Here is a 72089-nt window from a genome sequence, read left to right on the forward strand (position 1 = left end):
TTGCATCTATATTTTCATTTAAACATTCATTGACCCTCAAATCTCTCTTGTTATTATTATCCATTTACATGTATAGAAAATGAGCACCATATATGGAATGCAACTTGTAGTCTTACAGCAAAAATGCAGAAATAGGAATAGCAGAGATATGCATCAAGTTTGGTATGAAACAAACATCATTCCCACCTGAATTTACCATCTGATGAAGATTTCCCCATAAGGATATTTGGGTAGCTGCAAGTTTACAGAATTTTCATTTGTCCAGACTTTCATAGACAGCCCAACCAAATACGTAAGGGGGTGTAATTTACCAGCTCCCTTCACTAATAACCTGAATCAAAATCACAATTTAAGCTCAACGGAGGGTTTTTTTTGTTTTTATTCAGATTTATCCAGGAAAGCATGAGCAATATTCAATAGCTGTAGAAACTATACATAGGCTTGAAGTGTTCAAAATTACCTATTTTGTTTCTTAGAGACTCTGATTTATGATTCCTAGAAAGCTCAAATGCTATAACCAATAAGTTGTTAATTCTTTCCAAATTTTTGTATTGTTCTTGGGATTGAAAATAAAAATATAATAAAAAAGCTCATAAACAACTTAAGGCACCTGCAAAATGGCATTTTATGAGGCTATCTTTTTAAATAGGAAGAACTTTCTTCATAATTAGCCTAGCACAATTTTCATTCTAAAAGCTTTTTAGCTTTGAAAATTTCCTAAATTATAATTAATTGATTTAAATCTTTCCTTGATGAAAGAATCCAAGCAGATAAGATTAACTTCTTAGTCTCTAACTATCTAACTCACCCAAGAGGCTATTCCAGAATGCTCAGCACTCAGACCCCCATCGATTATAATTTATACAAATGATCTGTTTCTCTCCCAAACTACTGGGGAAGTACAAGAGATACACAAATCAATGGGCTGGTGGGAACATACAGAGCAGATTCTCTCTACATGGGCTATTATGAAAGCTGATTTAATTATTTCTTTTAGAAGTTTAATATGCAAAAAGTTAACTTCTAGAGATATTCAGACCATTGCCAGATGGCTATGGAAATTGTTTTTCATTAAATTGGACTGCTCAAATTTTCCAGGCCCGTGAATCCAAAGACAGTTTAATCATAGTCAAGAGGGAATTGTAACTCTGGAAAACCAAGCAGAACTCTCTAGCCAGGGCTATAATGATAATTATAATGAAATAAGACCACGTGATTCAGAATCAGCCTACAAGAAGGTAACTCTAGTCATCCTGAGCCTGACATGAGAGGTTTATCAAAGGTAAGCCTTGTGAAAAATTCCTGGATAGTGTGTTGAAGAAACAGAAAGAGGAATCTACCCAGTTTAGAAGAGATGAGGACATGGTGTCATCTTTAGGCTGTACATGCCATTGAGTTGGGATGATGGTTTCTCATGTGATATTTACTTATCCAATCAAAGGAACATTTATCAAATACCTCATTTATTGTGCAAAGCTTGGATACAAATTCTTGTATCTGCTTTTGAAAACAATCAAGGTGAGTGATGTCTTCACCTGCATCTTTGTGAGAAGCTTTCTTGGATGACCCCGGATTCTCAAACTATCTTGGAAATCCCTCTTTGCAAAACATCTTCAGAATCAGTTTCTAAACAATGTAAGATAATATATTATTACTTCAGATATAGATCTCTTGAAAGCATATGACTGAATTCTGTGGGTTGATGAGCTAGTTGAGAATTTATGATTAACATGAAATAGAGCAACTTCAAGGCTATGTAACGATTGCATGGTAGAGTGGTATCAATGCAAACTCCACCACTCTCCTCCAGTGTGATTAAACCGTGAGGTCCTCTAGGGTCCTGCTGTAATGGGCATATTTGATGATGTCACTTAGGAACTATGCAGCATTTGTATTTGTGCAAAAATTAGGAATCTATTTTCTAAAAGAAACTCAAAGCAGGAAACGAATCTTTCCACCAAGAAAAGATTTAAATAGATCTGATGCCGTCTCTACATTTGCAAAAACTAATCCCACAGATAGCCTAGAGTTGTTAACAAATTTTGGTTACAAATAAAGATAGAATCAAGATAGAGTCACTTTAATGCCATCAAATAATGCCAGAGTTTTGCAGACATTGGAGAGATATAAAGCTTTCCGTGAGTAGTTAGTGAAGAGCAGGTACCTATAGCCTACACACTGAGTAAGTGCAGAGGCAAAGACTGGCCCTTGAAGCAAAAGCTATACATTTTATCTCAGGAATATCGTGAGATGGACAGAAGACACTTCAGATTGTAACAGCAATATTCTCTTAGGTCCTCTAGTTAAAAGTTGTACCTGCCCCTTGTAAAAAAGAGTTCAAGTCTGATCACAGAAACTGCTATCATTTGACATTCTTATGCACAAGCGTATAATTATAATTCTCACTAAAGAATGTGTTTCAGTAATTCTCAGTAAATGACTTTATCATAAACATAAATATCTTCCTTCATATTATAAAGATACTACAACCAGGAGTAGCCCACTGTGTTATCGCAGTCAAGTTTCTGGGCCTTGAAGTGTAGACAGCCTGACAAATTGTCACTTGTAAACATCTGACTGAAGGAGACCTATGTCAGCTAGCAGCTGGATTGTCGTGTATATAAGCTTAAAGTCAAAGGAAACTGCAGCAAAGGGATCAACTAAGGCTGATGACAAGGTGTTGACTTCATGCATATGTTTCCATTTGTTCTTTTCTGAAAAAGATTAAAATATACACTTTGCTTGATTTTCTAACAAGAGTATACGTGGTTATTAAAAGTCCCATTACAGTTTGTCAGAAAGTAAGAAGAGAAAAAACTTCTCCAATGGTGATCTTATACCCAGAACTGAATGAAGGCTTGCCTTAACCAAAAATGATTACTCCCCTTTCTAAATTTTATTAGGTAAAGGCGAGGAAGGGGTTAGTTTACAAAAAAGATTTTCCAGAAATATTTCTGCATATGCAAAGAACTAGTAAGCAGCTGGGTTTCATACCAAGTTATACTATTTTTTGTATGCTTTTCTGTTCCCTCATGAAGACTTAGTAGCTACATGTTCCGAACCTGCAGAACACTTTGCTTCCAAAAGAATAAGCTCAAGGAAAATAGTTAACGTTTATTGGGAATTTCCTAATGCCAGTTTAACTGCCCTACAACCATTATTTCATTTAATTCTCACAACCACAAGATGAGGTTGATGCTCTTTTATTCTCATTTATGCAGAGAAGGAAAGATTTTTAGGAGATTAAGTGACTTGCCCAAGGTCACCAGAGTTAAAGTCAGAGCCTTTATATTCTACATGATCCCACTTTTTAAAACAAAGAAATGGTGAATGAATGAATGAATACTTACAAATAATTAAATCACTTTTCAACCAAGGCAAAATTTACTGTTACTTTCAATTTTTCATATAGATTTTTTTTTCCTTTGGTGAGGAAGATTGTCCCTGAGCTAACATCAGTGCCAGTCCTCCTCTATTTTGTATGTGGGACACTGTCACAGCATGGCTTGATGAGCAGTGTGTAGGTCTGTGCCCAGGGTCCACATCGCAAATCCCGAGCCACTGAAGTGGAGCACGTAAACTTAACCAGTATGCCATTGCATCAGCCCCTGTACAGATTTTTTAATGCTTTAAATCTTTGCAGCAAAAAACAGAAAGCTCATATTTTCATTTTGAAAACACAAGAACGGTCTGAAAAGTACAAGGCTAAATGTTCTCGCTTGATTTGAGGACGATTTGTTTTCTTTTGATGACTGTTGGGAGTCCTTCCTCAGGGACAGCTCACAGGCTAACGTGACTTATCATTCCCTGGTCTCAGAAAGCACCAGGGAGGGAGATGGTTTGATCCTGAGCAGTTCTGAAAGGCTTTAAAAACAATTCTTCCTTGTCTCTTAGGACAATTAAGAATAATGGCCTTCAAAGGATTCAATATTTGCAAAACTCCTGAAGCCCCTGAAGTATTATGTAAATATGAAAATTACCCACATGGTAGTCAATATATGTAAATGACCTATAATACGATAACATAAAAAGGGGTCTTGAATCAGGCATAAGAAAGGCTATCCATTTACCTTATTTGAACAGAAATTGCAAGGGCTGGCCTGGTGGTACAGCGGTTAAGTTTGCACGTTCTGCTGCTCAGCGGCCTAGGGTTTGCCAGTTCGGATCCCAGGTGCGGACGTGGCACCGCTTGGCACGCCGTGCTGTGGTAGGCGTCCCACATATAAAGTAGGAGAAGATAGGCACAGATATTAGCTCAGGGCCAGGTTTCCTCAGCAAAAAAAAGGAGGACTGGCAGTAGTTAGCTCAGGGCTAATCTTCCTCAAAAAAAAAAAAAAAAAAGAAAAGAAATTGCAAACACTAGTCCCAGAGAAGATTTTTCAGTTTCAGTTATTTTTAAATAATCACTTAAAAAAATTCTTTTTAGGGGGCTGGCCCCGTGGCCGAGTGGTTAAGTTCGCGCGCTCCGCTGCAGGCGGCCCAGTGTTTTGTTGGTTCGAATCCTGGGCGCGGACATGGCACTGCTCGTCAGACCACGCTGAGGCAGCGTCCCACATGCCACAACTAGAAGGACCCACAACGAAGAATATACAACTATGTACTGGGGGGCTTTGGGGAGAAAAAGGAAAAAAAAAATCTTTATAAAAAAAAATTCTTTTTAGGATTTTTGAATAGGTGATGGCAAAAATCTACACACTGAAATGGCATTAACTCTGCTATGAGATTAATTTTCGAAGATTTTCTTTCCCATGAAGTGATGCAGGTCTTTTTTTTCCTTTTTTCTCCCCCAAACTCCCCTGCTACGTAGTTGTATATTTTCAGTTGTGGGTCCTTCTAGTTGAGGCATGTGGGACACCACCTCAGTGTGGCTTGACGAGCAGTGCCTTGTCCACACCCAGGAACCAAACGGCGAAACCCTGGGCCTCCAAAGTGGAGTGCATGAACTTAACCACTGGACCAGGGGGCTGGCCCGGATGCGGGTCTTGAACTGACGTAGTACATCACTCAGCAGGGGCTGGGATGGAACAGTCACCAAAGCTTGGCCTTGGTGATGACAATTTACTTGGAATTCTTTGTGTTTATGCCTAAGGTTGTCAATTGCCCTACACCTCTTGGTGTCGAGACTCATCTGAGAGTTAGAGCAATGAGAAACATTTGTCACAGCCCAGGAACTGCTTCCCGAAGGCACATTGAAAGACTTAATAGGCTAGACCAAGCATCAAAAGTTCAGATGCCTATCTGCGCTCCATTCAGAAACAACCTAAATGGCTTTTGATATAATAGTCTGACACTTTCCATTTAGAGCTTGTTTGAAAGAGCAAGGGCAGAGGCAATCAAAAGTAAAATAAAAATATGGAGCGGGAAGAGTAGATAATGACACTTCATGAGCATAAAAGATTCAAATTAAATTTGTGCTGAAGGTCCAAAGAATGCCTTGGTGGGAACTCTGCTTAGCTAGAACTGTAGCAAAGCCATCTGTCATGGCTACCTGGAAAGAGCGCTTGATAAGGTTAGGTGTGATTCTCGTCTATGCAGCTTGTCCTATTTCTCAGGCCTCTAACCAGGGGGAATATTAGAGCTAACATCCTTTTAGCTTTTTTATTTGTTTGTAAGCAGGTTCCTGTTTTTACAAGTTAGATAAATGCAATCAAACATGCACAGCAAAGGCAAGCAAATTCCCTCATCTTCGTGACTCATGCTGTCCTCCTGATGTTGATGCTGTCCTTCCTTGCTCACTGCACACGGCTCCCCTTCCCTTTAATGGTGATAAAGGCATACCCAGGGTTGGGTAGGGGAAACTTGGCCCCAGTATCCAGGCTTTCGTCGAACGTACCTTGTGGACGTTTGGGAATCTTTAAAAGAGATTTGGTTGCTGCTTCTTCTGCATTCCAATACCCTCTATAACCAAATGCGGACTGGATGCAAGGACCTGCAATTAGGTGAGATCACTCTCTGAAAAGAAAAAATAGTCGGAATCAGATCATAATGTATACATTGAAATATTGCACAGACATTGAGCTAAAGAAGTGGTTTGTAAATATATCACTGGAAAGGTTGGGGAAAAATCATTTAGCATGTGTTTGACCCTCAGTCGAGGAAAAAACAAAGTAGCTATTTATTTACTTTTGTTGTCATCGTTTTGTCTTTCCTGCTCATTCCTATAGCTCAGGTACCTGGAAGACACGTGGCTGTGCTCAATATGTTATACTAATAGAATTCAACAAATCGATAACAAAAGCTGGCATCTTAATATAAATATGGAAAAGTAATATTAAGGATACAGTTAAAAAAGAAAAGCAAAGAATTAGTAATCAAAGATAGATATATACACAAAAAAATATGAAATACATGGGGCCAGCCCCGTGGCATAGTGGTTAAGTTCGCTCACTCCACTTTGGTGGACTGGGGTTCACCCACTTCAGATCCCGGGTGCGGACCTATGAACTGTTTATCAAGCCATGCTGTGGCAGGCGTCCCACATATAAAGTAGAGGAAGATGGGCATGGATGTCAGCTCTGGGCCAGTCTTCCTCAGCAAAAAGAAGAGGATTAGTGGCGGAAGTTAGCTCAGGGGCTAATCTTCCTCAAAAAAAAACAAAAAGAAATATATTTTTGCCTACCAAAATGACGTTGACAAAAATACTATTATAATTTTGATGAAAATGTAGTAAAATTACTGCTTAAAAGGTAAATTTTGGAAAGTAATGATGTTCATTTTTAATCCCAAATCTTCTCTTGCTTACCCTTCCAGCCTCATTCCTAAATATACCCTGCCCAGTCCTACCAACTAGTTGAAAATCCCTATTTGCAATTCAAATGAGCCCTTCAGCCTACCATAACCTCTACTTTCTGCTGTCCATCATTCTCTGCCAGGCTTTCTTGACTACTTACGCCAGGTGAGGGTCTGTGCTCACCTAGTTCACTGTGCACAGCTCTAGTGCCACACTGCACTGCTATAGGTTGGCTGCTTTGCCTCTCTGCCTGCTAGATTCTGATTCTCTAGAAGGAAGGATGTCTGTAATAGAACATAGTAGAGCAATTACAGAGACTAACCACTCAAGAAACATTAACACAGGAATGAATGATTGAATGCATAAATGAAGGATAAATAAAATAAAGAGATTGCTCTCCCTCCAAGGATAAAACCATCTTGGTGTTCACAGTTACTCCATCTAATTCTGATTTGAGGAAATAGTGCTATAATTACGATGAAAAGTAAGGTAATCAACACAGGCCTTTATGAAATGAAATGCAGCACTTTTTGACTTTCAATGCTTTAATTACTGTATCTTTTACTATAGTTGTTACGAAATATTTTAAGCTACAGGAGAAAGAAAAATTAAATAAATCCTGAGCAGATAATTAACATGTTACTACCCCATAGCCATTCTCTCTCTTAATGTTCCTTTATATTATTTTCATGTCCTTCACTGTAAATATTTACTTGAAGCCCACTACGTGTCAGGTACTATTTTATGAGTTAAGGACACCCAGGTAAATACAACCAACAAGGTTCACGGCCTCACAGTGTCCATGCTACGAGAAATGGGGAGACAATCACTAACCAAATAAACAAATAAATAAACAATGTAATTTCAAGACAAAATAAATAATGGAAGGAAAAATATACTATGATGGAGATAATTGAAGATAAATGGTGTTTCTGATTTAGATATATGGGTTGGGAAAGGACAAACTAAAGAAGTGATAATCAAATTCTTGACCTGGATGATAATAGGGTCTAGAAACTTCTCTTTGTCTGATCATTACTTAGCCTTCCTATTCCTAAATCCCCTTCTACTTTGATAATCTCAAAAAACCAATGTTATGGTTGATTGAGAAAGAATTCCTCAGAAGATGAAACGTCAAGATTAGACTTGCTCCTTAGTTCATGGACCTTCCAAATGGTGTCAGATATCAGGCTTCTTTTGTCTTGACATTTCCAGATGCATTTTTTTCTTTTCACTAGTTAATTGGTGACATGTTTACTGTTTTTCAGTGATTGTGCCAGACCCAGGGGCATAGTGGGATATTTGTCTTCTGCATTTGTACTTCTTGTCAGAAAAAACTAAAGCTGTTGAAATTGATGAGGCAAACCACTATCTCTCTGGTTTCAGAGAAAATGTTCCTTTGAATTTCATAAAACAGTTTGGGTTTGTTACATCTCCTAAAAAATAGTAACATGTCAGGTCTGTTTCACAGCCACCTTGTATAAGACATAAGAAGGGCATCTATCCAATGAAAGTACATAAGTAATAAACTGCATGCCTTGGCATATCATATGGGGTCAAAAAATTATTTGACTTCATTTAGTAAGCATTTTCTGGTTTATTTTGTGTTTAATATGCTTGTCTTCTCCAACTAATGGGGTCATTTAACAAGGGGATTCTTAGTTGAACATATGAGCCTTCTGACAATCTAATTCTTCATAATTTAGTGATGTTGCCATGAGGGAGACCTGAGATGGAAGGCTGAAGCCACGTGCTACAAAATGACATCCATCAAGTGGTACATCTCCCATTGCTTTCAAAACACTGTCTCTGTTGTCACACATCCCACTCACTCTCACCTAAAAAAATGCAAAACAAAACACAGAAACACAAAAATGCAAGCAAAAGAACATGAAAGACACATATGCACACTCGTGGATGCACACACACCATTGGTCCACAGGCTTGGAGAGTTTAAAGTCTGGGGGAGGGAGAAATATTCCTCTACCCTTCTAGGTTCTTCTGGCTGGTCTAAGAATTAAATTGACATGAAATAGAGTAACGCGAGAAAATCAAACAAATTTAATAACATGTATACATGGGAGAAATCCAGGAAAATAGAGTAACTCCCCAAAATGGCCAAAGCCACTACCTTAAATACCACATTCAGCTAAAGACAAATGAGGATGTTGGGGGTGGTGGTTAGGGACTTAAAAGGAAGGAAGGCAATTCACATGGAGATGCAAAAGCAAATGTTTGATAAACAGATGTTTGCCATGCCATGCAGAGACAATGGAACATGGAGAGGACTTTGATAGAATGGGCCTTGCTAGGTTCCTCCCTGTCTACCACACCTAATTCATATTATACTATAGTTATCTATGATGATAGCTCCTTCTTGGAACAGGCCTTTTTTTTTTTTTTTAATTCTTTTAGACATTTAGGGAGAAGTTCAAAGTTTCTTCCTGGGTTTTTTCTTCTTTAAAATAATCAAACCAAAGTGATGCATTTTGGGGTAGCAAATTCTGCTCCCCTACAAAAGGATAACTTCTTATTTCAGTTTAGAGAACAATTGTATCAGTCTTTAGACCTCTAAAGTTTTAAGCGGTAAGTCCCCTGATGATTTCTTTGACAGCTCCCAGAAGAGCTAAGAACTTAGAGATTTCTTTCTCCTTCCCTTTGTTTGGCAATTAATCACTCATTACCATGTCTGGCATCTCTTGTACTGATACCTTGAAGTGTTATATAAGTGGTTCATTTCCCTCAGCAGGTCTCCATATTTGCTTTCTTTATATCTTCTAGAGCACTCAGAGATTCAGAGAAGCTCAGTTCATGTTAATTGATGCTTCTCTATTTTCTTGTAAATAATTGAATTGCTTGAATACAAACACACAAATACGTATGCATTAAAAATTTTAATAATTAATTAAAGAGGACAATAAAAGGTCAGAGTAGTCTTATCTGAAGCAGTAACACTTATGCTGAGACTAGATGAGGACTTGGGAAACAACATTCCAGGTAGGCTGAAGAGCATGGAATAAATGAATCTCACCATGTCTGCTGATCAGAGAGGAAGAGAAAATCCTCCAGAGAGACTCCTGGAGGAGTATACAGAAGCCATGTTATGCAGATGTTTGTAGGACAGGCTATAGAGTTTGAATTTAACTCCAAGTGTTAAAAGATGAACCGATGCAAGCCAGTCCTGACGGTCTAGTGCTTAAGTTCCTCACTCTCTGCCTCAGCAGCCCAGGTTCATTTCCTGGTCGCAGAACCATACCACCCATATGTCAGTTGCTATGCTGTGGCAGTGGCTCACATAGAAGAACCAGAATGAGTTCCAACTAGGATAATACAATCATGCTCTGGGGTCTTGGGGAGGATAAAAAAGAAAAAGAGGGAGATTGGCCACAGATGTTAGCTCAAGGTGAATACCTCCCTGCAAAAAAAAAAAAAAAAAAAAAAAAGATGAACTGAGGCACCTTAAAAGCTTGAAGAGTTTATTTGAGCAAACATTGATTCCAATCAGGCAATGCCAAACCAGAGGTAGGGTTAGGGGCCTTCATAAGCTAGGGAGCAAGGCTTTTATAGAGAAGAGGGGAAGCAAACAAGGGAAGTATTTGATTGGCTACAGGTTAAGCACTTGCATTTTGGAACAGGCTAGTTGGCTGTTTGTGATTCATTTTCTTTTTAGCCTTAAGGCATTTATAGGAACCGGGTCTTAGCTTGCTTGTGTAGGCGACCAAGAAATTAGAGCCACCTCAGTCCACTGCCTCCTTGTTTGGTTACTTCAACACAAATATAATGGGAAACTAATAAAGGATTTTAGAGAGGAGATTTTATATGTTAAAATGATGCCACATTATTTGTTTCTTTGACTCAAGTTCTCACTGTTCTTTTCCTTTCTACATTGCTTCCAGGTTAACCAACTTCAAACTCAGTTTATATTTCACTTTATTTAGAGTTATAATCGCAATCCCTCCTCTTCTTGGAGAGCTTGCTGTGGGCATCTTGCATACATGATCACATTTACCCTTTATTGTCACCATAAAAATCAATATTTTTATTGGTGATGGAGGGATCAATATTCTCACGTGGAGATGAGGAACCAGGCTGGAGAAGTTCAGTAGCTTGCCATATTTACGCAGGTTGGCCTGACTCCCAAACTCAGTACGAGCTGCTATCTACTATCCTCCACAAACACAGTTTCCTTCTTGCCACATCAATCACAGAACTCATAAACGTATTCTTTAAAAATTTGACTACATTTGTACATGCACATTTTTCTCCCTCTATGCCATCAGAAAAACTGGGTGATCTTTTTCTTTTACCCACTCATCCCCATCTTTGACCTTCTCCACGTATAACATGCATATTCTACCACACCGGATGATGATATACTAAAGAGATTTCTGTCAGAAGAAAAGTTCAGTTCCAGTCCTGCTTCTTCCACTGATTGGGCCTCACTGAGCCTCAAAAAGTTATCTTTAAAAGCAAAATAGCAATCTCCAGCTCGCCTACCCTCCAGGAATGTACCGAAGAATACGTTAAATTTTCTACACGGAAATTTTCTTTTAACTCTAAAATTTCTTTTAACTCTAAAGAATTATACAAGTGTACATTTTATTTTCTATCTCCTTTTACACTCTTTCTTTAGCCAGTAATGGTTTTCCTCCACCTGTCTAAATGTGACCATGTCTGAGAACTGAAAGCAAGGAAATGCTGTGAATGTTGAAGCTTTTCTCACTAAACTTAACTGCTATTTTCCTTTTGTGTACTCTCAAGTCCATACCTAATTAAGAAGAAAGCGTTATATTTTCTTGTGTCTTCCACGTGTGTAAATCCTGTTTGGCTGTCATGGATGCACAATCACTACAAGGATCATATTTTCCACTCTCTGCATCCTCAACAGGCAGACCTGGGTTGGAATCTTGGCTCTGATATTTATTAGCTGGATAACATTGCTAAAAACCATGAACCTCTTAGCCTCGGGTTTCTCATCTTCAAAATGGGGTTATTAATTACATCTTCCTCTCTAAGGCTCTCTAATTAATTTCCTCTCTAAGTTGTTGTGAAATTTGTCAAGAAAAGCATGGGTAGCACAGTGACTGGCTTCCTTTCTATTAAATATTACCATTGTTATCCTTCTTGTTATATTATAGTGCCTATTTTTGTGTACCTCATTATTATTAGTTTCTTGGAAGCTCAGTCAATCTGTGTTTGCTACATAATGAGATGTATCATCTTTTACTTAGGAATTCTGTGCGCAATATATCCACTTTAGGCAATTGAACTGATCCGATTTTCTATAATAGCTATTTCCAATCAGCCTAAGGTAAATAGCAGCCTGGTTGCCTGAAGCCTTAGGTAAAAGAAGTTATAGTCTGTTTTGTCAGCTGAGAATACCATTTCCCACAGACTAAAAGCAGTGTAATTTATTTTTAATAACTTTTATCAGTTATTATCGCTATATTTTTGTGTGTTTAACAATTTTAAAGGTCAGGACTTATATCAAGGCTTATTTTTCATGGAATAGAGACATAGCCTAGCTGAAGAAGGGGACCTGAACGTTGCATTACTGATTCATTTGCTGGAGATAAATGGTGTTTGAGCAGAAGGAGGAGGAGGTCTCTTTTTGTCAAACTGTGAAAGCAGACTATAGAATTGCTCCCACATAACTATGCACAGAATACACCTGTAAATGATTTGTCATCCTTAATATCTGAAATTTTCAAACCAAATATTAATTATTTTATAGCACCATGTTAAATTCATCCCACACTTTTGCATTGTGAATATTTTGAATCCTTTTGACATAAGTAAATGATACCGAAAATTTTAAGGATAAACTGTTAAGTACTTGAGACGAAGAAGACTTTGGAAAACACTTTACGAGCAGTCTATATTCCTTTGGAACTCTATTAACAAATTTGATTTAAGAAAGTTTAATCATGTCAGTTCTTGTTTACATTAATGGAATTAAACTGGTTGCTGGATTTCAGAAAGGAGGGCTTTGTAAAGGACATTACGGATATAATTTGGCTTCTAGCTACTTTGTAATTGAAGAGTTCAGTTCATTAAGCAGATTTGTCTTAGAGCTCGTGTGACAGAGCCTACCACTGCTTTAGGATTTCTCAGAACACTGAAGTCAACTTAGCCAAGAAGCTCTTTGAAACTTTTGTTTTTTGCAATTCTCCAGATAGATTCAAGACTTGAGGCCTACGTGGAGAGCAAGATCCATTAAACATTCTCCACTTCAATTCTCTCTTCCTTTCTTCCTTTCTTCTCTCTGTGTCTGGCCCTCAGTTTCCTCTCGCTTCTCCTTCTCTCTTCCCTACTTGTCACAGTAGTACATGAAATAGACACGGGGGACAGAAACAGAGATTCCAGAGCTTGACGGCTCTGCCTAAACCTTGCAGGAAGAGTCCACTGGGGAGTGTAACTGATTGACCCTGATTCTAGCGCACAGCTCTCTGCCCTACCCCACAGTTGCCACTGAAGGCATGTGCACTGATCCTGGAGAATGGATTTGGCGCACAGCATGCCTGCCATCGCAGCTGCGTTCTTCTGATTCCCAGTTGTGTGACCCCGGAGGAGTTATTCTACCTCTCTCCACTTCCATTTCCTCATCTGTAAAATGAAGATAATATTAGTGTCCACATTAGGAGTTTTTGTAAGTATTAGATGGGACAATCTTTGTAACTGTTTAAACCCATGCCCTAAGCAGTGAGTAGACATTAATTGTTTGCTATTATTAGGATATTCTTATTGGTATTATTAATATGTAGGAGACACGGGTAGGGAGGTGGACATTTCAGAAGACACAATAGTTTGCTAAGAGGAGTCAGATTATAAGGTAGCATTTCTAAGCTTCAGTGTCCTCATCTGGAAAATGGGAATAATTTTAGTGTCTACTACAGAGCCTTCTTAAGGATTCAGTGAAATAATGCATAAAGTATCCAGTGCTTGCACAAGGAAGACACTTGAAAAATGGTAGCTATCATGATGATGGCAGTGGTTACTAAAATGACATGGAATCAGGGTTAGCAGTGGATAGACCAGGTCACTGTGCAGACTGGAGGCAGAGAAACTCTTGAAAGGAATGCTAACCCTGTCATTAACACAAAGAATCCTAATTCTCTACTTAAAATCCCTTAAGCCCTTCCCATTGCTGTATCTGGGTGCTTCCTAAATTTGTCACTTAGGCCCCACTTTCATGTACTTTGTCCTATGGTACACCTCCTGACTTTGTCTCCTCCTAAGGAATATGTTCAAGCAATGACATGTTGGTTCCCAAGTTATATTTTTCCAAAATACATAAGAAAATAAATTTGTAACTATCGAAGTTGAAAATCTGATCATCTACGCACCAAGGAAATTTCACGTGACAGCAAGTGTTCATTTTTGGGAAACATTGAAGCTAACGCATGTTAGTTACTCCCATCTCTGTTACAAGTCAGATCGAATGGAGCGAGGCTCTAAGATGAAGAGAGCCCGGTCACACTGGATTCAGCTATTTTGGTTTGCTTGTCTACTGTGGCTATTCGTTGGTTCTCAAACCGCTATCCCTCTGTGGTCAGTCAGTCAATTCTGGAAAGTTTTTCACTTAATGTCTATGACAAGTCAATCCAAGATCTTAACATTTTACAAACGGCTCAGACACCTGAATAAATTTTCACTGATCTCATTTATTGTACATATACGTACTTTGTTATTATTGTTGTTATGTATAGTGTGCACATGCGTGTATGTTTATCTTATTATTGTTTTATTTTAGTTTAGTTTGTACAGGCTAATGGAGATCAGGTTGTAACACTTCTATGTGCAGGCCTTAGGTCTGTATAGAAAATTGAAGTAAAAGACTGAAGTTAGTATTTTTAAAGACCAACTCCTTCCCTCAATGCCTCCTTTTTTTTTCCTTCTTAATAGCTCCTGAAAATGGAGGTATAGTTGAGCCATTCAGCTCAAGTGGTTCAGGTAATTTTCTCACCTTAACACTTCACTTTGAGATAGAGACTATTAATTGTTACAACTCTGAATAGCCAGAGAGATAAGAAAGATGTACTGAGACAAGGACGGGCATAAAACAGCTCATTAAAGTGCTCTTGGCTGCCCACTCCCCACTCTGAGGTTCCGGGGGCCTTTATTACACACCTGTCTGCTCTCATCCCGGTGCTAAGCGGCCCTGCTGGAGCCGACAGCACAGCTCCCTCTGAACTCCCTCGGAGCTCGGGGCCGGCTTTTCATTTCACACATCATTCACCTCCTCGCTCCAGTGATTCTGAAGAGCCAATAACCCGCCTGATCCTGCAAGCACATTAGTGCCAATCATTTAAATTCATACTTCGGAGAGGTGGGGATTATAAGACAAATTCTTAAAAAAGTATGCACATTGGGGACTTTTATGGAAGGTTCTCTAAGAAATCACCTCAAAAATTGAGACAATTTGTAGCCAAAAACGAGATCCGTTTACTTTAGTTTCTGACCAATGTTCACAATTGTAATAATGTTTCCTTGGTTGGGCTTCTCTCTTCATAGTCATAATATGTAATTGAATTTGAGTTTACATTAAACTATTTTTTTAAATACAAAATACCTTCTTTGGTCAAGTTGGCTTAATGTGGCAGCGTATTGCAGAGTGAGGATAATCCTTTTTTTTTTTGAGGAAGATTAGCCCTGAGCTGACATCTGCCACCAATCCTCCTCTTTTTGCCGAGGAAGACTGGCCCTGAGCTAAGATCTGCACCCATCTTCCTCTACTGTATATGTGGGACGCCTGCCACAGCATGGCTTGACAAGCAGTGGGTAAGTCCACACCTGGGATCCGAACCAGCAAACCCCAGGCCGCCAAAGCAGAATGTGCGAACTTAACAGCTGTGCCACTGGGCTGGCCCAGAGGGAAATCTATTTTTAATGCTAAATTGGCCCTTGCCCAAAAATATCTACATGCTCTAATATTAAAAAGTTAATATTTCCAAATTTGGCATTGTCTACATGTTACCAACACAAATACTTTAAAATTAAATATAAAAAATAAAAATAATATTTTAAACCCATCAACCCAATGGTGCGACCAATTCATGATTAAAAAAGAAACTAAATTAATAATTGAGCATTTATGAGACATTTTTACTCACATTGGAAACATTTTTACTCTATGTTGGGTTAATGAACTCAGTGATAACATGTTCGGAGCTGCTATAAAACTTTGATCTGCTGGGAAAAGTAAAACTTTTAAAGAGAAATTAATGTTTGGTATATTTTGAAGTTAAAATTACATTTGAATTTGGGTGTGAAGGGGAGGAAAAATAATTTTCCCTCCACCCTTCTTGGTTCTTGGTCTCTTGGTTCTGAGACCCTCCAGTAATAGAAGAGATTGACAGGAGAAAAACAAACAGAACTTTAATAATGTGTATAACATGTATGCCTCCTGTGTACATGAGAGAGACCCAGGAAAACTGAGTAACTCTTGGAAATGGTCCAAGCCATCACCTTAAATACCATCCCCAGCTAAAGACAAGAGAAGGCTTTGGGATGGAGAGGAAGGCCAGTTATTGGAGGTGACCAAGAAAAGCATAGTAAACAAGGGTAAGGTTGTCATGTAGATTGAAGTCCTAGCCTTCTCCATTGATAAAACTTTCTAGAGATTGGGTCTTCCTTCTCTTCATGACACAGAGAAGGAGATAGTCTTACAAATGGGGAGATTTCCCTTATAAATGTAATTGTCTCTTACAAAAGAGTAACTTTTACTCAATTTTCAGAGCTTCTCCTGTGTCTGTTGATTTTTAAAAATAACCAGCCTGAAATAATCCTTATTCCAAAGAAGCATATTTTGTGGGTGGCAAATTCTGCTCCCCTTCAGCACATAATGTTGAGAGAAGGTTTTACCTCACTCTCTGAATATGCTTTATATTATTAGACACTGTTATCTACTCAGTAGCCTTTATTTACTTTTTCTTTGCCAGCAGAACCCTGAGTTTATTCAGCAGTTGAGTAACTATTTGTTTCCTGGAATCTCTCAGCCCTGGGAAATGAGTGTTGACTAGAATAGTGAACCAATCCTAGTAAACCCAACTTAATTGTAGTAATTGCTCTAGGCAGGAGAATTTGATACAATACTGGACACCTATATACAAAGGGGTTTTTGGCATGGGTGTTTGGGAAAAAGTAGTAGGACAATTTTCCTTCCCCTAAAACTGAGACATGAGAATAGAATACCTCTCTTCCTGACCTTGGGTATTGAAGTTCATAATGTGATGATGGGAGCTGCTGCAGTCGTACTGTGAATACATTGCTGAGCGGCTATCCTTTAATAATCCACCTCTAGAATACATTTTTATATGAGATAAATTTCCTACTGTTGAAGTAATTTATGGTAAGGCTTTCTGATACCCCAAACTGGAAGCATACTAACGAATTCACTTTAACTTAAAGATTTTGGATGAGTCCCTATATATTTATTGTCTCTTCCCCATGTCTGTATTCATCAGATTAAGCTGAACAAGCCAAAATTTATTTCCATCTGTATAAATTCTGCTACAGTGCCAGTGGATTTGCAAGTAAACTCTAAGTATTGACTTAAGGATTCATTATTCTGCCATCTTATGGCTCTGCCATCTTAATACATGGTTTCCAGGGTTACTGAATGAGGAAAAGAAAGAGGTAGAGGGTTACTCAAAAACTTTTTACTGCCTCAAAATGATGGTGACTTCCATTCACAGTCCACTGGCCAGTGCTAGACACATCACCCAGACCAACCACAAGAGACTAGGGAGTGTGAGAAAGCTCTTGAATATTGAGTGAGCTTTACATCCTCTGGCAGAGTGAACCTGGTCTAGATATAGAGATGTTAGATGTCAGGTTAGGGAATTTACTTCTCTGACTATACAGGAATAAGAAGGGACTCTCCTGATTCTTTCAACCATTTGGAGGAAAATTTTAGGAGATTTAATTTGATTACAAAGAAAAAGTTTTATAACAGTTAGAATGGGAGAAAAGGCAAATTGTAGGTAAGTGCACATGTGTGTAGCGGAAGGTTCATGATGGCAAGGATGGTTCAAGCCACGGACACTGGAGTCTGATGGACGTGCTGTGTGCCAGCTTGTTCACATGCCAGATGTGTTACTTAGGGCAATTTTCTAAAGTATTTGAGCTTGGATTACTCATCTGCAAAGTGGGAATAATATTAACACCTGTTTTATGAAAATGTGCTTCATTCATAGAAAAATGCACAATATATGACGAACATTATTTTTTTATATGCTACTGTAAGCATGACTAAGTCCATCAATTACCTCAACAAAATCTGGAGAACCCACTATGGCATAGTCATCTCTATTGTGTGTTTTCCAACACCACCAAGCAATTCTCCAATTCTCATCAGACACTGATTAGGTGTCCTACAAATTTAACTCAATTCTGACACTATCTACTTAGAGATAGGGTCATATCCCACAGCTTAAGTCCTCAGTCCTACAAGACTGCTCCTACTTTAGATGCCAATTGCAAGTCCAGGTTGCTACTGAGCTTCTAACAAACTGTTATAAATTGGAGGTTCCCACACTTCCCTCCTGGGGTTCAGTTAATTTGCTAGAGTGGCTCAGAGAAACATTTACTTATATTTTCCAGTTTACTATAAAGGATATGATAAAGGATTTAGATGAACAGTCAGATGAGGAGGTACACAGGGTAAGGTCTGGATGGGTCCTGAGAACAAGAACTTCTGTCTTTGTGGAACTGAAGTGTGTCATCATCCTGCATGTGGATGTGTTCACCAACCCAGAAGCTCTCAATTCTCCCTGTTTAGGAGTTTTTATAGAGTTTCAATCTCCAGCCCATGCTCCTTTCCAGGAGGAGGTCAGTGGGTGGGACTGAAAGTTCCAGCCCTCCAATCACTTGATCTTTCTAGGGACCAGTCCAGTCTGAAGGCTGTCTAGTGGCCCTGCCTTAAGTCACTTCCTTAGCATGAACCTAGGTGTGATTGAAAGACTCTCATTGTGAATAACAAAAGACACTCCTATCACTCAGGAAATTCCAAGGATTTTAGGAGCTTTCTGCCAGGAGCCTGGGATAAAGACCAAATATATTTCTTATTATACCACATCATCCTATATGAAACAAGCATTTTCTTTTATTCTGTAATTTTGCTATTAAGTATGCATATATTACACTTAAAAAGCAGAATATGTAGAATCAATAAATGCATCATTTTACAAGTAAAAAAGCTTATTCTTTCTTAAGCAAACCTTTTCCTTTCTGCTGTCCATGTTTGGTACTTTACAACCATGTTATAGGCTTGCCAGTGGAAAGAGGGTAGCAAAAGGCAAGTAAGTATATTTAAGCTTATATGAGGCAATTACAGCAAATGTAGTTCCATGCCTATAAAGTGTGGAAGATTTTCTCAATAAATAAAGTCTTGGATTATAAATTCTTCTGTATTGTGTTTCTCTGCAGTAGCTCTATAAGAAATAATGCTAGAGAGATTCTGTGATATTGATATTTTAAATACATATTGGCATAAATAGCACCCCTATTCTTCAACCATAAATTGTGTCAAAATTTGAAACACTCTCATATTTTAAATATACAGAGAGCAGGAATAGCTTGGGTATAAAAGGTTCTTAATCTTTTATGTCACCAAAGGCCAACATTTACCCTTAGTGAATTGCACGTACATTGTGTGCTGTATTTGTGTATACAGGCATACCTTGGAGATATTGGACATTCAGTTCCAGACCACCACAATAAAGTCAATATTGCCATAAAGCAAGTCACATAACTATTCTTGTTTCCCAGTACACATAAAAGTTATATTTACACTATACTGGAGTCTATTAAGTGTGCAATAGCATTATATATCTAAAAAAATGTACATAACTTAATTAAAAAATTCTTCATTGCTAAAAAACGTTAGCCGTCATCTGAGCCTTCAGTGAGTCATAATATTTTTTCTGGTGGAGGGTCTTATAAAAAACACAATATCAGTGAAGCCTAATAAAGCAAAGTGCAATAAAAATGAGGTACACCCGTATGTGTGTTTATTTGTGTGTGTGTGTGTGTGTGTGTGTGTTTGGTGTTGGTGCCATGGTTAATTGAAAGAAGAGAGGAAGTAGTGCTTGCTTCTCTTTTAGCCAGCTCTTCATTCATTCATCAAATTCCTATTGAACACTTATTACATGCTGAAAACTGGGCTAAACACTGAGTGACAATAGCAAAGAGGGCAAACACATTCCATGTCTTTATAAAGTGTAACATTTAGCAAGAAAGAAAAATATAAAATAGAGAATAATCAGTGTTGTGGCATGGCAAAATGTTATATGAATATTTACCTGATAATCTGACCTAGTTTACGAGAGTTAGGGGAGACTTAAGTGAGAACAGAAATTTAACTGAAGACTGAATAAGAAGTAAATAGGCCAAAAAGAAAAAAACAGTAGGGAAACTGTACTCACACATCAACATGTATTTCCTTCTATTCTGAGACTTCAATTTCTGCATTTGGTAGATATGTGAGTTCAAGGATTTTGTTTGCACATGTGGTGGAGACAGTTTCAACAAAACTGCATAGTTAACAACTGCAAGGTGTTGGGGAGGAAAATTTTTCCATAACTTTCTAAGTTCCTCGGCCTGCTTTGCTTCTTTAAATGACTTGAGATAGATTCACAGGAAAAACTCAAGTTTAATTTCACACATACAGGAGGCTCACATAAACATGAGCAGGTCAAAGAAGTGACTAAAGCAGTTGGCTTTTATACCTTTCAGACAAAGAAACGATAAATTTGTGTGAAATTGACAAGTGAAAGAAATTTAGGCTCGAGCACTTAATTAGTGAAGAAAGTAAGCAGGATTCGTTTATACGGTGTTCTCAGCACTGCATTCCCTATCTCTAGCAATGAGGATGTCTCTCTACTTCCTGGTACAAGGAAGGTACCTTTCACGTGGGAGATTTATTTCTTGCTTTCAGGGAGATAAAGAACTGAGAGTGTCTTTTTTGCACCAGCACTTTCTTCAGTAACTTTAATTCAAAATAATTAATATGCTAGGTCCAGCCCGGTGGCCTGGTGGTTAAGTTCTTATGCTTTGCTTCAGTGGCCTGGGGTTCACAGGTTCACATCCCAGGCATGGACCTAGCATTGTTCCTCAAGCCATGCTGTGGCAGCATCCTACATAAAGCAGAGGAAGATTGGCACAGATGTTAGCTCAGTGACAATCTTCCCCAAGAGAAAGAAAAAGAAATTAATATGCCAAAGGAGTGTATTTTGACATGGCCCACCCTGAGCCCCAACAAAGGATCTTCCATCATCATCCAAAAAGATTAATTCTTAGATACTTTATGTTTTGTTCTCTGCAAAAGAAAACACGACGGACATTGGAGTCTCATGGATTTGTGTTTGTGCGCTAGCTCTATGACCTAGAGGAAGTTTTTAACCAAGCAGACATTCTTGGTTCAAATAGTTAATCAACACATATTGATTAAGATTTTACCTCTGCTAGTGCTTTGGTGTGCCAGAAAGAGTAGATGCCATGGTAGATGGCTAGCAGGAGTAAACAGACTAGGAGAAGAGTAGAGGTTAAAGAACATGGACTGATTCATGAAACAGGGCATACGTTGGGCATGTAGACTGATACATTGGACTGGTGAAGGGGAAGAATAATGAAGGCTGCAGTAATAGTAGTGATCTCCAAAAGCTGGATACTGCTCTAAAACAGTACAAAAATACCTAATCACATCTATTCTCTGTATTGATCTTTCCGTCAAGTCGTCTTAAATCCAAATTCTTAAGCTTTTACATCATGTAAGACAATGCATTTTGGCATTCCAAAATCTACCATTAATAAGTGTTGTGGCCTTATTCATGACACTTAAAGCATCTTTGCCTTGGGCCCTTTATCTGTAAAGGGGAATGCAATTCACACCAGACTAGCAGACTTATTAGGATTTCTATGAAGTGAAGAGGAATCAAAAGAGTTCATTCTATAAACTCACAACTCATTAAAGACAAAAGTTGGTCTTTGGTGATACAAAACAAGGATTTTACATAGTTAGGTAAGAAATCTTTCTTCTTTAACTTTCCAGAATCCTTAATATTACATGGAGGAGTTAGGGAGGCTTACAGAAGAGATTTGATAACTATACCTTGATTGATCCAAAGCTACTAAGACAAACTAATTTAGGATGCTTTCAGCTTCAAGAAGGAAGGAAGAAATGAAGGGAGGATGAGAAAAAAGAAGGACGGAAGAAAGAGAGGGAGAGAGGTGAAGAGGAGCACAGTTTACCACCCCAAAATATGCCTCCTTGGCATAAGCATTATTTTAGGTTGGTCATTTTTTAGAATCAGTAAACACAGGAAAACTCTGAAAACCAAGTAGAAGTGAACTTTTTGTAAGAGACTTTTACATTTATTAGGGAACTCTCCATTTGTAATGATGCCACCTCTCTGTACCAGAAAGAGGAGGATGACCAAATTTCTATAACGTCTGATCAGTGGAGAGGCAGAGACTTTGATCTAGATAACAATCATACACCCTTTTTACTAGTTATTGTGCTCTTCCTGTTAATCTCTCATTAACAGGCCTTCTTCCATCCCCCAAAATCTTTTGTCTTTAGCTGAAGATGGTATTTAAGGTGGTGGCTTGGGCTATTTCTGGGATTTCCTCAGCTTTCCTGGGTCTCTCCCTTGTATAGAAGAGGTATGCATGTCATTAAACTTCTGTTTGTTTTTCTTCTGTTAATCTGTCTTTTATTACAGGAGGTGTCTCAGTCAAGAACCTAAAAAGGTAAAGGGAAAATTATTTTTCCTCCCCTACAGAGGGAAGTAGGGAGGGAAGAAGAGAGAAATAAAATTAAAATAAGAAGACTCGAGTGTTGCCAGAATGATGGTGTCACAGACAGAGATGGGGTGTTTGGGAAAAGAGAAGATTTTATTGATAAATACATTATCCTTGACACTTCTATGTTCAATGTAGTCTAAAAGTACTTTGATACAAATTTAAGTTTTAGAAGTAAAGTTTGATACTATTTTTCCACAGGAAGAACATTATATATATGAACTCTGTTTGAAAGTACTTTTATGATATAAAATGTTCATTTTTTCCTCCAAACAGAAAAATAAAGCCCACTTGTCTGTGTAGAATAAATTATGAAATTTAGTTTAATCTGCCATTCTTTCCTGTAAAATTCTTATTATCTAATGCAACCAAGAGTCAATAATGTAGAAATGTTGAATGTTTGTAATAATGCCCTGAGGCTCAGCAGTATTGACAAGCACATTCCTAACCACTAACTAATAAACTGATCATGATTTAATTAAATTTGTGTATTAAGGATGAGTGGCGCTCTTTGCTATTGAGAAAGCACTTTCATTTACTCAATAAGCAATATTAAGAGACTATAGTGGATTGGAGCTCAAAAACTAATCAAGTAAAACCTTATTCATACAAAGTTTACAGCCTAGAGACAGGTAAACAAAAATTCTCAATCCACTGTGCTAAGTACTTTAATTCACATGCATGTGTGGGTCTATGACAGCACTTTTGATCCTCACAGTAAACTTGAGCATTAGATTAAGGCAGAAAGTTTAAGTAATTTGTCTAGTTGCCGTGAGTTTGTGAGATCAGTGTTTAAATCTTAATCTTTTACTCCAAAGTCTGCATTTTTCACAGTAACTTCTGATTATTTGAAAACTAGGAATTCATGCAAGTGTGCAGTGCACATATTTTAAAAAGTTTCTCATATGCATACTCAAATTCCCTGGTCCACTCCATCAGCTAAGGTGCATGTATCAATATAGACATGTTATTGACCAAACCACAAACCTAACAACAGTACAAAGGTATTGATCTCCAGAAGGGCTTCACCATCAGCCACATACGGGGCCATATCCAGCCTCTTCTGTAACCGAAGGCCCATTTAGAGCCAGTTTGAATAGACTCCATCTCTTATCAACAAACTGATTAAGGTTTGTCTTTAAAAAAACGTACAAAGTCACATAGCCAGAGCATGCACAGAAGAAGACCTGGTGGCCCAGCAGTTAAGTGCACATGTTCCACTTTGGCGGCCCAGGGTTCACTGGTTCAAATCCTGGGTGCGGACATGGCACTGCTTGGCAAGCCATGCTGTGATAGGTGTCCCACATATAAAGTAGAGGAAGATGGGCACGGATGTTAGCTCAGGGCCAGTCTTCCTCAGCAAAAAGAGGAGGATTGGCAGCAGATGTTAGCTCAGGGCTAATCGTCCTCAAAATAAATAAATAATAAATAAATAAAATTACAAAAAACAGAAGAAGAAGAAATCTTGACCTGAAATGACCACAGAACCAAAGATTCTCCTTCCCATGGAACCAAAGGACCATGACGTCACTGGAACTGGAAAGTCAGGCTCTTATCAGAAGCAAGGAGTCCCTCATTCAGGAAGATCCAGTGTTAAATTTCCGTCCCCACCTCATCACAGATGTTTAGAACCCTATCATAAAAGTTTAGAACCTGATCATAACGTTTAGAACCCAGTCATAAATGTTTAAAACCTTACCATAAATGCTTGAAGTCCATCAATCAAAACCTGTCCCACCAGTGTTGCTGCGTCCCAGCCTGTTCTCCCTAATCTCTTAAATTCTGCCCCAAATCCTAATTCAGGGCGACAGATCTGAGGGCATGTGCCCCCTGTCTCCCTGCAGATTGATCTTGCAGAATAAAGCTATCTCTTTTCCCAAAGGCTGATGCCATAATTAATTGGCTGTTTATGCACATCAGGAAAGAGGACACCAATTCTGTGTGGTAACATTTTCACCAACCTATAGGCCCTGGTCTGACACTGAATCACCAGTGTGGACTCCTCTCCTCCCACTGTAATTTCTGGTTTTCTATTTTGTCGCTCTCTCATTCACACAAATTTGTGCACCTCCTTCTTAAGGACCTGCTCTTCCAATCAAAGGGGATTAGATTTGATTTGTCCTTTTAAGGTCATAAAACATTTCTTTACCCCTTTTTCCAAAGCAATTGATGCCAGCAGGCCTAGACTTTCATTAAGACGACCAAAGGGAAGCAATCTATTCATGATTCTTGGACGTAAGGATTAGCCCCAAGGTGACATAGAGTTGTCAACCCTAGACAGAGAGTTTGCATAATTTTATACGTCATCTGCAGTGAACTTGTGTTATCTATGCCTTAATAGGAATATCGGGTGTTCCTCTATATTGCAAATATAATTGTAAACATGGAAACATCTCAGCTTCAAAATAACACACCGGAGCCAGTTCTTGGCCCGAATGAGACCATCATAACTATACTGATAACCAGGCTGGAACCCACACATATTACTGCTGAAAGCTGTCCTCAAATGTCATGAAGAGAATTCTACACAGAGAAAGCAGTTTTGCCATAATTTCACACTGGTGAAGGTGTAGCTTTCGATCACTCTCACCTATCAATTTCTTTTCCAATTGGATACAAATCACTGAGTTTCTTCCTCACCTGAGCCTACTCCCGTTCTTGCCTCCATTCACATTATGTACATTCTAGTATGCAGTTTGGCAATTGACTGCTTAGCAAGTATAAAATTATTTTGGAGGAGAAGCTATATTAAAAAAGCAACTTTCAATAATGTTGTAGTGCATGTCCTTGGAAAACTAATTTTAGTGGAAAGAGATGTTCAGCCAATACTGATGTGCTAAAGAGTACTGACATACATTTTAGTATATCTAATAGTAATAAAAATGGTAAGTTAATCTTTATAGTCCTTATTTTATTTATTTTTCTGAAAAAGCATCCCATTCGCATATTGTTTGACTCTCTACCTAATCCAATTCTTATTAAGAATTATTTCCTCTTAATTGTTACAACTAGCTTCTATAATGGAATATTTTTGCAGTACGGTTATTTCTTGTTATGCGTAAGAAGAGTAAAGCACAGGTTGTATTACAATGACATCAAATCATTCCAAAATTTTCTGCATATGAAATTTTCTAATTACTCAGGTAGAGAGCATGGCTAAGTGTGTGTGTTGGGAGGGTATAGTGACAATTGTGCATATAGAAAGAGATATTGGAAAGCTATAATACATAGTATGCAAAGGGGAAAAGAACATGGACAGAGGGGGGAAAAGCAAGATATGCATTTATTTTAGTGTATTTCCAACATCTCTTTTTCTAAGAATTTCATTTCTTCTCCCCAATCTCATTTTTTGAGACAGGGGCAGCCATATCACAATGTGTCTTATTTTTCTGGCCAGAGTTGATTGATCTCCTAGGAAGACACGTGGTTCAATGTTGGCCAACAACAAGAATACCCTTTCCACCAATACCGCTGAGCCATCCCAAATGGCTGATTCAGTGTTTTGGAACCAACCCCAAGCTGAACCTGTGAGACACTTCTTCAGGATTTCCGTACTTGGGCCCAAGAGAGCTAGAGCACCAACTCCTCGGGTACTTGAATCATAAGATGTGCAATAGGAGAGCCATCCGCTGCCATGCTTTCTGCTTCATAAACTGAAATGGAGGAAGATGGTCTAGAGATGCAAGGGGCTAAAGGAAGAGATATAGGAAAAGGAGCAGAGAAAGATGGAGAAAAAGTCCTAATATTATTTGAATCCTTGTGTTCCTTAGTTTCTGAAGCCCAGACACATTCCTGCCATTGGTTTCCGAATGCAACAATCTCCTCGATACATTACTCTTTTTCGAGTAAGCCAATTTTAATTGAGTAGCTGCAACCTTGACCAAACAAATGTTGGCTCTGCCTTACTACACTGAAGAGTCAGCTGTTTCAAAGTGCAGCAACGTGGACTGGCCATCGCAACCTCACAAATGTGCTGTTCATGTCATGATCTATGTCTTGGGAACACAGCAATCATTGTGAAAATCTCATTGATCAGGGGGTTTAACCCAAATTTTGTGGCACCTCTGTTCTACTGCCACTGCATTCTCAGTCACTTCTCTGGACCGTGGTTAGCTCTCCAAATTGCAAAACATCTTCTATGGAAGAAGCAGGAGATGGCCCTCAGACTACATCAGATGCCCATTTCATTCACAAAACATAGAGACCAGTAAGGTAGGAGGCAGACTGAATAACCTCAAGTCAAGATGACTGAATCTTTGCACTTCCCCAGAGCCGACTGCTGTCTCGTCCTGTACAGCTAAGTCTCTTTCAGCAACCTTCACTCTGTTTCCCTCTCTTTTGTGACCCAAGCCCAGTTATCACAACATTTAACATTCTTTTCAACCCTCTATATCTGTAGTCAGGAAAATGGAAAAAATTAAATGAATAGGGATCTGGGATTTTCTGAAGCTGAGTGTATCAACTTTTAAGATCTATGGACTTTAGATATTAGCTTCAGGTAGACAAGGGTGTATGTGAGTCCTTGCTTTCATTCTGTCTACATTAGAGATGGAATGGGCTTATATGGTAGTTGGCTCACTAAAACTCTTGAGTATGGGCTTTTTGATGACAATATTTTGTATGATTTACCTGAATGTATATGTGTGTATATGTGTGATTTGTTTTACTACCAGTTTTATGGATTTGTTTATTTACTTAATATATCTGAGAACTATAACTTCAAATAAAAAGTATTCTTGACAACTCCTAACTTCAATGTTTTTCTTATTACTTTGATTTAGTGAGGTTCGTTCACAGGGATAACAGATGCTTTTGCACCCTGGTTAGTTATCGTCTTAGGGCAATAAGATTTTGTTTGTTTATTAGTTTGTTGTTTCTCTTCAGGCAATTATTTTCTAGAAGTTCTGCACAGGAAGAAATTGGGACTATCAAAGATGAGAATTAAGATGTGGGAGAAGTTACTAAGTGTTGAGAGATTGGAGGAGGAAGCATGAATAGAGAATCTTGAGTGTAGATATTGAAGACAAGATGAGCTGAGGGACCATCAGGTAGGACATGGGAGCTGTAGCAGAGAGGAGTTATGCCTGCGGATTACAGTATCCTTACTGCGTGAGCACTGTTGTGCTCTGATGTGTTTAAGGGTTGAATGCAGTGTGGTGGCCAAAGAAATCTGACTAAGGTGGAGATGTTCGCTTTCATCAGAATACAGCTTTTTCTGCGGAGGCAAGAATGGGTTAATTGGAAAGAAGAAAATGTATCTAAAATGTAGTGCCTCCTGGACATAGTGTAATTGGCTCCCACTGGCACGTCAGGGAGAAGTGCCAGGTGCTGGTGTTGGCAGGGAAGGGATTCTCAATTAGGCAAATCTATCTGCTTCTTACCACCAGCACTGCTAATGCTCTGGTCTTTGGCTGAGATTATTGCAATAACCTCCTAACAAGTTCCCCTGCTACTCCTCTTGCCCATTTACAGTCTACTTGCCACATGTCAGCCCAAGAGATCCCTTCAATTTGTTAAGCTGCATTACATCACTCGTCTGCTCAATGGCCTCAAACAGTTCCCACTCTCTCAGTAAAAGCCAAAGTTCTGTGGCTTACAAGGTGCTATATGTTCTGCTTCCCATGCTCCTTGCTGTTCTGACCTGAAATCCTACTCCCCTTCCCCTAGTCCATTTATCTCCAGCCACAGGGGGATCCTCATGATGCCTCAAACATGCAAGGTACACATCTTCCTCAGGACCTTTGCACTTACTGCTCCCTCTTCCTGGCACGCTCTTTCCCAGATAGTTATCATGTGTGCTCCCACACCTCCTCAGGACTCAGGTTAAGTGTCAACTTCTCACAGAGGCCCTGTGGGCTCCACTTGCTGAAACTACAGCCCTTCTGGGGACTTGAAATCCACTCTCCAACTAAAATTTTCTGTATAGCAATTATCAACTTCAAATGTATATACATATATATGTGTATGTGTGTGTATTTATTTTGTTTAATCTTCTCTCTCTTGACACTTAAATTCAAGCTTTGTCTGTTTTATTCACTGGTTTATCCCAGAACCTATGCTATAAAAAGAACATGAGAGTCCATTTGAAGAGGATCTCATTGGCCAAAGATGAGACAATTTGAACATTAATAAGAATAATAAAGGCTATGGAGTGAAACACATTAATTATGATTATGTACATGAATTCATAATGAAAACAAAGTGAGAAAAGAAAACAAACTGGTCATCATTGGGAGATACTGAGAAACAAGCTCATACTTTGACACTGCTAAATGAAGAATCACGAATTTACACTTCCTTTTTGCTACTAACTGGAAAACTAGTAAACCAGGTATTAGATGAAGGGAATTTTCCCTTTATAGAAGTTCTCATCTGATAAATGAAGAAGATATTATAAAACTATGAATTGTCATTTTGAAATTTTTATTTAAATTAATGAATGAATGTTGATTAATGAAATTAATCAACAACTGTTCACATAAAAAGGAGAGAAAATCAGACATTATATGTTTCCTGATGGAAGAGCATACCATGTAGCAATGAAGCTGTCTTTCAAGAAGAAACAATATGGAATCTGATCAAGCCTCTACAAACAGCTACCAATTTACAGAGGAACATAGCTCTGCACCACAGGAATATAATCAACACAATGCAGACTGTGGGAAATTTACAGGACAAATAACCCAGTATCTTTAACATATACATCACAAGGATAAATAAATTGGCCAAAACTTAGGAAAGACACTTAAAGAAACATCAACCAATTTCATTTTGTGGATTTTATGTGAACTCTGATTCAAACAAGTAAAAACTGATTAACATAATGAGACAATGAAAATTTGAACATTGAGAGGATATTTTATGTTATTAAAAAATTATTGTAGGGGGCCAGCCCCGTGGCCGAGTGATTAAGTTCACATGCTCCGCTTTGGTGGCCCAGGGTTTCGCCAGTTTGGATTCTGGGCACAGACATGGCACCACTCATCAGGCCATGTTGAGGCGGCGTCCTACATACCATAAGTAGAAGGACCCACAATTAAAATATGCAACTATGTACTGGGGGGATTTGGGGAGTAAAAAAGCAATAAAAAAATTATTGTAAATTTATCTGAAGTGTGATAAGGATACATGAGTACCATTATCTCTTGAAATATTTATGGTTCAAATCATATGATGTCTGAAATTTTCTTCACAATTCATGTCCTTTATTTACCCTCAAAAATCGCTCTATAATAATTAACTGTTTGTGTTAAGCTTGTGTTTTCCAGAAGCAGAGCCTGAGATAAGGATTGTGTGCAAGTAGTTTACCCAGGAAACACTTTCAGGAGAGACCCACAAAGTTGTAGAAGCAGAAGTCTTGGAGGGGGAAAGGCAAAAACAATAAAAAAAGGTAAGTCTTTTACAAATAAAAAAGTATTATGAAATATTTAATCATATTTATAGGCTCCCTTCCTGTCGCCAACTAGATTGCAATCTCCTTGATAAATAAAAATTCTCTAATAATTTCTTGTAATTCTAGTGGCCTTTCCGTAAGAGGTGTTCAATAATATTGGTTAATGCTAAGTAAGCACATATCTTTAATTGGGATTTTTGTTTAGTTTGATAATTTTCTTTCTTCAAAATATAAGCCCCTCTGTTTTCTCACTCATGTAGCATTAGCGTAAGGGAGGCCTTTATTATTTTCCACTGAAATTACTGAAGAGGTCACTTAACCAATATCTCTAAAACTACACAGCCCACAATTAATCTTTCTTCTTCATTGTCTCTTCCCCATGGAAACAGATTTTAGAAAAACTCAAAGAAAATTCAAAATTGCTTAAGAGGGTATTCATGATCCTCTGGAATCAGAGATCAGCCTCGTTTTCTATCTTTGTCTCCCAATATTTCTCTATCCAAATTGTCTTTTTCAGTCAAATAAGTGTACACAGTATCTCTTGAATATACCTTGGCCTTTTCCACTGTTATTTGCTGCTTCGATGAAAATTAAATAAGAAAGTATATATGAAGGGATTTTATCAACTTTAAGATATTTTGGGAAATAAAAATTTCCCTGTTGCTCCACCTTCAAGATGCCAATTGGCAGAGTGAGCCTCTGCCTGTTACTTACTGAGATGTTGTTTTCTGTTGTTAAAACTTTTTATCAAGCTGTTGAGTATAGTGGAATAAAATTGTGAACCTAAGTGAACCTCCATTATACACAGAATATTCAGCCTCACGTAGGCCTTCTCAAATGCTCAGTAATTATTTGTTGCTATTGGATTTCTCCCATAGTGTCAATTTGTTGTCACTTTCCTCGAGCACTACATGTGTCCCCCAATATCTCTGTCTCTGGAGATGCTTATCTCTTATCAAGAACAACGACACAATTCAGAGATTGATGTTTTCTGACTTCCCTCAAAATTTCTGTCTAATAACCAACCCTTTGTTCTTAGCCTGGGTTTGCAGACGCAGAAACTGAGATGAGGATTGTGTGCAAGTGATTTACTAAACAAGCACTCAGGAGAGACCCATAAAGGTGTGGGACCAGGAGAGTGATGGGGAAGAAGCCAAGTGAGATAGAACCCCAGCCCCAGCCCCAGCCAGATTCTGCAGAGAAGCACAGAAGTATTAACCATACTTCAGAGGGTATTTCAGCTGGAGATCTGGCAAAGGCTCAAGGTATCTGGAAATGAAAAATCTACAGATATTCAGAGAGGAAGGCTATTAGCTTCAAGGTCACAGGTACACAGAGCGGAGGAGTTTGACCTCAGGAGTCAGAAGGCTGAGGTTTAAATTGTAAATCCTGGCTCCTCTACTTACTGTGCCTTGGCATTAGCGTCTGAAAAGTGGGGATAATAATGTCATCCACCTCATAGAGTTGTCATGGGGATTAAATGAGAAAATACATTTGCAAATTACTCAGAACAATGCTTGGGTCATAAGGCTTGAACAAATATTAGGAATGATTTGTAACAGATGCTTTAATTGATAGGTGTGCTGAAACATAGAATCTGTTTTTAAGGACCCACAGTCAGTAATAAATATAGGTAATAATAAATATATGCCTGAGCAAGTAGAGAGCAGTTATGAAAGAGCTAGTGGGGATCCAACCAGAGAGATGGAGACTGTCTTAGGTGGTTTCCTCAGTTAGCAAACTCTGAGATGTTGATTTGCATGCATGAGGAACACTCTTGGGAATAACACTTGTGAGATCCAAGAGAAGCAGAAATGGAATCTTAAGTAATACTTGGAGGCATAGGATCACACTTTTAGAGGGAAACTACATGAAAATGAGGCACAGACTCAAGGTGCTACTTCAGTAAAGGGGGCTGAATCCCGTGATCTGTTGTGTCAAGAGGGCACTGGAAGCCAAGAATGAGACAAGATTCTGCCTGCTGTGAGCAAAATATCAGGTAAAAGTGGTGGCAACATGAAGGTTAATTTGATGATATGAAATGAGTTATCTCCTTTAATCCTCACAACAATACTATAAAGAAGTGGCTCATATCATCCTCATTTTAGAGATGAAAAAACCTTAGGTGAAGTTTAAGTCAGATCTACTAAATGGAACAGTTGTGGCTAAATCCCAGATCTTTCTTGAGTTCTTAACTTCAATGTTGAAATTTTAATCCTAAACTTTTAGGGCTATAAGAGAATCATCATCTGTCATTTGATCATTAAGGTTCATAAAGATACGGCCTGTTGATGGACTATATCCAGTATGAAGACTCTCCCTGCACACAAAATCGTCACAATATACTGTAGTTAGAATGCTGTTCCAAGCATTAAACTTTATTAATGGAAACCCAGGACCAGAGCAAAATCACTAAAAAGTTTTTGTTCTATGTGCGCCATAACTCAACCTCCAATAGAGCTGGGAGGTGTGAAGGTGAGGTTCCTGTTGGTAGAAGCATGCTGATCGTGGGCTCCAAAGAGGAAAAGCAGCATGTAGCATGGGGCTTCATCAAGTGGGTTGGTCTCAAGCATAGAAACAAAGAATATGGATATTTTTTGCATCATTGGTGATTATTAATGTGTCAGCAAGCATGAGAGCATTTCCATCCTGCTACTATATTAATGCCAATTTAGGAATAGAATGGGACAATTGGCTCAACATGCCTATAGTCACTTGTTTACTTAAGAATAAAACACTGAGAGGCATGTTGGCAAATTGAATGAAAATGTATCCTGTTCATAATCAAATAAAAATGCAGTACATACAAAGAATAGTCTTGTGTTGAACTTTCCTTCATGCCCTTATTCATTGGCTGGAATGACTTTCTAAGCGTTATCTTATTCAGCTTTTTGAAAAGCAGGATGTTCCATCCAATGAGAAATCTGCATTTTATTGCAAAGCTGGAATAGGAGACTGTAGCTTTGTTACTCAAAATGGAAACTGATTTATTTTACGGTGGTCTCTTATTAAGCATAGAAATACAAACCCCAGGAAGTTTTAAATCCAGAATGAATGCCTGGAGTCCTGCCTATATTCACAAAAACTGTGAAAAAGTTGTTATTAACAATGTAATCGAGGCAATAGAATAAAACCCATGAAGATGGCATATCACTGCTCGTACACAGTACTTAAAGAAAACAAGCCAAGTGAAACGATCTTCTTCTGAATCAGTAATGATAGTTCAGATTTTTGGTGAATAATATTCCGATAAGATATAAAGCTCCATAATGCTTTACAAATGTGTGACTTTGGAGTAAATGGAAAAACAAATTTAATTCATTTTTTATCTGAATTTTTATTTAAAGGATGGAGTAAGAGATCTCTATAAAGAAACCTAAAAAGCCCAGTATATGAACCTGGCATAACAGATGCTCCACTAAGTCCTATTATGTAACATGAATACAGGGAGAGTGTGAGTTTGGCAATCAGATCAGCATGAATTAAAATTCCAATTGGAAAATTTATTAGACTTCAGATGGCTTCTTTAACTTCCAGTCCCTTAGTTTCTTCACTTGTAGTAGAAAATCTACTTTAAGGAAGGAGATGAAGGAGATGAGAAAACAAAAGAATCTAATAGACTAAAGATTCCAAATTTATGCTTTACACGAAATAGCCACATTAACCTGTTTCACCTTTGACTAAATAACTTCGAGGCTGAAATTCTCGTTTCTAAAACAACTGTGAGCTGTTATTGATAGTATTGGCAGACTAATTAGGAAGTCTCTTGGAGATGATCGCAAAGTTGGAATGTTTTCAGTATGGATAGAAAACCTCAGAATAGGCATCATGACTAGCAGAGAGTTAGGAAGAAGCTGGTCTCTGATATGCTCACAAGGCTCATAGAGAAATCTAGAGGTAAATGCCTTCGAGAATGATTCAGCTTATTTTATGTGCCCTGAAATGCACCCGAATATTTCAATGTTTAACTTTAAATATAAAATTTTATTCAATTTATACTTTTTAAAGTTATACATAATTAAATAAAGGCGAGAAGAACTGGATGATTCAATAACTGGATGAGTGAATAACTTCATAATTAAACTTGAAAAGTGAACTTGAATTGTATTATTAGCTGTAAAATTCTTAGCCATTTACTGAAACCATTCCAGCTTCTAATTCCTGCATGTCTGAATATTACATATTCTGATAATAGCATGGGAAACTACTTAAGAAAGAATAAAGTTGAGAAAGAATTGACAGTATGAATCAATTTGAGTGACACCACATACATCAAGGTGACATCAATCTTTATTAAGTAGCTACCAGACTTCTTGAGATTTTTATGATGAGAATATTTTTTTTTAGTAAACAAATCATAGAGTTCCAGGCAGAACTGTGCTGCACCCCTGTTTGTATATATCAAACATATGCCATGGTATCATAATATGATCTTCCTCTATCCAAATTAGCAAAAATTAATGTTTGATTAATGCACCAGTTTATTAAAGACGCACTTCTCTCCAGCTCCATCTGGCATTTTTCGAAGATAGAAATTTCACTAAAAACATAAACAGGCTGGTGAACATTTTCCAATTTTCATCTAAGAACTATGATATCTGTCTCAATATTCCAATTTTAAAAATATTTCAAATAGCATGATGAAGAATTGTCTTGTATACATATTTTTGTATAGATGTCCCCGTGCATTTTTTATTTAAAAAACTAGAGATTTACAACAAAAAAAAATTTGTAAAAGTACCTTGAAATTCAGTCAAAGTAACTTGGATATGTTTATTTATGGAAGTTTTTGAAGAATAAAAAATTTAATATATGTATTTAATATGTATAATTTTTTTTCTCTTTTGAGGAAGATTAACCCTGAACTAACATCTGCCCTCAATCCTCCTCTTTTTGCTGAGGAAGATTGGCCTTGAGCTAAGATCTGTGCCCATCTTCCTCTATTTTATGTGGGACACCTGCCACAGCATGGCTTGACAAGCAGTGTGTAGATCCACACCCAGGATCCGAAATGGCAAACCCCAGGCCGCCAAAGCAGAACATGCGAACTTAATCGCTGTGCCATCAGGCTGGCCCCTGTCTAAATATATTTTTATTAGATTCAATTAAATATATTTTATTATCAAAGAAAACACTATTGTCAGTGTAGGTGCTATGATGCAGATAACTCGCTGGATTCAAATACAATTGAGAAATTTCAAATAACTTTTCAATTTCACACCGAGGAAAAATAGAGAAAAATAATATGCTAGTCTAAAGAAGCTTTAAAAGAACAATATGAGACTTCTGGAATGGCAAATTGAAGAAACTGACACATTCTCTATACCAAAAGCAATGATAAAAACTGGACAAATTGTCAACAATGATCACTTAAAGACTGGAAAATAACCAAAAGCATACCATAAATGAGAAACATGATTTAAGAAAGTTGGCTGAGCCTCAGTAATAACAGTGGGAGACAGGAGAATTTTAGCCTGGGGCTTCTCTGCTTTCATCCATGTCAGCTCCATCATCCAGCAGTTTTACCTGGGATGGAAGGCGTGGCATGAGGACCAGCAGGGTCACTGCCAGAAAGGCTGCATGGATGATGATTTGGACAAACTTAGGAGAGATTGGAAGGGCCCTAATGAGCTACTGAAGTTAAGCATTGAGAATGCAGAAAGTAAAATCTGGGACAGATTTGTAAACTGCCAAACTTTGAATGCCTTCTCCAAACTACAGAGATCCATCGGCAAAATGTGAAAGCCCTACTGGTTCAAGGTGTTTAAGTACAATGTCGAAACAAACATTGAATGATGACGAAGCTATGCTGATCAAAGAACTGTGCCAAAGAAGCCAAACTTAAAAATAAAAGTTAAAAAAGAATTAAAAATCAAAGGCAAACTAAGCAGAGACATCAGTCAACACAAATGCTGCCTATTAGTCTAAGCAAGTTGCTAAACAAACTAAAAAACAAATGTAAAAATAGAAAGAAATGTTAACCCTGATGGGAGGAATCAGATCTAGAATTATTGCAATATATTATCTAAAAAGTCCAATTTTCCAGTGTGGAGCTTCCTCAAAAAGTTCAAAATATAACTACCCTATAATCCAACAATTCTACTGAAGGTTATTCTAATTCAAAAAGATGCAGGCACCCCTATGTATCTGCAGCATTATTTACAATAGCCAAGATAGAGAAACAACTTAAGTGTCCATCAATGGGTGAATGGATAAAGACGACACAGCATATTTATTTATTTATTTGTTTATTTACATATTTTCATAATGGAATACTACAGATCCATAAAAAAGAATAAAATCTTGCTGTTTTCAACCACATGGATGGACCTTGAGGGTATTATGCTAAGTGAAATAAATCAGACAGAGAAAGACAAATACTATATGACTTTACTTGTGTGGAGTCAGAAAAACAAAACAAAACAAGCATAACAAAACAAAACTCATTCATAGATACATAGAACAGATTGTGGTTGCCAGGGTGGAGGGAAGTTGAGGGAGATTGGCAAAATGAATGAAGGGCATCAAGAACTACAAACCTCCAGTTATAAAATAAATAAGTCATAGAGATATAATGTACAGTATGGGGAATATAGTCAATAATATTGTATTAATTTTGCATGGTGACAGGTGGTAACCAGACTTTTTGTGGTGATCACATCACAACATGTACAAAAGTTGAAACATCTGAACCTAATATGATGTAGTATTTCAATTATACTTCAATAAAATAAATATAAAGTCCATTTTTCAACCAGAAAAATGAGATATGTAAAGAAAAAATAACTTTTGATGCATTAAGAAGAGTATTGTAGTCCCTAGAGCAATCACAAAGAAAATACCTTAAAAAAACCTCCAATAAATAATTCAACAAAAGAATTTAAATGGTACTTTATATAATTATCAATTTGATACCAAGAAAGATAGTACAGAGAGAGATAGTGAGCGAGATTCAGAGAGAATGAGAGAGGGTGGGGAGAGATGTGTATAACATACAGGGAACAAATCTCAAAATGGCAGACATAAATCTAGCCATGTCAATAATAACATTAAGTATGCATGGATTAAAAACTTCAACTAAAAGGCAGAGACTATCAAACCAGATAAAAAAACAAAAAGATCTGGACATATGCTACCTACAAGAGGCACACTTTACATTCAAATACACAAATAAATCAAAAGTAATAGGATGGAGGGACCAGCCTGGTGTCATAGTGGTTAACTCCACGTGCTCCACTTTGGCAGTCCATGCTTCTCAGGTTCAGATCCTGGGCTCAGACCTAGCATCACTTATCAAGCCATGCTGTGGTGACATCCCACATAAAATAGAGGAAGATTAGCACAGATGTCAGCTCAGTGACACTCTTCCTCACACACACAAAAAAAAGGCTGGAAAGAGATGTACCATGCAAATAGTAACATGAGAGAGCTGGAGAGACTAAACTAGCATCAGATAAAAGAGACATTAACAAAAAAATTGTTTCTAACTGCAAAATAAACATTTTATAACTATAAAAGATCAATTCACTTGGGAGATATAACGATTATAAACATAAGCATACCTGACAAAAGATTCCAAAACTATATGAAGCAAGATGTCACAATGAAAAGGAGAAACAGAAAATTTACCCAAAATGTTTGGAGAATTCAATGCCTGACCCTCAACAGTAGCTAGATCAACTAGAGTGAAAATCAGCAAGACTGATTAGACTGACTAGGAGGGAACCCTTTCTAAGTCATTCCGTGAGGCAAGTATTATCCTAATCCTACCACTGACCAAAAAAAAAAAAAAAAATCAATAGGAAAGAAAAATAATGCTAGCCAAAGATCTCATGAATATGGATACAAAATATTAGCAAATAAATCCAGCAACATAGAAAAAGGATTATATACCATGCCCAAGTCGGATTGATCTCAGGAATGAAAAGTTGGTATAATTTCCCAAAATCAATTAATGTATTAAAATAAAGTACCCAAACTGCATGATCCTATCAACAAATACAGAATTATATTTCCAAAACTCTGACACCCATTCATGATAACTTTTAACAAATTAAGGATACAAGGAAACTTCCCCAAACTGATAAAGTGTATTTACAAAAATTCTATAGCTATAGCTTTTTCCTGATTTTAAGGGAAAAGCATTTGGTATTTCACCACTAAAGTGAAAAACTTTACTAAAATTAAACTTTACTCAAGTGGTGAAACACCAAACGCTTCCCCCTTAAGATCTAGAAAAAGCAGGAAAAAGGTAAGGAAGCCAGCTCTATCACTTCTCTTCAATACTACATTGACGATATAGGCAATGCAAAAGGCAAAAACAAAAAATAGAAAAAGAAAAGGATAAAGAAATAGAAGGTGTCCATATTTGAAAGAAAGAAGACTGCTTTTATTTGCAGATGGCCTGATCTTGTATGTAGAAAATCTAAGTCATGAATAATTACTAAAGCTTTTAAATAGTGTCAAGATCCAGATCACGGGATTTAATATCAACATACAAATATTAATTATATTTCTATATACTATCAATGAACATTTGTAAAGGAAATTAGGAGAACAATTCCATTCACAATTGCATGAAAATTGAGTAAAACAAGTATTAACAAAAGGAGTGCAAGACTCGTGCACTGAAAATCACAAAATATGAGCATGAGAAAGAAGATCTAAATAATAGACAGACAGTCCATGCTAATGAATTGGAAACTCAATGTTATTAAGATGGCAATTTGCTGTGAATTGATCTATAGATTTAATGAAATCACTCTCAAAACCCCAACAGGCTTTTTTGTTTGGAGAAATTGACAAGTTGATTTTAAAATTTATGGGGAAATGCAAAGGACCCAGAGTAGCCAAAACCACTTGACAGAGGAGAATAAAGCCGGGCACTTACACTTCTCAATTTCAAAAGTTGCTATAAATCTACAGTAATCAAAGCAACGTGGCACCAGCATGATAAGCATATAGATAAATTCAACAGAAGTGACAGTTAAAAATTAAACCCTTTACTTTTATGGTCAAAAAGAGAAATGCCACAGCTAAATTTATAATTCTAAATTTTTCGCTCGGTAACTATCACCTGGGAAGTTTATAAAAAGAATAGTTACCTAGTAGCAGGACAAAGAAGTTGGATAAAATTTGAGTCTTGCTTTTTTAGATTTGTTTCAAAATTACATTAAGGTAATGCTAACTGTGGGGCAGAGTCAAAGATAAATACAGCTGGACATTAATTTTAAAGGCATGAGAACAGATTTTATTCGGTGACTACTGACTGTAGGGGAAAGTGCTGAGCTCCATTCTGATTTGTTCAGAGGTGACTGGGCATTTTAAAGGCGAATGAGAGAAGAGGGAGGGGGAATGTCAGGAACTTGAACACCCAGGGAAGTGAAAATTTACCAAAAGCTAGAAAGGAATAAGAGCGGTCCATGTGAAACCCACCTGGGTTTGTTAACTGGCGCTTATCAAAGTTAAGCTGCTACATTCACACAGAGAATGGGAAACAGGGGCCCTTTCTTTTGGCGTTGGCTGGAACAGACAATAAATTCTTTTGGTAGCCTTGAGTTGTCCCAAGGGGGCACTTTAAGAGGACTGAGTCATCCTGTAGACGCTGCCTTGAACTATAAGGAACCATGGTAGTGCTTGTTCAAGTCTTTATAGACCAAGATTGAGGCATACTCAAGAAGAGGTCTCAAAGGAGTCTGACTAGAGGGTGGTCAAGAAGAGAATCTTTGTCCCTAGGGATTTGAAAGAGTTCTCCAACCACCTACCTAAGAACAACTGGAGTACTAATTGGAAATGTAATTTCTGAATCGTACCCAGAATTACTAAATTAAAATATTTTGTTTGGGACCCAAAGCACATTACATTTAGAAGTCTCCCCAAATGATTCATACATACATGAAAATATGAAAACCACACATGGAGAGAAACCACAGTTTTGGAAACGGATATACAATATAATTTCCATAAGTGCTTAGATGAAAAGAAAAATCTCTCAAATGAGGACACAATAATGATAGAAAATAGATATGAAGAATCTAAATATGTGCCAGGCTTGTTTTAAGAACTTAACTCAATTATATATTATCTTTGGAATATTCATTTTAATGATAAAGAAAACTATGTGCAGTGAAGTAAAGCAATTTATGCCAGGTCATAGAGCAGAGTAAGAATTTGACTCCACAAATTATGCCTTCAGAGGCTGTATTCTGAGTCACTGTATTATATATTTAACTGCTGAAATATGATCAACTAACTATAGTCAACGTTCTTAAGGAAATTTCCTACGGATATAGCAATGTGGAGGTCTGGCTGAACTCGACAAGTGTTGTATTTGTTGAGCAGTGGGGGCTGATGCCAGATTGGACCAGCTTACAGAGAGAACGGCCAAAGAAAATAGAAAAAAAGAAAGAGTAAATATAAAAGCAAATGTTACTGAATTATAAAGCAACCATGTTTCCCTTTATTTATAGAGGAAATTAATATGTCAACAGTTGGATTTCCAAAATAATAACAAAATAAATAAAAACCTGGCGAGATGGCTTAGTATTAAAAAAACCAAAAAAGTGATAAATTTCTAATAGAAATAAAAAAAGAGGATGCATTACATATCAAAGACATTAGAAATAAAAAAAGAGGATATTAGAAAAAAGATGATGTGTATTAATCTATCAAATTAGATGAAGTGGAATATTTTTTAGAAAAGTATAACTTACCAAAATTGAAAGGAGAAATAGATTAATTTCAACAACACTATTTCTGTTAAAAACATTGAATCCATTATTTCAAAAATCCCACAAAAATCTCCAGACTCAGATCCTCACCAGCAAATTCTTCCAAACATTAAAAAAATAGAAAACATCAACTGAAGACAAAACCTTCCATTTAATAGAAAAAGAAAAGATAATTCTCAATTCCTTTTTCATTAGACTAGAATAATCTTTATATCAAAATTTATCAAGTAAATTAGAAGAAAAACTATAAATCAGTTTACCTCATGAACATAATTGCAAAAATCTAAACAAAATATTACCAAATCAAATCCAGTGATATAAAAGTAAGGTTAAAAGGAGCTGAAAGCCTTTTTACCTGTTTGAGAGATACTTTAAGTAAATACGAAGGGAATTACTTGTTTCTTAAAGTATAGAAAAATAATTCATAAAATTGAAGCTTTAATCTATGTATTATTGTAACCATTGAATGTAATTCTACCTACATATTTTTCTGTGTTGATTTTGGACCAAATATTTTCAATGCTGCTTTTTATGGCTACCATTTGTTTAAGTCAATATACTATAAATTAGTCATATTTTCTTTATCCACATTTTACATCTAATTAATTGTGTGCTACAGGTGCTATTTTTCGTTCTAACCGGTTACCATTAAATCTTGACAAGTACACTCGAAACAAAGTTTCAAATTTGTCAATACCTCCAAATTTCTCTAGAATTAAAGGAGTATTTTGGAATATCTCAAATACTATTAATCACCCCTGTCATCGTTGTTTAGTATTTTAGTTGTTTTGTATTCTTTATCCACTCAGAATTAATCATGATTTTTATTATTGTATATCACTGTCAATAGTTACTTACATTTATTATTATTTACAAAATTTATTGCCCCAAACTGCTTTTTATATCCTTTCCTTTCTTCTGAATTTAATTTTCCTCTTCCTGAAGTTGAGAATTTTGCATGTTTTTCACTTTTGAATTACAAAAACAAACCCTCTCATTTTTGGTTAGACTGAAAATAAGTAGACGACTTCAACTTTTTCTGACATCAAATTAGTACAGTTTAGTTATAATATACTACCTTTGTTTGGGGTCATTTAATTTTCTTTTTAGTTTTGGTATTTTTTACATCCATCCCAAAGTGTCTAGGTGTGGATTTCCTTTGGGTGTAATTGCTGAATTGGTATGTTTATTTAATCTCAGGTTCTGAGCCTCCTCATGTCTTGAAATTTCATCTTTGTATATTTCTTTGAGTATTGCTTTTTCACCATCTCCCTATTCTCTCATTCTGAAATGCCTATAATATATATTTTGGATGATGTAATTTATCCTCCAGCTCTATTAATTTAGTTTTTCATGTCTTCTATTCTTCCATCATTTTTTAAAAATTCTGTTTATTTATTTATTTTACTGTGATAACTGAGCTATAACATTAAATAAATTTCAGGTGTATGTCATTATATATTTTCATTTCTGTTTAGATTATGTTGTGTTCACCACCCAGAGACTAATTACAATCCATCACCACACCCGTGTGCCTAATCACCGCTTCCCCCCACCCTTCCATCAGTTTTTAACTGTGCTACATATACAAATATTTACACAAACTTAGCTTCTAGTTAACTAATTCTATCTTCATATTTGTGCTTGATATGCTATTTTAACCATCCATTGACTTTTTAATAACAAAGACTACATTTTAATTTATACAAATTACATTTGATCCCTTTTCATATATACTATTGTTCATAATAATTTAAAATACATTAAGATATCTTTCACATTTCCTTGGGGAACCAATTTTCCTGTTCATTTCATCTTCTGATGATTCTTAAAACTCTTGCCATTCTTTTTTTTTCAATTGTTGGCTCATCTTCTGCCTGGTTGGCTTTCTTTCATATTGGTTACATCTACCCATCTAATGTCATCTACCTTCCATGACCTTAGACAACATTTATTTATTGCTTCTTCCTCAGCCCAAGGAACATCAAAAGTTCTGTGCCAGCTTTATCTATCAATCGCTCAATCAATTTATCAATCTACCTATCATGTATTTACTTCCATTTAAATGATGCCCATGTACACACAGATTATATAAATTTAGACACCACTCTGACAGAGGTGGGTGCTTAGCTTTTCAATCTCATGAAACAACTAACACACACTCTCTCCCCTCAACCCTACACGCACTTTTACGTAGACACTCAGTAAGGTGGCAAACTCTGTCTCTGATTCTCTAGGTCATTAAGTGGTATCTTTAGGTCTCCTTTCCAACAGTTTATTGAAACTACATGCGTAATCTGGGCGTATAAAGGAAACTGAATTCCGACTCCCCAGTTCCATGAGGGCTAAATCTCTTGTTCTTCATGTCAGTATGGATGTTCAAATTCCAGGCCTGGTGAGTGTCAGGTTAAGTCCAAACCAACAATACTTGCTGGCGATTCTAGCTTTGATTTCTCTTTTCATTTTAAGCCTTAGATATGTCCCTTCTGCACTTCCTCTTTCTTCTCCTCTCTCTTCTTTCCCTCCTTCTTCTTCCTCTCCTCCTCCACTTCTTCCTCACTTCCAACTCCTCCTCTTCTACTTTACCTCAGCTATTATTGACTTACTTTTTTCTTTTTTTATGTTTCCTTATATGTGTATGTGGCAGAGTCAAGGTGGAGTTGGAGCACACCAACTCATTCCATCATGTTACCTGGAAACCTCCCATAAGGGTTATTTGATTACATTGTTAAAGACAAAATATTTGCCTGAACTAACATTATAATTTTTATTTACTTTTGAATTCTTTAATTTATTAACTGTTCCACTATTTAAGTTGGCTTAAGAATTGATGAGAAGAAATTTTTCACCTCTCAAACCCAGACTCAGACACAATAAACATTCTCTCTCCTTCAACCCTCCTTGTCCTCTATTCTCTCTTTCTTCCCTCTCTTCTCTCTCTCTCTCAAGATTTCATGTATTTGGTTGAGGCCACCAAAATTCTAGTGGGAGGGATGAGGACATATAAATGAGGGGCATGTTAAGCTTAGAAAGCTTTTTATTGGCTATTGGCTGTTTAATGGGATCTGTAGCTACCAGAGATACTTGCATGCGATGTGCATCATGACCAACAAAGTCTTATAAAAATATGTTTAACATATTAATTTAAGAAGCTATTTATGGATATATGGCGCATTCTTAAATAAAATTTAGCATTGGTGAAACCACTTCCTTTGCTGTGGAAATAACAAATAAAATGAAATTAAAAAGATGGTATGCGTACATCCCTGACAATGTTCTCTGCTTTAGAGAATTCTAGAAAAAGAGTTTCTCAAAGTGGCCAGAAAGGTTTCTTTTTTGCCTGTTTATTTTAGGTCATCAGTTCCATCCACATATGTTCTCAGTGGTCCCTACTTATCAGTAACAGATGCAAATCTTTGTCTTTCTGTTTTTTGTTCTTTTCTCTTGTATCCTTGAGGGAATGACATAATAAAGCTTTGTGCCACTCTATACTTCTAGCAATTTAAAATAATAAAATGAGAAATACTTATTTTTGAAAAGTAGTAATCTCTTCTGTAGTTTGAATATATTTATAAATCAGAAATATAAATGTAACTCTATAGGTACATATCGATTGAATAATTTTCAAGTAAATTAACCAGGAATAATTTTCTCATAAATTTCCTGAAATTTCATATCACTAACCAAGAAAAATCCACTTAAATTGTATATCTCTCTGTTGGATTTTCATCTCAGAATACATGACTTAGTGGTGTAGAAATGATGATGTTTTTTAAAAGCCAACATTTTTCAAGAATAATGTGAGATCATAAACTGCCCTTAACAAATGTCTCAATGGTGAAACTTTGAGGAAATTCCCAATGTCTTAACTGTTATTTAAACTAGAAGAGAGTAGAGAAGTCAAGGAAACACATTAAAAATGATTCTCTCTTGCTCTTAGCATCTTTGATATATAATTTTAGCCAGAGAATTCTCAACCACACAGTTGATATTGATTTGAGCAGGTGACAGGGTAACAACTGCCTTTAACCAAGAAAATAATTTTGTGTTGTGTAGTGAAAAAATGAGAGTGGTCCAGGTGATTCATATTTTCAGCCGTGGGGCAAATCCACTTATTATTTTGTATTTTATTGCCACTGTGTTGAAGGTGGAAGATTTCTTACTCATGTTGTCCTCTATTTTGTCAAGTGAAAAATGGCACTAGGATTTTTTAAGGAGTCATAATTATTCAAAAATGTAGAGTGGGATTGCTGGATCATAGTGTGTGCCTCTGCTGGTACTTTGCATGTCAAACACTTTATAATTGCGTACTAAATACCAGTGATAGTTCAGCATCTTTTCTAGGTACTCTTGGAAAGTACTAGCAAAGAGTAAAATTTAATCCTAACATAATACGTATGTTAGCGTGTGTGCAGGAATATGTGCACTTTCTTCTTTAGGTAGAAATTCAGGGAAAAATCAATGCTAATTTTTCTGGTATTGTTTGTAATTAAACCAGTAGGTCACAGTGAACATCTGAATAACATTTTTGAAGCAAAGGTGGAGAAGATTCCTCAAGCTCCCCAATCCACCAGGTCTGTGAAGAGTGATGAGCTTCGTCTCCTCCTCCATCTTTACGAATGAAAGGCTCTAGAGACGTGAGTCCATGTTGCAGTCTTAAGACTGTGCTTTGGGGCAAACCATGGGAATCAAAGTCAGTAGATAAGGATAAAGATAGTTCTTGGGCCCCAAATTGCAGACTAAAAATTGTGTCAAGGAGGTTTTGGCTCCCAAGCTGGCCTGAACTGGCTGTCAGGAGCACCGTGCAAGTGATGACTAGTTCAGTTCAGGACTAACAGACAAGTACATTTATACACAGATGAACATCCAATAAGTGGAAATATAACTTATTTCCCTTAATCAACTAAACTTTCAGGAATAAAAGTAAACTAAAAATCGGTATGACAAGAAAAAGTATTAAACAAACTTCAACATCCATTTATGATAAAAACCATCAACAAAGTGGGTAGAGGGAACATACATCAACATAACAAAGGACACACATGACAAACCCACAACTAAATTCATACTCAATGGTGAAAAGCTGAAAGTTTCTCCTCTAAGATCAGGAACAAGACAAGGATACCCACTCTTGTCACTTTTATTCAATATAGTATTGGAAGTCCTAGCCAAAACAATTAACCAAGATAAAGAAATAAAATGTATCCATATTGGAAAAGGAGAAGTAATACTGTCACTCTGTGCAGATGACATGAAACTATATGTAGAAAACCCTAAAGAATCTACCAAAAACTATTAGAACTAATAAATAAATTTAGTAAAGTTGTAGGATACAAAACTAATAGACAGAAATCTGTTGCATTTCTATACACTAATAACAAACTATTAGAAAGAGAATTAGGAAAACAATCTCATTTACAACTTCATCACAAACATTAAAATACCTAAGAATAAATTTAACCAAGGAGGTGAAAGACTTGTACTCTGAAAACTATACGACATTGATGAAAGAACCTGAAGGTGACACAAATAAATGGAAAGATACACTCATGGATTGGGAGAATTGATATTATTAAAATGTTCATACTATCCAAAGCAATGTATAGGTTCAATGAAATCCATATCAGAATACCAATGGCATTTTTCACCGAACAAATAATCCTAAAATTTGTATGGAATCATAGAAGACTCAAAATAGACAAAACAATCTTAAGGTAGAAGAACAAAGCTGGAGGAATCACACTCCTTGATTTCAAACTATAATACAAAGCTATAGTAATCAAAACAGTATGGTACTGGCACAAAGACAGTCACATAGATGAATGGAACAGACTAGAGAGCCCAGACATAAACACACACCTATATATGGTCAATGAATCTATGACAAAGGAAGCAAGAGTATACAATGGGAAAAAGAGTCTTTTCAACAACTGGTGTTGGAAAACCTGGACAGCTACATGCAAAAGAAATGAAACTGGACCTTTATTTCACACCATACACAAAAATAAACTCAAAACGGGTTAAAGACTTGAATGTAAGACCTGAAACCATAAAACTCTTACAAGAAAACATAGGCAATAAACTCTTTGGCATCGGTTTCAGTGGTATTTTTTTGGATCTGTCTTTTCAGGTAAGGGCAATAAAAGCAAAAATAAACAAATAGGACTAGATAAAACTAAAAAGCTTTTACACAGCAAAGGAAATCATCAACAAAACAGAAGGGCAACCTACTGAACGGGAGAAGATATTTGCCTTGATCTCTCCTGAACATGAACTTCTACAAATTTGGTTTAGATTTTATTTCACATACCAATACCCTAGATTGAAAAGAAATGAAGTTCAAGCTGTTACAAATGATGAAAGCATAATCCTGGTGACGTAAATTGATAATATAAGAATACATGATTTATAAATGTGTAATTTATGAAAATAGATGTAAACCTGATGGCTTAATTTTGAGAGCTTACTCTATTCCAAGCATCTTTTTAAGTGTTATATATATATATTTCATTGTAAATCTTCACAACAAACCTGGGATATTATCATTGTACCCATTTTAACATAAAGAAATGCGGCATGGTAAGGATAAGTGACTTGATTAAATTTACATGGCCAGTAAGGGAAGGTCCCAGAATATCAACCTGGGAAATGTGAAGCTAGAAACCAAACTCTTAAACAATGTAGTGTCTGCTTAAAGACAGTCTAAAAGATTTGTCCATCAATCTTAGAGGTTCATTAAATAGTAATTTGGATATGCAAGAATTCATTCAATGTAAATAAGTCTAGTAACACCTTAAACTTCTCCAGTTCCAACTAAAAAAAGAGAGAGAAATATACAGTTAATACAAATGAAATATTTATACATATCCAGATATAATTTCAATAAATGTTAAAAATACATTTCAGTAAAATCCATAAGTTTTTCCCAATAACATATTTAAAAGAGGAATAAAATATTCTTCAATAAAATAAAATATATGTCTTCTATTTCTGCAGTTCCTGTTTGTTTTATGAAGAATTACAGTACATTCTTTTTCAAAGAGGAATTAGAAAAGAACAGGATCTTATCACTATTACTGCTGAGAAAAGTCATCTTAGCTGACATTACTACTTGTAAAAACATTTCCAATATTATATTTCCCAGTCTTTATAGTAAAAAATACAAATATTCCAAACTTGCTAACCAAGCTGATTGCAAAACTAGACTGCTAACCACAAAATTTTCCAGAAAGCTACACAGCCAACTATATTCTCTTCTCAATTTAACCAAGAAATGGTTTCTATTGCAACTTGCAACACTCCACTGACACGTGTGATATGCTGCAGTTGTTTCTCCAATTATACAAAAAGGTATGCTCCGTAGACCGCCGGCAGAGTGCAGCTCTGGGATTTAATGTGATATACAGACTCTCTCCTGTAGTGTCAAAGCCATGGAGCTTTTGCTTACAAACTGCTTTCCAGTGTGAACTGGTCATTTCCTGTTCTGCTGAAATATGATATACTTTTATTTCTTCTCCAGGTTTGACTATTTTCACCACAGCTTCCAAGAAGAGTAAATATTTTAAAAAGTTGATATCATGTAAGATAAAAAAGAAATCAACCAAAACTATGCCTACATTAGAAAAATATGCAAAAGTAATCAAGTTCCTATGCATAAAATAAACAATTTGAGAGTAACTGTCATGATATTGATCAAATATTAATGTGCATAGAGCATTAGGATGACTGTGTTTGAATAGATCAATTTGTCACCAAATTATTATATAATTTTTATTGAAAGAATTTATGTTTTCAATGACTATTTCCTTAAATACTATAACAGTGAACTTTTGTTTCATTGATAGTTTTATTTTATTATTTTTTAAAATTCACAGCCTATCTTGGATACACCATCTGTACTTTGCATTTTGTTTTGGTTTTGGTTTTGGTAAAGAATGTTGTCCGTGAGCTAGCATTTGTTGCCAGTCTTCCTCTCTTTTTTTTTCTCCCCAAATCCCCAGTGGGTAGTTGTATATCCTAGTAGTAAGTCATTCTAGTTCTTGTATGTGGGATGCTGCCACAGCATGGCTTGATGAGTGGTGTGTAGGTCCTCACCAAGGATGCAAACCAGCAAACCCCGGGCTGTGAAAGTGGAGCACATGAACTTAACCACTAGGCCACAGGGCCAGCCCCTGATAGTTTTATTTAATTTATCTGTGAAAATTTGCTGAGCCTCTTTCTTTTCTGTAAGTATTGGAGTGTGGGGTAAGAGAAAAGGGAAAGGTTTTTGAAAACTTCTCAGTTTCCCTTAAGGTCTGTGATATATTTAGATTTGATAAGTGTCTCTGTGTCAAAAATAACAAGTTGTATTTTTTTAGGAAATTGGTTATTTAATCCAGTATTCCCAATGTATTTCCCTAGAGTGGAAAAAAGTTCTCTTATAGTTTTGTCGTAATATACTGCATTAGTATTTATTTTTATTCTTATTACTAATCTTTTTGTGGTTTCTCCATTTTCCATGGATGGAGTTTCTAGTTCCTTATTTCTTTTACTGCACTTCTCTTAAATCAGATAAATAATTCTTAGCTTTATTTCTTTGTTCTATTATTGCTTAATTTTCCATTTTACCATTTTCTGCTTGTGTTTTAACTAATCTCTTCTATAAATGTTTTACTTTTTTCTAGCATTGAGTTAAATGTAGTACTTGATACGTTTATTTTTATTCTTTCTTACTTAGTAGTGTATGCATTTGAGGTTATGAATTTTTCTAAATGGAACTTTGGTTTTTTACATAGAATTTTATTCTCATTACTCTTTAGACCTGTGTTCTGCACCATGGTAGGCACTAGCCACATGTAGCTAAAGTTAAATTTAACTTAATTACAATTAAATAAAATTTAAAACTTACTGCCTTCATCACAGCCACGATAAATACGCACATACCACTCATTTTCGTTGATTTTTTGGAATGAATTCATACTATATTAATGGTTTTGTAAATTGATTTTTTTCTGTTCAATAGAATATCAACTATATCATTCAATGTCAATGAAGCATGGTGACTGTCTACGTGCCTGGCTCCAGAGACAAAACGCTGGGTTCGCATCCTGACCTTTTATTTAAATGACTATTTGACCTTGAGAAAGTTACTTAATATTGGAATATCTATAAATGGAGATTCTCTAGTAACTTTCTCATTCCGTTATTGCGAGGTTAAATGTGCTGATCCACATACAAAACTTTGCATATTGCTAGTCCTATAAAACTGTCCACTTAAGGTTAACTTTAAATTGTTACTATTGGGGCCAGCCTGGTGGTGAAGCAGTTAAGTGCACACGTTCAGCTTCGGCAACCCAGGGTTCACTGGTTCTGATCTGGGTTTGAACATGGCACCGCTTGGCAAGCCATGCTGTGGTAGGTGTCCCACATATAAAGTGGAGCAAGATGGGCACGGATGTTAGCTCAGGGCCAGTCTTCCTCAGCAAAAAGAGGAGGATTGGCAGATGTTAGCTCAGGGCTAATCTTCCTCAAAAAAAAAGTCACTATTAATTATGTAGGTTTTCCTCTGTTTATAACAAGTGCAGAGTATTCTATATAAATATAACTTGCTTGACTGTTTACTTACAAGTTTTCATTCTTGAATACAATATTGCTAAGTTGTTGATGTGAAATTTTAAGAATCTCTATGGGTTGATGCATAATATTAAAATTGCGGGGTAAAAGGGACTGCACATTTAAATTGTGATGAATACAGGAAAATCTCCCTAACAATTTATGCTTCAACCAAGAAAGCATGAGAAGAACTAATTCCACACAATTTGCCAACAAGACATACTACCATTCTTTGTAGTTTTTGCCAAAATGATGTAATTAAAATATTCTTAATTGTTTAAATTTGCGTTTTCATTTTACTAGTGAATTTGAACATTTATTGTTAGGTTTATTTGCCATCTGTATTTTTTTGTCTATAAATTACATAGCCACATACTTTTTCCCTTTTCAATAGGCTGCTTGACTCTCACGACTTTGTCTTTCTCTCGATGTGTATTCACTTATACATATATATGAATATATAGAAGTGTAAATATCTTCCTCTATTACACTTCTTTCAAATATTTACATATGTTGAAAATATTTCCCCCAATCTGTGTTTGTATTTTGACTTTTTAATGACATATTTTGCCAAAACAGTTTACATTTGCATATAGAAAAAACTATTAATATTGTTGCTTTGATCTGTTTTCGAGGTTCTTCTCCACTTTAATAAAATGAAATACTTTTCTGTACTGCCTGTTAATAGTTTTCTTTTGGAATATACACATGGTCGATTTACGTAAGACTTATCGCTATCTGTATAGTGAAGTAGGGATCCAACTTACTTTTTGCCCTAAATGGTTATTCAATTTTCCAAATACATTTCATGAAGCAGTCATGCTTTATTCTACCTTTTGATATGTCATACATTATATACTAAATATACAGGTCTCTTTCTACACTTTCATTCCTGTTCTGCTGAACCATGTATATCCATATTCCAGAACTATATCCTTTAAAATAGTGTAATTTTATTAAGCAGTATATTTTGATAAAAATTGACAAGTCTCTTTCCTCCCATATATTTTATATTTTTGAATTTTTATGGCTAATATATGCATTTCCTTTACTAGGTTAACTTTTGAGTAAGCTAATTAAACATAAGATATAATTAATACAATTAATTAATATATAATTAATTAATATAATATAACATAATTAAACATAAGATATCCCATTGGGTATCAGAACAGACTTGCTTCATAATTACACAGTAATAACTGACATCTTTTCATCAGAAACATAGACTATAATCCAATTTTTTCAGGCCATATTTTATGTCCAATTTTTCTTTATATATATATATATATTTCTCTCTATATATTTAGATTGAGTTCATTAATTTGTTTAGATTTAGATTTTAATTTTTTTGTGTGTAAACATACTATATATATTTAGAGTGAGTTCATTAATTTTAATATCTTCATTTAAAAATTATATGAAGTAAAAGTTGAAACTCTATTCTCTGTAATACCATGCTAACATTTCTTTACGTCTTTTTCCCAGAGATAATCACTTTTATCAGTTAGTTGTATAGCCTTCCTTGTTTTTTACCCAGCAGGTACAAAATAAATATTTCTGAATGAGCAAATTATGCACCTGGTGATGTACATATATATGAACACTAATAAAGACTCTGTTCTCTCCAAATTAAGGCAATGCCACAAGTTAGAGATATAAATTGACTCAACCAAATGATACATCATTAATGATTACTAGATAAAACACCATGACCCTTTCAAATACGTTTTATCATCATCCCTTTCAAATAGCTTTTTTGGAATTAAAAAACATATCGTTAAGAATTCTCTTTCTATACACATTCGGTATCACAAAAGTAGCTCTCCCCTGGGTAGCCACTCTCTGCTAACCCAACGGTAATTATCAGAGGGTCCTTAGGCTGTATTTTTGCGTAAAGGAACGTCTACGGTTTTGATGTGTTAAGTTAGTGGACCTCCAATTGCAGCATGTGCACACCTGTGAGTGCGTGACGACATCCAAGAGGTATACAATTGTGGAAACCATATTCTGGTTAACTGGCATACATGCTTCTCCAAAAGCGATCTGCTTGACGAGGGGTCAGCACTGAAGGCACGCTGGCATTTTCCTTTTCCTCCTTCTTCTTAAAAGTCTTTTCTGCCGTATTTTACAAAAGAAAGGCCTATCTGTCACCATCTTGAAAATTACTAGGGTGAATCGTCCCACCATGTGAAAGCCTCCATGTCAAACAAAAGGAAAAGTCAAAATTTAGTTAGATGTTGTATTATTTTATCAAAAGTTGTAATATACTTAGTTTTGTGCAATTATGCACCATAGGTATTAAAAGATAACTTTATTCTGGGGCCAGCCCAGTGGTGTTGTGGTTAAGTCTGAGCACTCTGTTTCTGCTGCCCGGGGTTCGCAGGTTCGCATCCCAGGTGCAGACCTACACAATGCTCAAGAAACCCATGCTGTGGCAACATCCAACATATAAGATATAGGTAGATTGGTGCAGATGTAGCTCAGTGACAATCTTCCTCAAGCAAAAAGAGGAAGATAGGCAACAGATGTTGGCTCTGGGCCAATCTTCCTCACTGCCCGCCCCCCCCCAAAAAAGATAACTTAATCCAAAAGATTTTTTAAAAAACACGTAGCCTTATTTTTAGGGGAAATTAAAATGAATAAATTTCAATATATATCCATGAATGCACACACTGCAGTTATTGTTACAGGGCCTTGCAATAGAATTAACAAAAGACTAAACATGATGATATATTACATTGGTATAAAATTAACTCAGGGAAAGTGGCATGGATATACATAGTCAAGAAGAAACTACATAAAATTCTAACATTAAAATAAAAAATCATACTTTTAAATGGATGTTATTAATATACGATTTTTACAATGTGTAAATTTTATTGGTTAATATAAAAGATATAACTTTTATTTAAAATTATCAAATGTATCTCTGAAATTATAATCTTTGTCATTTATACAACCATTTTAGCTATTTAAAATGTGTGAGCTGATGTATTTTCAAGATTCTTTTAGGGCTACCTGTGCAAAAACTTAAAAATTAGTTTTTAAAAATATTGTGGTTGCCAAAATAACTTTGAGTTCATCCATGGCTGGACTTTTCTTGGTTAAGTATAGTAAAGGTAGCGAAATTGGAGTTGAGAATTCACCTCTTTCTAAAGTAGACTTATTCACTATATGGTAGGTAAGCATCCCGGTACGCTGAGAGTCAGACGTCCTTTAAGTTCCCTGGATTGCAGCAGGAAAGCAATCCAAGCATCTTCTCTCTTTCACTCCAGGCTAACATGTTATTTTAGTTTGCTTGTATTTTTCATTTTACTTCTCGTCTCTTGTAGATTGTGTAAAGTGCATTTAGGGAGAGCCGTTCATCTCTTCCACAGAAGGCCTTTAATTTAACTGTTTCGATGTTTTCCTATGGCTCAATGGTGCTTCTTGTGCCTCTTCCCTCTGGGCTTGAAAGTTTTCCCAATGGACAGAAAAACTCTCACCTCTTGGGAAACCCAGAGCCTACTCTCCATGTGTGTCTGCTTAGGCAACTGTTTCTTACCTCTGGCTTCCCAGTCAAACAAATCCTATAGGCGTTCCTTCTTGGAGAAATTCCTCACAATTCATGGTCCATGTATTTATCTTGGGCATTTACAGATTTCCATCTCCTCTTTCTCGTCGTCTCCCTTCTCTTCTATCTTTGTAGTCATTCCAACACAACTGGAGAAAGTAAAAATATCCCTAGCCAAAAGTGTTGAACTTTCTGAAATTCTCCATAAAATTTTTTCAGTGTACATCTAGGTTTGAGGCTTGTAAAAAAAAATTAATAGTTTTTATTTGGTTAATACAAGTTACTTTAAGAGTAGATTTTCACCTTTTTGCAACGTTGCAATGCTCTTTACATCTTCTTTATATATTCCTTTAAATGGTAGCATATGCTATTTTCTGCATGTAAAACTATGAGAATGGCTGTTTTCACTATGTTGACCCAGTAAGTAGGTCAGATCTTAAGAATATCACCAGTAAATTTAGTAAAATTGAGTATTTTACCCTCAGATTTTCAAAGACTAAACTGGTTTGTTTTTATCCACAGTTGCTTTACTGGCATATACACATAAAAATGGCTATTTCTGCTCAATCTGGTAAACTAACAACAGCATAAATGTCATATTTCCCTTTGTCAGAGGGAGTTTTGGCACAAAAAGCAATTACATATGCAAATGATTATTGGTAGCATTCTCCATATCCGCCTAACATGAGTGTGGTTGTTTGAAAGATATGGGAACATGGCAACTTACAAGTATATACTTAAAGGTACTGTTAATGCTCACTTGAGCTATAAGTGAGTTCCCAAATTGTGGCTTTACTCAAGAGTGGGTAACACAATATCTGAATAAAATACGTCTCCTGGTGTGATCTTATAAAATGGAGCACTCTGAAATGCAAAGTTCTCAGGTTATACAATTTATTAAAATGAAAGTAATTTAAAACAGTCTGTTTCTTGTTAGTCTTTAAATATGCAAATAAGAAAAACCATTGAATGCATTCATTTTTATTTCTGCCATTTCCAGATGGGAACATAACTACTCATTGTGAATTCATTTTCACTTTCCTGCCTCTTGACTATGCATCTTAGCCTTTAAAAACAAATTGATGCCTAAATATTACAAATTGAATTTTAACTATTGTAACTAATCCCAGCCCAAGATGTTATAAATTTAAAATCTCCAACAATGAAGTATTGTTGTCAAGTTATTGCCTTGTGCAACTTAGCCTTAAGTTTTTAACGATACCCATATCAAGAAATTCATAATGAATTTAAATAAATGTAATTCACGGATGAAGAAAGAATTCTTTTTCTTATACTCTCACATTTCACCTTGAATCTAAAAAGACTTCATGACTTTTTGCATTGTTAAAAGGAAGTTCCTCTTTGTTTTTGTTTAAGGAAACATTTTCATTTTTTATAAAAGAAGAGATATCCAATGTTCACGATTAGAGGAATTTTCCAGATGGGATTCTAATTCTTTGGTAGAGATGACCTCTCCAGATAGTTTGCTATAACATAGCAATATAAATGAGCTTCCTGAATGAAATGAACCAAACCCCATGATTGGAGCAGACACTAAAGCTTGGAGAATATTGTGCTACCTAGACACTTTCCCTTTAATCGGATATCTAAGCCTATTATAAAGGAGTCACATTGTTCTTACCAATGAGGGTTCTTTATGTCTAGTAAAAAAAAATTACTTCTCTTAATTAATTAATCAATTAAATCCAAAATTATTGGTTTTTTGGGGTTTTTTTTTAGGAAGATTAGTCTTGAGCTAACATGTGCTGCCAATCCTCCCCTTTTTCCTGAGGAAGCCTGGCCCTGAGCTAACATCCATGCCCATCTTCCTCTACTTTATATATGGGATCCCTGTCACAGCATGGCTTCATAAGCAGTGAGTAGGTCCACAACCGGGATCCAGGCTGGCAATCCCTGGGTTGCTGAAGTGGAACATGTGAACTTAACCCCTGCACCACCCAGCCAGCCTCAAATTATAGAGTATTTTTTAAATATTAAATGCTATTTCTTATCTATATTTTAATAATGCAGAATTCAGAGACTCATATTGATTACAACATATTTTCCTGTTAGCCGTTGCTCACAGCCTCATTCATAGCCAAACTTCTTAAAAATTGTCTTTATTTGCTATCTTTACCTCCTGTAAACACTCTTCAACCCATCCTACCATGAAAACTACAGAGAAAATGTTTCAAAAACAGCAGTACTCTACAGTATCAAAATATGATGGGTCAATTAAAATAAAGAAGGAATAATGTCAAACTAGATGTTGCTCCTATTGGATGGAGTAATGTCTGTAGACTGGCAGGGGTTGTTTGTGGTAGTTCAGTGAAGAACAGTGTTAAATATTCTCAAACCATCCTACTTCCCTAGTATCCTATAACAATTTCCTGCTCATCTCTACTTAGCACAGGGCATCTTTGAGATCAAAACTTAGTAATCAACCGAGTAACCAATTAGCACCAATCCCAGTTGTTTGAGCTGGTACATAAATCTTTCTCTGGTACAACCATTGCTCTTGATACGTTCAGCCTGACTGGAGATGACTATTCCTGGTCTGGCATCCTCAGAATATATTCCCTTATATTTGCTCCATATTTTGCAGTATAAATTCACAAAATTTTGGAGTTATTTAGTTGTTAAGCTTTCTCCTCTGAAGTTAGACTTTGAGATCCTACTTTCCATCCCAAGCTGAGATATAACTCTTGTTATATACAGATTTGGAGGTGCTGGGGGGAGGTGGGGAAGTGAGTCAAGGACTTTGTCTTCCCAATGCAAGGTAGCCCTTCAGGCCAGGTCATTTAAGCAAGGCAGGAAGAGTCGATCAGCAGAGATGGATGGGCTGCTTCTTCTGGCCAGCATCACTTAGCTGGGTTTTAGGGTTCAGATTCTCAAAGTCATCCAAATACATTCTCGAACATACGCTGCTTTTATTTCTTATAGTCCAATTTCTTTTTCCTGATTAATATCTGAACCTCTACCTGCCAGCCAAAAATGTGCCTGGCTCTTTTAATACAAAAAATATTTCTAGAGATATTGAAAAAACCTTCTCAGTTTGCTGCCTTTATTCTTTGTAACATAAGCAAGGGCATACATTTCTCTCTTGTCCACCAGTAGGTACATCACATAAATTTATGTATTTTCTTTTTGGTTTAATTTTAAATATTTTCTATTTTCCAAAGCTTGTTTTTTATCTTTTGTTATCCTTTTACTCTTAATTTTTCTGCACATTTAAGATTAGAGTGTGTTTCTTGTAAACAACAAGTAATTGATTTTTTAAAATGCAGTTGATTATCTAGTTTTTCACATATATTTTTCTCATTTACATTTGATGGAATTAATGATATATTTAACTTTAAAATATGATGTTATGTGTGGGTCCCACCAATTCCCTGTTGTTTTTCCTTTCTCACAATCATTTTGGTCACTTTATTTTTCACTCCAGTAGGGCTTATGAAAGGCATACTTAACTTGTCAAATTCAAAGTTATCTTTACATTCTTTTGTATAATACCAGGAAGTTGGAACATTTTAGCAATCAGTTCTTCTCTGGATTAATAGTTTAGTAGTTTATATTTAAAATGCTTTCCTAAACTATTAAAGTATTCTTATACTTCTATCTAGTTAATATTCCTCTATAATTAACTACATATTTACTTTCTTTCTTTCATTCTTTTTTTTTTTTTTATGCTGAGGAAGATTTTCCCTGAGCTAACATCTGTGCCAATCTTCCTCTGTTTTGTGTGTGGGATGAAGCCACAGCATGGCCACCAATGAATGGTATAGATCTGCACCTGGGAACCAAACATGGACCGCCAAAGTGGAATGTGCCAAACTTAACCAGTTAGGCCACAGGGCCAGCCCCTATTTACCACTTTCTTTGATCACCATTCTTTTTTGAGTTTCAGATCTTTCATCTACTCATCAGAGGATGTACCTTTTCAAAGAAATTTTGCAAAGTTTTTCTGTCGAGTAACACTGCATAATCATTAGTCCAGAACTATTATATATTAATGTCATGGACTATTCATGTATGGTAAGTTCATAACCAGGAATTCTCAGTGATTTTATTTTACCACCATTTGTTTTGAAACCCAGGCCTAATATCCTGTATATACATGTCCTAATAATTCAAACTCCCTGATTACTGAGGATAGCAAGAGACCAGGGGCAACTCAAGATGCAGTGCTACTAGCATCTCCAGTTTTTGAGGTTTTGTCCCCAGTGCTCAGCTGCATATTTGAAGACTTATTTGTATTTTATTATTTTATCTACATTTTTAGCTTTTTTTCGTAGCCAAGTTGTTTTGTGAATATAAGTCCTCCAAAATAATGGAATTGCAAATCAATGTATTCTTTTAAAATTATAATTTCTTTAAGTATATCCCCTTCATGAAATACTCAAGATCTGGATGTAAGGGAGCAGACAATGGAGATCCCCATCGTATTTAGAACTGGAAGGAGGCTTTGAAAGAATGGTGATATTTTTCAGTGCACTGCAGTTTTACACTACACTTATAAAACATTTGATGCACTGTAAATGTTTTGTAACTGTGATTTGCTTTTCTTGCAGTCTACACAGAATTATTTTATCAAGAAAGAAGCAAAATTAAATACTTGATTTGATACCTCCTAACCTCTAATTTTCTCATGATTTTGTCATTACTATTTTTCTGAAAGTGGCATATCATTAGTTTTAAAACAAAAATCATTTAACAAAGAGGCTGAATATACCATTTTTTCCCCCTAACAAAGCAGAAACATGCTTTTTGGCAATAAAAAATAAAACTATAAAGTCACTTTGGAAATAGTAAAGAATAAAAAGTCTGGAAAATTATTATGGAGGAGATTCTGTTTCAATGCCTTAGAGCTTCCTGACCTTTCATTTACTTGCAGCAGTTCCTGAACACTTGTTAGACATTCCATACAAAATGAGGACAATTTTACTTTCAAAATTCATATGCTCTGTTACATAGTGACCTGACTTTATATTGATGGTAGTAAAGAAGTATTTTCACAGAGACTTTGTTGCTAGTTTTTATCCTGTATCATTCATTTGTCTTCCCTGGGAGAATATAAATGTGACAGAGCTGCTACATGCTGTAACATCTGTGGCATTGACTGCTAACCTTGCTTATCATTGTGACGGAAGGTTTGAATTTTGTAGACCATGTATGAATATCTTTTAATCTGATTTTCTTTTGGACTCTCCCCTACTGCAATACTGTGTCTGATACATAGCTTTCAGCCTTGAACACTTAAAATTCTAGTTAATTATTTAACAGGATAAATTTTAAAAACTAATATTAATATTTCTTACCATCTCAATGTCAAACAAAATTTAATTCTATTTGGTAGTTTAAAAATATTATGCCACACCATCTATGTAGTCCTGGAAATAAAATATTATTTTCTACAACTTTCATCTCCTCTGGAACTGTTCTTACTATATATTTATAGTTTTCAGTGGAGAATATATATACCTGCCCATGTGACCTGAGTATAAGGGTGAAAGGACATAGACGCAGCTCAACATTGATGGAATGAACACCTGCTGATAATAAATGGACAGCATGGAGCAGAGGATTCCTACATGAATCAGCAGACATCTCTAGCACTAGGAAGCTTTAAATCTAGTGAGGGGGAATAGAAACACATAGGGATGCTAGCATATCGTCGAAAAGTGCTGAGAACAGTATATGGAAGAAGAGATTCATTCAGATAAGAGTGGAATCAGGAATCCTCTTGGATAACCTGATAGTCGAGCAAGTCTATTAAAAACAGATGGCAACTCATTCAACATGGGCTTGTTGAGTGCAGGCAGGATATTGCCCTTGCCTTCAAGAGGCATATAACGTAACTGTGTCTAAATATTTTTAATTTTTTTTTGCTTTCTCTTAATTGCAATACTAATGACAATTGATACAGATTTTCACATTGCCTTGGGAGCATAAGGATGGTATTAGAAAAAGTTTTAGGCTTTTGAGTTAAAGGGGATAATGGATTCTCCAGGGAAATGTTTCCACATCTGCCAAGGCCTAGAACTGGAAAATGTCTGGACTGGCAGGCTCAGTCAGAGTGAAGTTTACACCAGATACTTCAAATCCACCTTAACCTCCATCTTCAAGAGTTTGTCTGGAGAAATAAAATAGTCAGTAGGATAGTGTATAGCATAGAACGACAACCTGGGAGAAACACAGTGGTATTGTGGTTGAGCAGTGTCTTTCAATATGCAGCTCAAAAAAGTCGTGGGTAGCTTGGTACTTTTAAATGGAGTTGTCATTGAGGCAATGGGTAAGAAAGGCTCAACTTTCTCTGCAAAGCAGCATGATAGTTCAATGGCTTTTGCCATAGTATTTATTCAATAAACCTTAATTAAGCGCCTACTATAACCCATGCACATACAGGACAGATGCATGAATAAATAAAAGCAGTGCCACAAAGTGATGATACTCATTGGGTGAGATTTCCTCTTTGTAAGACCAATCAGCTTGGTTGCCTCTCTAAGTAAAACCTGTGACGTAAACCGGGTGTTCCAGAGGTGGGTGTGTGTGTGCTTCCTGGGTAGTTCCTCCACATGTATCCCATATGACCTTAATTGTCATAACCCAAGACTACCTTCTGAATCAAGGAGATAGTCTTAATCTCGCAAAACCTCCACTTTCTAGGCAGAAGAGGTACGTGGTACATGGAAAATCTTTTCTCTAGCATGGATAGGTAATTAACCAACTTACAATGAATAGTAAATCCTAAGGTCATTCAGAAGGCAGACAAAAGTGAACTTATGAAATAAACGTAATTGAATGTTAAAAATGTGGTGATGACGCCTCTGAAAAGACAATCAGTATCTAATTAATAACTCTTAGGTAATATCTAATATTTTGATTACCTTAGGTCTGCAAAGTCAAGCAATCTTAATAAGGGGATCTAGAAGTACAATGTGTGCTACAAAACCACGGTTACTAGCACAGCACCGCATATACCCAGGCGCTAAATACATTTTCTAGGTAGGAACTTGATAGGATTGTGGCTGCCTAATAAGTTTATTTATTAAGTGAGGAAGTGGAAATGTGAAAAAAAATAGGTTCATAAATGGTTTTAATCCATTTTTCTTTGTTCAGCCTCAACTGAAAGCTCTTGAATAATATAGTCAGTAATCAAAAGCTGAATGCAGCTTGATTATTCAAACAATTTAGGGCTTTGTCAATCCCCTTCAAGAACACGCTAATATGATCATAAAATGCAATTCAGCTTACAAAGTTAAATATAAATAGGATATGTTTACAGGTGTAAAATCATGACAGTATCTTGATCAGGGTGCTCTTTACGTGAGTGTGTTCACTTTGTGAAAATTAATCAGGCCATATGCTTATGATCGCGGCTCTTTTTTGTGTGTATGCTATGCTTCAAAAAAGGCTTTGCTAAAAATATTATAGTGCTATTTGTTGTCCATGATTAGAATATATTCTGCAGTTTTTGTTGAGCAAAATTGACTTTGGACATAATACAAGAAATTAAAAAAAGTGTATTGAACTAGAAAATAAGCAGATAGAAAGCCTAGTTGTGAAGGATGGTATATATGTGAAAAAAGTTTTGATTAAACAACTTTGGAAGCTTTATAAACGTCTTAAGTTCACCAGGACTATTTCCTGATGGGTAAATCATTCTTTTTTATTCGCCTACAACTGTCTACCTGCTGCTAAATGCATAGTCTTCAGTAAATGACTTAGTTAGCATTGTATGTATAAGCAGGGAAATTACTTGTCTTTTTGTGGTTCTTGTTAAATTAAAGGAAGGCAATATAGTGATGCACTGGCTTGCAAATCATGTAACCTGAATTTTGACCCACGTCTAATGCTAGGTAGATGTATAACCTTGCTTACAAAAATTCATGTTCCTGGACTATAATTGTCATCTACAAAGAAGAGAGTGATTTATGAAAACCCTACTATATTTAAACAGTCTGTTATTATATTCTAAAAACAATTTAAAGCAAAGATTTTAATTATTGACCAAAAGAATACTGAAAATTTTTATGAGGTTTGTTTTTGGTTAATACACACACTCAATTTATATTTTTCGAAAGAATAAAGAAATCAATAAATGAGGCTAATGTGCTATATGAAAACTGAGGAACGCCCCACAAATGACTCTCATGCGTATGAAGTGTCTTGAATCATGGAGTAACCCTATCGTTATGTCGAGTCTACTTTATTTTAGGCTATATTATAAACCAGCCCCTTTCTTTCTCGTTATCCATCTTAGAGAAAGAGATTATTTTTAAAGGAAAACTGAAGTACTGATTACAGTAAAGGATTATTAGCTTATTTTCCTTTTTCATGTTGTTTTTATTCCAGGGATAAATGAATCCTAATTTAGGTTGGAAACTTGTAATAGTACAGCAACGAAAATACAGAGACAGAGAATGTCTGCCATTAGTCCAGGAAAATATTTGAATCCTCTCAGGATTCCTGATTTGAGATTTAAGCTTGGCATGATCTTGAAATTTCTCGTATTTTAAACACAGTGGTATTGCATATCATCCGAGTTCACATGTTCTTCTATTTATCCAGGTAAACTAATACACTTTTGTCATGGCATATGATGGACCCAATAAGAGATATACCTTATGATCCCTCATGGAAATTAGGACTCCAGAAATGATATGCTCATTGCATCGAATAATTTTGTGTATGTATACTTAGCGAAAGAGACTTTTTTCCCCTATAGAACAAAGATTTGAATATCAAAATGCAGATGTATTACAATCACGTTATCTTCTGTCTAGAGTGGTCTGTTCAAGTGATGCTAATAGGGCCAAATTATTATTTCACTATTTTAACAATAAACAAACAAAACAAAAGTCTCTGCTTCAGAATCAAAAATGAGTCAATGACTCCAAGATTTTGTATTTTGGAAATACATGCATTTTATCACAAGAGAACATGCAGAACTTAGAATTATACTTTACTAACTCTCAAATATTACTTATAATTAATAGCATTTTCACTTGCAATGAGGGAGACTACTTTTTTTCTAGAACACCTTATTTTCAATGTATTAATCATTTGCCACTTTCATGGCATGACAGTTGTAATTTTGATTATGTGAGGAGGGTGGATGAGGAATGAAGACTATCTAGAGGAAAAATTATTAGTGGTTGACAGTAAAAGATGAGAGAGACCATTGCAAGAGAAAAGGCATCAGGAATATGTGAAATTAATATCTTGCGTATCATCACCTTTACTACCTTCTTCTTCTTATTCTAACTTTCTGTATTATTAACATGCTTTACAGTGTCCAGAATATTGCTCAGTCATGATTTGTTGAATTATTGGGTGGTTATTTCGTTCTAGATTCTATGCTGGATGGTAAAGTAACAAAAAACTTACATTTGATATTTGTGTAAACATAGCCCCTACCAGCTAAAAATGATATAGGAAAAGAGGGGTATGAAAGAATGAAGAAAGAATAAATATGGCATCCAAATTAGGCCAATGGCCCAAGTTCTTACCAGGCAGCCCGTGAGCCTCTTTCCAACGTACAACTTGAGAGTCAACAGAACTGTTGCAAATATCCGGACTTTAATTGACATCCATTCATTCAACTCAGTTTATTAAGTCCCAGATGTGCTATGCCCTTAGACAGAAAGATGTAGAAAACACTTTTTATTCTCCTACTCTAGTGGGATACAAATACGCGAAAGGATACTAAGCACTATGATAGAGGAATTTGAAGCGTGCTATGAAAATGTTGAATAAACTTATTCTTTAGCCTATGACAAGTCAGGCAAGGCTTCCTAGAGGACATAGTGTCTTGGAAAGAAGAGGCTGCCATGAAAAAATCAGAGGAATTGGATTCTTCAGAAAGAGCACCTTGTGAGAAAATGTACAAATATAGATTACAAACATGTATTACATTTAGAAACTACCACATATAGTTTGGATTAAAAATAAAAAAGAAATATGTGAATTGAAGTCGTGAGTGCAAAGGCTGGATAGGGATAGAGCGTGGAACAGAAGTAGCCGACAAACCATATAATGTTTATATGCCAAAGTACATCATTGGATTTATCCTGAAGACTGTGGAGAATGAGTGAAGTGTTTGAAGCTGGGGTGACACGATCAGATTTCTATTTTAGGAAAAGCACCCTGGTGGCAGTGAGGGGCTGGTACTGGGCATGATGTAGGGAGGGTTTTAGAAGACACACGAGTCTGCAAAGAAAGGGTCAGTTTCTTTTGAGATAATGCCCTTATCTGTTTCCTCTCTAATCAGGAGATGGATCTCTGGTTTTCTCGAACATCTCTATCTCCAAAGAAGTACTTCAGGTAGACACCAAGATTCTATTTCTAGAATTTTCTTAATCATTCTTATCTTTCCTCCGAGACTGACCCTTTGCTTCAGGTCTGATTCGTGTTCTCTCTCCCTCTCTTGGATTTAAGGACTCAGACCAGCAGTGTTGTTGAGAGGAGGAACGGCAGGGCATGCCGAGTACCCAGGGTAATGGATGCTATTTGGCTCTCTCTCTGAGAATGGTGCATGGTGTCAAGATGAAAATAAACCGGACACTCTTAAATGATGTCATTCAAAGGAAGAATCCTGTCAGAAATCAAATGGCTGACGTTCATAGAAACTTGGTTATTACTTATTATATATTTGTTTCTACAAGTGGATATAAAAGAAAGAAATTAGGAATTGCACACAGGAACATACTATCCAGTGAGTTTTCAGGAGTTAGAAGGGCTGAACTTCTTCCTTAAGATACTAATTCTGTAGCCTGAGCTCAGATGTCATGAGAGGCGGCATGTGGCAGAATGATACTCCTGATAAAGGACAAATTGAAGACTCTACAGATCAGATTCAATGTTTGGGATAGATTAAGATACCCAGTTAGGAGACACGGCAAACCAGATTCAATGGGTTGGGTAGAAACTGGTGCCCAGGAAGGTCAAGGCACAAGGATAACAGAGAAACGTAAAGCTCAGTATGTGCCATGATGCAGGCTCATACGATAAGCTTTCTCAGCGCTCTGCTATACACTGGGTCTATCTGCTATTGCCTGCTTTCACCTGCCCTCATCCCACTTGGACCAGGAGCGCTCTGAATTTCAACTGAACAGAGACCTTGTTGTCTGTGCCCACTGGACTGTCTAGGCCTTGGGGAAAGATGATAAGCTCCATTTTGAAGGGATTATCAAACTGAACATTTATTAGGGAATTGGATCTTCTGGCCAGGCGGACAGGAGTGAGATGTCAGCTGAGGTCAGAGTTGAGAAGTTTCTATGAATTGAAGTAGATAAAAATGTGGAAGTAAATGAATTCTTATAGGTTTGTAGATTGTAGGGTAGCAGGATAAATAATTAGCCTGTTCACTCTCTCCCTGTGGCTGTGTTGGATTTCAATCAGTGGCCAATTCAAAAGAATAAATCAATATTCATTCAAAACATTATCATCAATAAAGCTGGAAATAAAAATTGTGAAGCAAGAATTCCAAGAAAATTTTATCACAACTTTGTTTCAATCTTCAAATTGAATGTGCGGAGAGGCAATGGCTACTGACATCTCCACCCATTCCAAAATGCCCATTTTCCTTAGACTAGTTTGTCAGTTTAGAGCTGATTTAGAAATCCAGGAAGAAAGGGCAAATGTCAAAACTTGCGGAGGCTGACTAGTCCCATTACACTTTAATTCAGGCAGCATTCCAAGCATAATAGAAATGACATTAGCGAAACTGTTTTTTTGATTTTCCAGAATAAATTTGCAACTCCTAATGGGCTAGATTATTCAGATAAGCGTAGATCCCACTACAAACTTTACAAGCTTTTTCTAAAGTGGGCCCAACCTGGAAGCCTAATAACTCATAATGGGAAATGTTTTGAATTTACACTCAAAAATGGCTATTGTGCTTAATGAAGCATGCGTTACAATATAATTTTATAGCATTGTTCATACAAGAATGGATCACAACTGATTATAACTGTATTGCAAATACAATTCTCCTCCGTAAGTTATAGCCAGTGTATCCATTGGTGTGCAGGAAGAGATCCATGAGAATGGGGCCAGGCGGACCAGGAAACACAACCATGCTCATTATGCTGAAGGCTGAGAAATGAAACCAAATGATACGTTGACATATCTCTTGAACATTTCCCAAGTATTGCAGTTTTGGGGGCCAATTTTTCTATTTTTTTTTGAATAAGGGTAAGGGGGGATGGAGCACAAAGTCTACTAGTCAGAAATTTTCAATCATGCTGGTTATCCAAAACATAGGATATTTATCTTCATATTCGGTCTCTGCCAAGGAGAAATTTGATAAAGACATGAAAGTGTATGCCTTTTGTAGGTGTGTATGTAAAACCATTTATTAATGTTCAGATTCTTTCCATGCTAGAACATTCATTTATCCATGTGAACATTATTGAATATCTAAAATGTTATCTGGTGCTGTTAGTAACTATAGGGTAAGCCTCAGGGAAAATTTCAAAGCAAATTTTATTTTTATATCTTTAGTCACCAAGCATTTATTTAGTATTAACTGTGTGACATTAACATGGCAAAGGATCTTGCTTTAAAAATGGAGTTATTGAGGAGGGAGCAGTTGATGTTTTCTTATTATCTGAGCCACAGAATATTTTTAAATAAGAGATATTGAACACAACATATAGGGAGATTTAAATTATCATATAAGAGTAAGAGTTTAATTGCATCGGACATTTCATTATTTTTTCCTCTATTAACCTATGGATGGGGGCTTTGGAGATAAGCCAGTTTAGTTACAGGATATATGTTTTTCAATTGAGACATAATTGATGTATGACTATGTAATTTTAAGGTATACAACATATTGATTTGATACATTTGTATTGCACATGATTGCCATTGCAGTGTTAGCTAAGATTTCTACCACAACACTTCTTTTTGTGGCAGCAACAATTAAAATTTAGTCTCTTAGGATGTTTAATGTTTATAATACGGTTTCATTGTCCGTAATCACTGTAATGAGTTTTAGGTCTCCAGGACTTCTTCATTGACAATCTGCCAGTATGTATCCTTAACAACATCTCTTCCATTCCACCAACACCAAGGATATATACATTTTCTTTTCTTTTTTTTTTTTTTTGAGGAAGATTAGCCCTGAGCTAACACTCACCACCAATCCTCCTCTTTTTGCTGAGGAAGATTGGCCCTTAGTTAACATCCGTGCCCATCTTCCTCTATTTTATATGTGGGACGCCTGCCACAGTGTGGCTTGATGAGCTGTGCTAGGTCGACACCAGGGATCTGAACCGGTGAACCCCAGGCCGCTGACGCAGAATGAGGGAACTTAACCTCTGCGCCACCGGGCTGGCCCCTGACTAGCATTTTTTTAAGAAAAGAGAGAGACCAGGGATGCTCAGAGCAAAGGCCACCTAAGGACACAGAGAGAAGGTGGCCATTTGCAAGCCTAGGAGAGGTCTCAGGAGAAACCAACCCTGCCAGCACCTTGATTTTGGACTTTCAGCCTCCAGAACTGTGAGAAAATAAATTTCTGTTTTTTAAGCCATTCAGTCTATGGTACTTTCCTGTGGCCACCCAAGCTGACTAAGACAGTCACTCAAGTGGTAAGAGGCAGAACCAACACCCAAAGTCATTTCTTAATCATTGAAAACTCTGGTCTGAGGAAATACTTAGCCATCACATAAGCATTTGTTGAAGCACACATTTTCTCCTCATGTTAATTGGCAAAATTGATCTCATACGAGCTCATATATAAGATTTTTAGTCCCTCACCCCAAATCGCACAGCCATTAATTGGCAAAGCCAGGATTGGAACCTGGGCAGACAGGTTTTTAACTACTTCACTACAATTGATTCAAATATTAACATATTTATATCCTTCGTTTTAAATTAAAAAATTTATGGTATGCCTAGAGTTAAACTTCTGGACCAAATTCCTTTTTCTTTTTCTTTCTTTATTTTTTAAATAACTCCCAGAACATTCAAATGCAAAAGTATCAGATCAGAAGTTTTGCTACCCAAACAGACAGAATCATTTTTCCTATTCATATTTTCTATGATTTTAATATTACTCCTCGAGGCCTGAAGATCCCTCAGAAAAATGGTTAGACATCATTACAGGTTTTCATACTCATAATGTTGTAAAATTATTGGAAATCTAAACCATAAATGTGTAAAGTGCCAAAATTCTTATTAAATGACTAAGACCTAGTTAAATCAAGTTTCATTCAGAGAAAAATATAATAATCAAATGTGAATGATGGGCCTGATAATTAAAGACCTCTACCGTGTCCAATTTTTATACACCTGAAAGCAAATTGTTCTCTAATTTAACGTTAATTCTGACAAGAGACGGGACAAGCTCATTGACTAGACAGTCTAACCCCAAGGCAGAAATGGCTTAAGTATTTTTCGGTACCAAAAGGCCAGAGAGACAACTTACAGATTCTCATAAAGGATAATCAACCATGTTTCTTTCTTGGCTCTTGGCTAACTATAAAATATACTTCTCTATTCATTTAAAAAACAAAAGAGGGACTATAATTTGCAACACAGAATCAAATATAATTTAATGTCAGTGAACTAGCTAATTACAGTATTTACTATTTCAAGTTATACTTTACCACCACGGTCTGGCTGGGTTTAATTAAATCTCTGCAAGTGAATTGGGCTCAGAGTCTGAAATCCTACCAATTCAGAAGTCAGGCCAGGGGCCATGCCTACTTGTTTGCTGCTGTATTCAAGTAGTGCTAATGTCAATGCACAAAAATGAAGTTAATGAAACACCATGAAAACAACAAGCATTTGAAGCGGTCTTTTCGTAAAAGGGTTAATTTGGTATTGATCATCATGTCATTTACTTGCTAAAAGCCTTTTCGGTAACATCCTCCTTCCAATGAATATGACTAATTATGTCCAGTTTTCCACACTGTCCACAGTCCTGCTAAGGAACAATAGCTAAACTGTGTTCTTTATGACCCAAGCTCAAATCAGCTTGGCTGATGGTAGCAGAAGATCGAGACACCATGAGCTAGTTGTTGAGGTGAGAGCAAGATTAGTGAAAGGAAGCTAGAGTCGAGCTTCAACAAGCAGAAACCTGCTTGGAGTTTTATTTATTTGCTTATTTGTTTGTTATTGGCTTATGTATCTATGTTTTGGATTTAGGGGCTATAGATAGCTTCTCCTGGCTTGCATAGTCTATTCAGGGGCTTTATAACCTTCTTGATGCCAATTTAGGCTCATTTTCATATCCACTTAAATAAAACAGAAGTAAAAGCTAAACATGTCATTTGAGGTTTGTTTGGGTGATTTAAAATATATAATAAGAATGCTCCAACTGTATATCCATGGTTATTCCACTTTTGTCCTAAGAGCACAGTCAAGTGCTTGGGGATTATAGGAATCATCTAGGTCACGTGCTCCCTGGGAGAGGCTCACCTTGAGGGATTAGAGGTAGTCAGGCTGGCAAAGCCCAAAGTTGTCACCCTGTAGTGCACTTATGCCAGTAGTAACTCTTGGCTTCAGAGTTCTTCCTCTGCTTCTCTACGAGAACCGATTGTGAAGCTATCTTTAGGAACAGCTTGCTTCAGGGAGAGTAACAGCACCAAATAAATTTCTGTGTGTGCCGGAATTGAGTAACTAAGAGACGGAGGTAAGGAGCAGTGGTGCTAAAAGCTTAGAGCAGGGATTTGTAAACTACAGCCTGTTGTTTTGTATACCTCATGAACTAACGGTTGCAAGACAAAAGAAAACACACGCATAACACAGCAAAACAGACACTGAAAACAAGAACAAAGAATATGCCTGTATGTGGCCTGCGAATCCTAAAATATTTACTATTTGGCCATTTAAGATAAAGTTTGCCAACTGTTGACCTAGAGGCACTTGGAATAACCAGCATTGTAAGCTGCAAGCAAAGAGAAAGAAACATCTGGATGATCTAAGAGAATTATTACAAAGACCACACATCTCATAGGCACTCTAGGAGCTTTGTAGACAGGCTTTAAGGCTCCACATTAGAGGAATTTCCAATTATGCAGTAGAGTTTGTCCATGAAGAGTTGTCCACTGCTGCTGCTGTGAGGCACAGACATCACAGCTTGTCCTACCAATGCTATCAATGGCCGATGCTGTCACCGGAACGGCTATTAGAAAGAGCTAATGCTGGAAGTGGGACATAGGAGCGACTGCTCCCACTGTCCTAACCAAAATGGATTGCCCATAGTCTCTGCTGTTTTACATAACTGGCTTCTGATTTAGAATCTCTGATGGATTTGGATGATCAGCGGCGTCTTGCTCGTAGTTCTATGCCTCAACTATATGGGATTCCAGGAAAATAGTAAGTGCTGTTTATGTTAGCTATTGTTATTGTGGTTCGTATTATCCCAAGTACCACGTATGTTAGGGGTGATTCAATGCCTTAGCAAGGCCATAGGCAGCCCAATGATTTAGCAGATTAGGGACCACAAATAGTAAGCAAAAACAAATTGATAGAGAAAGGAAAGCAGATTAGATGTGCAGAAAGAAATACTCATGCCATGAGAAGTTATCCCCCACAAGAGAGGACTACCTGATGACATTTTTGTTCCCTTTCTAGTTGTCACAGGCTTGCCTGAAATAGAGTTTCTGTTCTTGGATTTCCATGAGATTCTTGTTAATCTCCTGGTTAGATACTTTTTTATACAAACTCATGTGAAGAAGATATACTTAAGACCTGGTAAATTTTAACTGGAAACTCTTCCCTGCTTCTCCCCACCCTCCATATTGATACTGACCCTGGTATCAGTTCCCCCGCATTAAACCCAGCATATGTGGAATTAAAACCAAGGCACTCATTCCCTGCTCACTCCCTGGCTTCCTGCCTCCAGAATCCGCTATCCTCCATGGAGACAGACACCGCCAAGGACAAGCACCTGGACTCATTATCTCCTCCCCACCAAGGAGATACAGGCTGGTGGGAAAGGTGCTGACCAGCAAGGTCACGGGCTCCTTCCTCTCTGCAAGTAGTCTCCAGGCCAAAGACAGGCTCAAGGGAAAGCTCTAACCAGACCAGCAAGGCCATACGCTCCTCCTCCCCTACCTAAAACCCCAAATAAAAGCCCTTCCTTTTAGCTTTTCGGGGAGTTTGAGATTTCATTGTTAGATGCCATTTCTCCTTGCTCAGTGCTGTGCAATAATAAAATTCCTACTTCCTTCCACTACACCTGGTGTCAGAGACGAGCTTGCTGTGCAACTGGCGAGTGAACTCACTTCAGGTTCGATATCAATATTATTTAGGAAACTTATGGTTACAAATTACAGAAACACGTCTCAAACTAACTTAAAAGGATTTTAGGAGTCTCACAAAACCCAAAGACAGGAATGATATGACCCTTAAGAAAAACCCCATTAGGATTTTGTCTACCTGTTACTAGCTTCAGTTTCTCTCTACACCTCAGTTTAATTGTTTTGCTCAGTACAGACAGGCTTTAAAAACAAACAAACAAAACCTTGTGGAAGTCATGGCAAATACCTACCTCTGGGCTTTACTTTCACATTTTAAGCTACAGTAAAAGTCAAATATGTTTAATCTATCTGCAGTCAAAATCTTGGTGAAATAACTCACTGACCTAGCTTACATGTCTGTCTCTAGAATAATCAACTAAGGTCAAGGCAGTGAGTTCTATCTTTGGCCCAGTTTGGATGTTCTTTCTTACACACGCATATAAAGGTACATAATATAGCTTCTACTTCCGGGAATGCATGATATAAGAAAAGTCATATGTAATCATAACACAGTGTTAAGTGCCATAAGGAAGTGATATGCTTACACATTGTTTAGCATATCCAGTAAGAAACAGGAGAGTCAGAATTATGAATACTCTTTAACTGGGTAGCATGCTCTTCTGAGAAGTCATGTAAAGTCCAAATAAGCCAGATATCTCTTTGTAATAAATATAAGGATTTTTAATTTGAGGTTGATAAAGACTAAACCCTATATGTAATTTGAGAATTGTTGATTCCACACTATGAAATGACCACCAAGCAATTTATCATCATGCATTTAACTTAAGTTAAATTAATTAATATAATTAATATATTATAATTTATATATTATGATTAATCAATCATATTAATTATGATTATATTATATATTAAATATGATTAATTAATCATAATAAATTAATTATATTAACTAATATAATTAATTTAAAATAAAAATTAATCTAATTATTTCACTGTATTCAGAAGGGCTCAGAAAAGAACTTTTTATTCCCTTTCTCCAAGAATATGTGAAAACCCTAATCCAAAT

Source organism: Equus przewalskii, chromosome 25, assembly GCF_037783145.1.
Source record: "Equus przewalskii isolate Varuska chromosome 25, EquPr2, whole genome shotgun sequence".
In the NCBI taxonomy this organism is placed as follows: domain Eukaryota; kingdom Metazoa; phylum Chordata; class Mammalia; order Perissodactyla; family Equidae; genus Equus; species Equus przewalskii.